A 70,754-nucleotide genomic window follows, 5' to 3' on the forward strand; every position below is an offset into this window, starting at 1 on the left:
GGACGGTGAGAATGAATGGGAAGGGGTGGGGTTTATTGGGAGTGCGGACGGTGAGAATGAATGAGAAGGGGCAGGGTTTATCGGGAGTGCGGACAGTGAGAATGAATGGGAAGGGGCAGGGTTTATCGGGAATGTGGACGGTGAGAATGAATGGGAAGGGGTGGGGTTTATTGGGAGTGCGGACGGTGAGAATGAATGAGAAGGGGCAGGGTTTATCGGGAGTGCGGACGGTGAGAATGAATGAGAAGGGGTAGGGTTTATCGGGAATGCGGACGGTGAGAATGAATGGGAAGGTGTGGGGTTTATCGGGAGTGCGGACGGTGAGAATGAATGGGAAGGGGTAGGATTTATCGGGAGTGCGGACGGTGTGAATGAATGAGAAGGGGTAGGGTTTATCGGGAGTGCGGACAGTGAGAATGAATGGGAAGGGGTAGGGTTTATCGGGAGTGCGGACGGTGAGAATGAATGAGAAGGGGTAGGGTTTATCGGGAATGCGGACGGTGAGAATGAATGGGAAGGGGTGGGGTTTATCGGGAGTGCGGACGGTGAGAATGAATGGGAAGGGGTAGGATTTATCGGGAGTGCGGACGGTGTGAATGAATGAGAAGGGGTAGGGTTTATCGGGAGTGCGGACAGTGAGAATGAATGGGAAGGGGTAGGGTTTATTGGGAGAGCGGACGGTGAGAATGAATGGGAAGGGGTAGGGTTTATCGGGAGTGCGGACAGTGAGAATGAATGGGAAGGGGTAGGGTTTATCGGGAATTCGGACGGTGAGAATGAATGGGAAGGGGTAGGGTTTATTGGGAATGCGGAAGTTGAGAATGAATGGAAAGGGGTGGAGTTTATTGGGAATACGGACGGTGAGAATGAATGGGAAGGGGTGGGGTTTATTGGGAATGCGGACGGTGAGAATGAATGGGATGGGGTGGATCCTATCTGGAATGCAGACAGTGCTCGGACGATGGCAGCGAACAGGTAGTGGTGCATCCCGTTAGGATTGCGGGTGGCGGGAATGAATGAGAGAAGATGGCCTTTGATTGAGAGCGAGGCCTGTGTGAGTGGACGGGAAGGGAAGGCGACCTGTTAGGGGTAGGGACTGTGAGATAGACCGCCAAGGAGTGGGATCTCGTTTGTGCGATGTGACAGTGTTGAGGGAGATCACTCTATGTCTAACCCCGGGAGTCTGTGATGGGACGGTGTGGAGGGAGATTCACTCTGTGCCTGACCCGGGAGTGTGTGATGGGACGGTGTGGAGGGAGATTCACTCTGTGTCTGACCCCGGGAGTGTGTGATGGGACGGTGTGGAGAGAGATTCACTCTGTGTCTGACCCCGGGAGTATGTGATGGGACGGTGTGAAGGGAGATTCACTCTGTGTCTGACCCCGGGAGTGTGTGATGGGACAGTGTGGAGGGAGATTCACTCTGTGTCTGTCCCCGGGAGTGTGTGATGGGACTGTGCGGAGGGAGATTCACTCTGTGCCTAACCCCGGGAGTGTGTGATGGAACGGAGTGGAGGGTGATTTACTCTGAGTTTCACGCCCATATTCCATTCTCCATCCGTCTCGTACTCGGGACCTCAGTGACTCACGTCTGATATTCTAGCCGATATTAACTGTCTGCGGGGTACAGGAGGGGACGGTTAGCCAGGAAGTGGGTTAGGTGGGGATAAGATCCTGGGCACCCAGACTCTGCCAGTCCGATCTCCCTCAGCCTGGAGCTGAGACGCTACTGTGTCAGTGTGAGGAGCTCAAACCCACTGTTGCAGTGCACAGGGTGCGGGGGGCAGCAGAAACCTCAAACAAACTCAAGTCCGACACCAAGGCAGGAAGTTACAGCGGTTTATTGATTTCATCATGGTAAATGTAAATTAAACATTATGTGAGCTGCTGTCTTGCGGTAATAAATAAGCTATTGTAGCGATGTACTACATACAGAGCGAGAGACAACGACACGAAGTCGGTAAATCTCTTCCTGACTCGTTTATTCAAACTGCATGGCGCTGGCATTTAATCCCGAGCGCCCACTCTCTACGGGCTGAAATGACGTCAGAGGTCCATTATCAAAGTCTCACCCCGCGCGCTGGCTAATTGTGAGCGGATGCGCCTGCGCAGAAAGTGGGTCACCACACTGTTCCGGACTCGCTCACAGTCACACAGAATTAACTGACCGGCGACAACGCGTGACCTGTAGATTAATCAGTCCCGTTTCTCTCCGTCGCCCTGCGATACTTATAAAATCAGGGCCGTGTCCGACATCGCTGCAGATCCAGGGTCACTGCCTGGGGATTTGTCAATTTAACATCATTATATCAGCCAGACTGCAGAATGCACCGTCCTCAAGAAAGGGAGCAAAAGGATTCTGTCCCGGGATAATACCAACCCGGGACACCGGTGTGCCAGACTGAGCCCCGGCCCCCGGGCTTCTGCTGTCTGCGTAATTCCCCGGGGTCTCACGCGGTAGAGTCTCGAACCGCACAACCGGCGGTAGTGGCACCGCAGGACAACAGGCGGAAATGCGTCACTGCGGGAGCGCTTCCGATATTACCGAGCTCGAGACAGGAGCAGGTTGCGTTAAAACCGTTGGGAAGGTCCCCCGGCGAGCGGCCATTAATAGTAAGGGCGGGAGTTAACGGGGAGGACGAAGAATCTGCCAAAATGTCCCGATCCCGCGGTCGGGGATGTTCACACATTCAGATGTTCGCAGATCCACTGTCAGTCCGGGTCTGGGATCCTGCAGAGATCTCAGTTCCTTCCTCCCAGTCTCACTGAACCGATTCCCGTCCAGCCTGAAACAGATTGGAGAATAAAAATGAAATGAACTGTTTACACAACAGTGTCAGTAACAGGGGAAGGGGGTTAATGTTTCAATAGCACGCACAGACAAATATCACCGGAAAACCCGCAGATCCGCTAACATATTATCGCGTTGAACATGAACACAAACACTCACAGGATCAGCTTCAGACTCGGGAGGGTCGGTATGAGGCGGCGGAGAGCGGGGACCAATCCGTCTGTCAGAGAGTTTAATCTCAGATTCAGCTCCGTCAGTAATGGGTTTGTACTGAGAGCGGAGACGAGATCCTCGGCACCTGAATCTGTGAGACCGACAGAGTACAGCCTGGAGATGAGAGAGAGTGAGGGTGAAGGATACAGAGATAAGAGACGATACAAATCCACAGTGTTTATCAGTAACACAATTACTGATCACATTAATGTTCAGTGTCAGACACCCAGTGACTGTAAACACAATCTCCCACAGTCTGGAGATGAGAGAGAGTGAGGGTGAAGGACACCGAGAGACAGGAGACGGTACAGATCCCCAGTGTTTATCAGTAACACAATTACTGATCACATTAATGTTCAGTGTCAGTCACCCAGTGACTGTCAACAAAATCTCCCACAGTCTGGTACTGACCACAGTTTCTGTATTTTACACTCCGGGTTCTTCAGAGCCGCAGACACCAGTTTCACTCCTGAATCTCCCAGTTTATTGGCACTCAGGTCCAGATCCGTGAGTGATCGGTTTATAATCAGATCGCTGGCGAGATCCTTGACATCAGAATCTGTGAGACCGACATCGAACAGCCTGGAGATGAGAGAGAGTGAGGGTGAAAGACGCAGAGAGACAGGATACGGTACAAATCCCCAGTGATAATCAGTAACACAATCACTGATCACATTAATGTTCAGTGTCAGACACCCAGTGACTGTAAACACAATCTCCCACAGTTTGGTACTTACCACAGTTTCTGTATTTTACACTCCGGGTTCCTCAGAGCCGAAAACACCAGTTTCACTCCTGAATCTCCCAGATTATTCTTCCCAAGTCTAAACACAAACAGACAAATTGATGAACAAAGTGATACAAACCGTGGGTCTGAGGGAATTTCTCTCACGCGGATATTTCAGGAAACATTAAACCCTTCGGTTAATCACTGATCGGAGTTCCCATCACTGTCAAAGACCCTCACTGCCCAGCTCCAGGGGATTCACAGATTGTCAGTAATTTAGTCTGTCGGAGTGACACTGTAAACCCACGTATTTTGTCTCATTCCCTGAATGATAGAAAAGTGTTCCTGACCTGAGAGGGTCGGAAGGAGCAGGGTTGAAGGGTGGGAGGAAGTCCCACACTGTGAAAGATTTGTGAATGTGGAGAGTGTCGATGGGAGATGCTGCGGGGGATCCCACCTGAGGTAAAGGGATGTGAAGACTGAAGCTGCAGAAGGAAGGGGAATAAAATAGAGTGATCTCACAGGAGAAAGGAAAACACAACCTACAGAAGGAAGCGGGATCTGGAAGAGATCCCAGAGGAGGATGCCGATGGGAAAAGATAATCCGTCAAAACGAGGAGATTCAGAAATAGATTGCACGGGAGGGGTGGGTCACAAATGAGGTCCACAGTCGGCAGAGGAGGTACCCGAATGGGATCTGGGTAACTGCTAGTGAGCCGTCACACGGTTAGTCTGAGGGTGAGAGACACGCACGGAAAAGGGTGGGATAGGACAATCTCTCAATGGTATTTCGTTCCTTCTCACCGGGGCAGTCTGCTGATGGTCTCTTGTTCCTGACAGGGAAGGGTGTGTGAAGCTTTGACCCATCAGTTGCAGTCAGTGTCGACTGGGTGTCAGTAACAATCAGAAGGAACATTGTCAATGGACGTGTCACAGGCAGAGAGAAACACGGCCATTCCTGTGATTTACTACCATTAATCCAACGGCCGTTATTCATTGAAGTCACCAACATCCCACAAAACCTTTATATCCTTGGGTAGTTATTTGTCTCATTATTTGATTTACTGCAATTTATATATAACCGTATAACAGCCATCACAGCCATCTCGGCACGAACGCTTACTCTCACCACATCCCACCGACCTGCACTCAGCCCATAACCCTGCATTCCATTCCTTTCCTGTCCATATACACATACAATTTTGCCTTAAGTAACAATACCGACCCTCCCTCTACCACTTCTACTGGAAGCTTGCTCCACACAGCTAATACACTCTGAGTAAAGAAATTCCCCCTCGTGTTACCCTTAAACTTCTGCCCCGTAACTCCTCTTGTTTGAATCTCCCCTACTCTCAATGCAAAAAGCCTATCCACGTCAACTCTATCTATCTATCCCCCCTCATAATTTTAAATACCTCGATCAAGTCCCCCCTCAACCTTCTGCGCTCCAAAAAATAAAGACCTAACTTGTTCAACCTTTCCCAGCGACTTAGGTGCTGAAACCCAGGTAACATTCTAGTAAATCTCCTCTGCACTCCATCTATTATGTTGACATCTTTCCTATAATTCGGTGACCAGAACTGTACACAATACTCCAAATTCGGCCTTTCCAATGCCTTGTACAATTGTAACATTACATTCCAACTCCTATAATCAATGCTCTGATTTATAAAGGCAATGTATACCAAAAGCTTTCTTCACCACCCTATCCACAATTTTACCAAATTTGAAACAACACAATGGAACAGTTTCATAGTTCAGAGTGAGAGATAAATCAAGTTACCTCAACTCCTGGCACTTGCTCAGCCCGGGTCCCAGCCGCTGGAGTCCTTCACATTGAATGTTGCAGTTCTCCAGGTCGAGATCTTTTATTGTATCACAGAGTCCGATGGCATGAGACAGGACCGCGCAGTCAACCGGGGTCAGTGTCATTCCACTGAATGAAAGTGTTTTCAGAGATCCCAGTGCGGCCTGAGCCAGTCCACGATTCTGAGACTCAAACAGGTAGTGCAATGTGTTCAGGAGTCTCCTTCTACCAATGTCACCCGTGTTTTCACTCTGGCGTTTAACCTCCTCCTTCACCCAGTCAATCACCCGGCAGGTTGTTTGATGAGGAAATGGACCCAGAAACTCCTCCAGGCCCCGAGCTGTCATTGGGTTGGAGAGACCAGCAACAAAGCGGAGAAATACTTCAAATCGTCCATCTGTCGTGTTGTGGGCTTCAGTGAGAAATTTCAAGATATCCCCGGGATGTGGATTCAGGAATTTTGCGACTGCAGCCACAAACTCTTGGATGGTGAGGTGTGGGAATGTGTACACCACGCTCCGGGCGGAATCCTCTCTCTCCAAAAGCTCCATCAGGAACCCGGACAGGAACTGGGAAGGCTGCAGATTGAACTTGATCAAATCTCCGTCTGCAAACACAATCTTCTTCTCGGACACTCCTCTGTAGGCCATCTGACCCACCCTGAGAAACACATCACGGGGGCTCTCAATCTCACGTCCGTGATTTTTCAGGATGTTGTAAATATAGTAGGAATACAGTTGGGTGATTGTCTTGGGAACCCGCTGCGGGTCCCTAACTCTTTGTGTGAAGAAGGGGCCCAGTGCCAGAGCGAGGATCCAGCAGTAGGAGGGGTTGTAGCTCATGGTGTACAGGATCTCGTTCTCCTGCACGTGTTTGAAAACAGCTGCTGCCACCGTTTGATCTTCAAAATGCCTGATGAAATATTCCTTCCGTTCCTCACCAACAAATCCGAGGATTTCAGACCAAACACTGATCTCAGCCTTTTCCAATAAATGTAACGCAGCGGGACGGGTGGTCACCAGCACTGAACACCCTGGGAGCAGCTTGTGCTGTATTAAACTGTACACAATGTCAGACACTTCACACCGCCACTCGGGATCTGTGCACTGGTACCTGGGATCTGTGTCTCTCCGACTGTCCGCAAAATCGATTCTGTGTTTGAATTCATCCAAACCATCGAATATAAACAGCAATCTCTCCGGGTTCTTCCAGACCTCTCTCAGGATATTCCCAAAGTATGGATACTGATCCAGAATTAGTTCCCTCAGGTTTATTCTGCAGTTAATGGAGTTTAAATCTCGGAATTTGAAACAGAAGACAAAGGGGAATTGTTGGTATATTTTCCCTGTGGCCCAGTCGTAAACAATCTTTTGTACCATTGTTGTTTTCCCGATCCCCGGGACTCCGGCCATTGCTACCGAGCATCCCGAAGTTAATCGTGTGAAGAATCTTTTCATTTTGTCCCGAAAACTATGTGAGTAACTATTCTGAAACAGATGATCAATATGGACTTTCTCCAGCTCCCTGCGGAGATGTTTGTGTTTCCACTCCTCGTGGTCTCTGCCTCTTGCCAGCAGCTCATGTTCCACCAGTCTCCGATCTCGAACAGTAGAAATGACCGTGAGCTCAGCGTATCGATCAAGCAGCTGGAAAACCTTCACCTTCTCCCTCATCAGGATCGTGTTCACTCTCAGTGTTTCAGTTTGTGTCCGCAGAGTCTCCTTGTGTTTCTGTTGAACATCTGAGGACGGACAGAAGTAGGTGATCAAAGCCTGATCTGATGAACACGGAACACCCACTTATTTCCCCTAATTAAAAAAAAAAAGAATTGTTTGGGTGAAGTCGGGGAATTAGAGATCAGAGTGTGTGAAAATGAACGATTTCCCAGAAACGTCTCTGATCTCATTCAGATCCGCTGTTCGTGTTTGCAAATTCCCCGGGGTTCCAAGTACCAAGTGGACACGTGATTCTGGAGAGGAGAATGTTGTGTGGAGTTGGGATTTCACTGCTTTCACTGTTCAGCTTATGCTGAACTCTGCAACACTGCAGACGGTAGAAGTGGGTGCGGGGGGCGTACCGTTCTGGATACTGTTTGTGGGGATGACCTACCAGGGACAAGTTGCAGTGGTTGCGTCTCTGGCACCGAGACTGGATCCTCAGCTCAGAAGGGAAGGAGGGTAAAGAAAGAGGGTGAGTAGCCGGATGTCGTGGTCCAAGTAGGGACCAATGACGTGGATAGGAAGAAGGTGGAGGTCCCGCAAAGACGGTTTAAGGATAAAGGTGCAAAATTGAAGGACAGGACTTTCAGGGATGCAATCTCAGGATGAGCCTGCTACGTGCCAGTGAGGCTAGAAATAGGGAGATAATGCAGCTAAATACGTGGCTACGGAGTTGTTGTAGGAGGGAGTGCTTCATGCTTCTGGAAAATTGGGCCTTGTTACAGTGACGGTGGGTCCTGTTTCGACGGGACGTGTTGCACCTGATCTGGAGGGGGACTAGCATCCTTAGGGCAAGGTTTGCTATTGCTGCTCAGGGGATTTGGACGATACTTTCAGGTGGAGGAAAACCAGAGTGCCAGAGCACATCCTGAGGTGGAAGAGGATACTGGGGAGAGCTGCAAATATATTGCATGGTGTAAAGCCAGATCTAACATAAACAGGCTTTGAAGCAGGATAAAGTGTATAAAGGTAGCAAGGCAGAAGGGCTAAAGTGCGGGTATTTCTTTGCAAGAAGCATGAGGAGCAAAGGTGAAGAAATGTGAGCTGGCAGGAATTGTTTCTCAATATTCCCGGATTCCAGTCTTTTATAAGGGATACGGGGGGGGGGGGGGTTGGGTAAGAGGGGTGGCATTAATGGTCAGGTATATTATTACAGCTACAGAATGTTTAGGTAATGTAGCAGGAATCGCTTTTGAGTCAGTATGGGCGGAAGGCAGGAACTGGAAGGGAGCAGTTACTCTATTGGGAGAATTCTATAGGCCCCCTAGTAGCAGCAGAGTACCGAGGAGCAGATTGGGGGGCAGATTTTGGAAACGTGCAATAATAACAGGGTGTTCATCATGGGTGACTTTAACTGCTCGAGCATTGATTGACACTGATTAGTTCCGATAGTTTAGATGGGACAGAATTTTTTAAGTGTTTCCAGGACGGATTCCTGTCACAGTATGTTGATAGGCCGACTAGCGGGAATGCCATATTAGATCTAGTATTAGGTAACGGACCGGGTCAATTCACAGATCTCTCAGTGGGTGAGCATCTGGGGACAGTGTACACCGATCCCTGGCCGTTAGCATTATCATGAACAAGAATACAATGAGAGAGGGCAGGATTTTTTTTTAATTGGGGAAGGACAAGTTATGAGGATATAAAGCTAGAACTTTCGGGTGTGAGTTGGGATTCTTTTTTTGCATGGAAATGTACTATGGACATGTGGTCGGTGTTTAGGGATGTCTTGCAGGATGTTAGGGATAAATTTGCCCCGGTGAGGAAGATTAGGAATGGTAGGGTGAAGGAACCATGGGTGACAAGTGAGGTGGAAAAGGTAGTCAGGTGCAAGAAGGCAGCATGGTTTAGGAAGCCACGATGAGATAGTTCTATAGAGGATCAGAGGGTAGCAAAAAAGGGGCTTAAGGAGGCGCTGAGGAGAGGAAGAAGGGGGTAAGAGAAGGCCTTTGCGAGTAGGGTGAAGGAAAACCCCAAGGCATTCTTCAATTATGTGAAGAACAAAAGGATGACAGGAGTGAAGAAAGGACCGATTAGAAATAAAGGTGGGAAGATTAGCCTGGAGATTGTGGAAGTGAGCGTGGTCCTCAATGAATACATCTCTTCGGTATTCACCACTGAGGGGGAACGATGGCGATGAGGACAATATGAGTGAGGTTGATGTTCTGGAGCATGTTGATACTAAAGAAAGGAGGTTTTGCAGCTGTTAAAATACATCAGGACGGATAAGTCCCCGCCCTGACGGAACATTCCCCACGAGGCCAGCGAAGATATTGCGGAGTGTCTGGCTAGGATCTTTCTGTACTGGTTATACACACGAATGGTACCGGAGGATTGGAGGGAGGCGAATGTTATACCCTTGTTCAAAAAAGGCAGTAAGGGTAGCCCGGATAGCTATAGACCAGTGAGCCTTACGTCTGTGGTGGGAAAGCTGTTGGAAAAGATTCTTAGAGATAGGATCGATGGGCATATAGAAATCATGGTCTGATCAGGCACAGTCAGCATGGCTTTGTGAAGTGCAGATCGTATCTAACACGCCTTATATAGATCTTTGAGGATGCGTCCAGGCATATAGATGAGGATAGTTCAGTGGATGTGATCTACATGTATTTTAGTAAGACATTTGTCAAAGTTCCACACTGTAGGCTTATTCAGAAAGTCAGAAGGCATGGGATCCAGGGAAGCTTGGCCAGTTGGATTCAGAATTGGCTTGCCTGCAGAAAGAAGAGTGTCATGGTGGAGGGAGTACATTCAGATTGGAGGGTTTTGACTCGTGGTGTCCCATAAGGATCGGTTCTGGAACCTGTACTTATCATGATTTTTATTAAAGACCTGGATGTGGGGGTAGAAGGGTGGGTTGGCAAGTTTGCAGACGACCCAAAGCTTGGTGGTGTTGTGGATAGTGTAGAGAATTGTCGAAGATTGCAGAGAGACATTGATAGGAGGTAAAAGTGGGCTGAGAAGTGGCAGATGGAGTTCAATCCGGAGAAGTGTGAGGTGGTACACTCTGGAAGGACAAACTCCATGGTAGAGTACAAAGTAAATGGCAGGATACTTGGTAGCGTGGAGGAGCAGATGAATCTGGGGGTACATGTCCACAAATCCCTGAAAGTTGCCTCACAGGTAGATATGGTAGTTAAGAAAGCTTATTGTGTGATAGCTTTTATAAGTCCAGGGATAGAGTTTAAGAGTCACGGGGTAATGGTGCAGATCTGGTTAGGTAACACTTGGAGTACTGCGTGCAGTTCTGGTCGTGTCACTATAGGAAGGATGTGGAAGCATTAGGAAGGATATAGACTACAATTGACTGGATGCCTCCTGACTGGAGAGTATGGATTACGATCATAGATTAAGGGAGCTAGGGCTTACCTGTTTGGAGGATGAGAGGAGACATGATAGAAGTGTATAAGATATTAAGAGGAATAGATAGAGTCGACAGCCAAATCCTATTCACCAGGGCACCACCGCTCAGAACAATAGGACCTGTAAGGTGTGGGAAGATCAAGGTGGATAAAAGAGGAAGTTTTTTCACTCAGAGAGTGGTTGGTGCGTGGAATGCGCTGACTGAGCCAGATACAAAAGTGAATTTTAAGAGACAGGTATATTGAGTAATTTAAGGTGGGGGGTTATATGGAAGGCACGGTTTAAAGGTCGGCTCAATATTATTGGCGGAAGGGCCAGGCAGTTCTATACCTTTCAATGTTCTATATTCTATGCTTCATTTTTGACTGACGGGAATGTCTGTTCAGCAAACTCATTGATTACTCCACGTGCACAGCCGAAGACCCGGACGGTAAAAAGGTGTTCTGAACAAAAGCAAATGGTTATCCGTCCGACAGTCACAACACAAGGAGCGTCGCCTGAACACTGACAGTCTCAAAACATGCCTCTAAAAACAAGTATTCAGGCTCTCAGTGTCATGGTCCTGTCCGTGAAATCGGCATTCCGGTTCACGGTTCGGTCCAAGTTCCTTATTCCAGTTTTTCCGAGTTCCCCAGTTTCTGTTGAGGCAGCTGATTCTCGTTTGGGCTGGCCTCATGAATAGCTTCAGGATTCAGCCTCTGGCTGCCGGATTGATCCTGTCCAAACCCACTGTGTGTGTCCCTTCCCTTCACCTTTCGCCTCGAGCCCTGCCTTGCCTCTCCTCGACTCTGCCTGGAGCCTTGCCTCGACTTGCCTGTGTCTGGAGCCTCGTCTATGTCCAGGCCTTCGCTCGGTAGGTTCGGCCGAATTGCCGCTACCTAGCCTTGGGAACTGTCGCGTCGTGTTCAGGGTTTTGTGAAAATAGCCTCGGCCCTGCTCCCTAACCCAAGGAGGGGTCCCGGCTCTGTGTTCAATTTTATGAGTCCCGGATATACGACCTGTACCCAAGGAGGGGAACAGCTCTGTGTTCTGTGTTACGAGTCACGGCCCTCCAACCTGTACCCAAGGAGGGGACCTACTCTGTGTTTTGTGTTACGAGTCACGGCCCTCCAACCTGTACCCAAGGAGGGGACCTACTCTGTGTTTTGTGTTATGAGTCACGGCCCTCCGACCTGTACCCAAGAAGGGGAACAGCTCTGTGTTCTGTGTTATGAGTCACGGCCCTCCAACCTGTACCCAAGGAGGGGACCTACTCTGTGTTTTGTGTTATGAGTCACGGCCCTCCGACCTGTACCCAAGGAGGGGACCTGCTCTGAGTTCTATGTTATGAGTCACTGCCCTTCGACCTGTACCCAAGGAGGGGACCTGCTCTGTGTTCTGTGTTATGAGTCCCTACCCTCCGACCTGTTCCCAAGGAGGGGAATAGCTTTGTGTTCTGTGTTATGAGTCACGGATCTACGACCTGTACCCAAGGAGGGGACCTGCTCTGTGTTCTGTGTTATGAGTCCCGGAACTACGACCTGTACCCAAGGAGGGGACCTGCTCTGTGTTCTGTGTTATGAGTCCGGGCCCTACATCCTGTACCCAAGGAGGGGTCCTGCTCTGTGTTCTGTGTTATGAGTCCCGGAACTACGACCTGTACCCAAGGAGGGGACGTGCTCTGTGTTCTGTGTGATGAGTCCCGGCCCTACGTCCTGTACCCAACGCGGGGACCTGCTCTGTGTTCTGGGTAATGAGTCCCGGACCTACGTCCTGTACCCAAGTAGGGGACCTGCTCTGTGTTCTGTTTGAAGAGTCCCGCCCTCGGTCCTGTGCCCAAGGAGGGGACCTGCTCTGTGTTGTTTGTTATGAGTCCCTGCCCTACGACCTGTACCCAAGCAGGTATCCCAGCTCTGTGTTCCATGTTCCTATCTCTTCCTCCACCAAGGCTCTAGGTACTTGTCATGTCTATGTGCCTCGGTCAACACAGGAGTACCGTGCCTTGCCCGGTGCTGGGACTCCCTTGTCCTTTGCTGGGGTTCCCTTGTCCAGGAGTCTCATGCCCAGTCCTGTTGTCTCTCCCTCGACCAAGGTTCTGGGTTCTCGTCACGTCATATGCCTCGCTCAGCACAAGAGATCCTTGGCCAGTTCTATGCTAGGATTCCCCCGTCCTGTGCTAAGTTTCCCTTGTCCCGTCCAAGAGTCTCTGGTCCCTGCCTGTGCCTCTCCTCGTCCTGTAGCCTCGGCCTGCCCTCGCCTTGTTCTGGAGTCCGATCCCGAGTCAAGACCCAGGTTCTGGGTCCATGTCCAGTCTCTGGCTCGGAGTCCAAGGCCAGGCTCCTAGTTCCCAGTTCCATGTCCTGGTTCCGCTATCCTCGTCAAGTCCTATCCCAGGCCCGGAATCCTTGACTCGTCCGGGGCCTGTGTCATATCCAGCGTCCTTTCGGCCCCATTGCCTTTGGTTCCTTCTCACGCCTAGTCCTGTTCCTGGTAGTTCAGTGTCTGTGTCTTGCTTTTGGGACTACTCCCAATGACACTCAGAGTGAATTAAAGACTTTGAAATATCCAGTCCATCGCTTACCTTTCAGATGCTTGGGTACTTCAGATAAACCCCGCTCAGTGTCCATGTAGGCGAACTGGCCGTCACCTGTTCAAATAGATTAACCTGCATGAGGTCTGTTCTGTGAAATACTGGAAATTCATCAGTATTTACATCTGTAACACACAGTGTATGGTTCACCCTACCATGTTCCCGTATTTCATTCAGTATTCTGCTAAGCTTCGGTAAATGGTGATGTAATTTCACAAAGGATTCCCACATCACCCTCTGGGCCCCCGAGCCCTTCTCCATCACCAGATCCAGGAGGAGTTTGGAAGCGCCCGCTCGATTTGCCTTCTCCGCCAGCTCAGTCACGCTCTGTAATGAACAATGAGGAATATGTTGAGTAGCGGAGGGGTGGGTACAAATCTACCCTGAACATGGACTGACCCACCGCATTCTACTCGCTGTAAATCAGTTACAGCCATTGAAGTGTTCATAGCGGGGTGAAGATTTTGAAAGATGCGAGCCGGCTCAGTCAGGAGTTCCTGCACGCAACAGATGGCGGGGTTATTATCTACTTGACGGGTTTTAAGAAGAGCACGCATAGCGTGAGTGAGCCAGAAATAGAGTGGGGATTTGAGGTTTTGTGTCAGAGAGGGTTCAGTGCGGAGAGGCCGAGGCTTTAGGTAGATTTTGGGTAATACTTTCCCTCTTTTTCATGATTAGAACAGTGGGAATGCCAGGCAGAATAGTCCAATGCTCATCCTACAGGATGCAGCAAGACAGGGGTAGCCTGACAACTTCTCCTTCAGGCTTTTCCTCCAGCTGCAGCTTCTTGCAGACTGTGCTGAGGAATTGGAGCTGGGGCTGGATGAACCCACGATCACTCAGAATGCTAAAAGTTTGACTGACAGACTGTTCAGGGACGGAGATATACTCAAGGCGTAGTCAGTAGGTAATTGTGTAAATGTCAGGAGGGGGGCAGGGGATAGGCAACCACTACCGAAAACTCCTCTGCAACAGGTATACAGCTTTCTGCTTCGGGGTGTTGCCTAGCAGAGGGAAGCTACTGAGACTATGCCTCTGGTACAGAGTTTGGTTTTGCGACTCACAAGGGATGAGAAGTGGTGAGCTGCGCTGACAGGGGGAGTTCAATGGTCAGGAGAACAGGCTGGAGATTCTCTTTACGAGAAGGAGACTTTTGGATGAAGTCTTGCCAATGTCAGGGATATCTTCCGTCGAGTCTGACACATTCGTAAGGGCAGGATGAGTTGTCAGAGGTCGTGATCCACGTTGGCACCAATGACAAGAGTAGGAAATCTGATGAGGTCCTGCAAAGTGAGCTTATGTCGTTAGATGCTAAACTAAAGGGCAGGAACTCCAGGGTTCTGTTCTCAGCACGTGCGAGTGAGGTCTGAAATAAAACGATAATACAGTCTAATGTGTGGCTGATCAGATGTTGCATTATGGAAGGCTTCAGGTGGAGAGGCTGTGTAGGAAAAATGTTGTTAAGCCATTTTCCAGAGTCAGGACATTAAAGGGTGAACATGGTGAAACTAATGTTCCAAGTTGCGTATTATTTCAATGCAAGGATTATTGTTGGACAGGCAGGTGAGCTTAGAGCGTGGATCAGCACATTGGATTACAACATTACAAAACGTCCGATGCGAAAGTGTTGCGTGCTAGATAATGTTCAGCTGTTTGAGAAAGCTGTAGGAATAAGCCAGGGAATTTCAGGTCGGACAGCCTGACACCAGTGGTGGTAAAGTTATTGGTAGTTATTAGAGAAACTCGATATAAGTATTTGGATGGGCAAGGATTGATTAGGAATTGTCAATACTGATGTGTACCTGGTAGATCCTGTCTAAACAATCTTAGAGATTCTCGGGTAAATTACCAAGCAAGTAATGAAGTCAGTGGATGTTGTCTACAGGAACTGCAGCAAGATCTTTGACAAGTCCATCATAGGAGCCCGGTCAGTACGATTAAGTCGCTTCTTAGTCATTACATGAAAGTAAGTTAGTTTACATATTGGGTTTGTGAGATAAGCTAAGACAGGTAGTGGAGGTTTGCTTTCTGACTGGAGGCTTATGAGTAAGTGTTGTGCTTCGGGGACCTGTGCTGTGTCTGATGTTGTCTGTCATTTATATCATCCATCAACACTGTATGATAATGTGATAAAGAGGGTCAGCAAATCTGTGGATGACACCAAAGTAGGGACAGCGAGGAAGGTTATCAAAGCTTCCAGCGGGAGTTAGAACATCCGGAAAAGGGTGGATTAAAATTATCAGTTAGAATTTAATGAGGACAAGTGTGAGGTGTTGCATTTTTTTTTTTTTGTGGACAAAGCACGATAGCACGAATAAATTTATTGGTAGGACATTGAGCAGTTTGCTAAGTCCAAGGTATCAAGGAGTAGAGATCAAAAATTTCTTGAAACTGTTGTCAAAAGTAGATAGCGTTGTAAAACCTTAAGGGCGTGGGTCTTCATAAATCAAAGTTTTGAATACAGAAATTAGATTAGAGGCAGATTTATTAGAGTTGTTAGGGAGATTTTAAAATAATTTGACGGGGAGTTGGGAACCAGAGTGTTAGGGATGAGAATGGGGAAACATAGATGATAGAAAGGATACGCAGGAGGTAAGGACAATCACAACCATTGGCTTGAGTTACAGGGTAATAGACGCGTTGTGCCGTTAACACAGAGAGCAACAAAGGCTCGACTGAAAGTGTTATACTTGAATGCACACAACTACAAAAAATATAATAGACATTCTTGAAATTCAGCTAAATATTTGCAAGTATGACATTGTGGCCATTCCTGAAACTTGGCTAAAAGATGGCTGCAATTTGGAGCTGAAATTCCAAGGATATATGGTATATCGGAACGATTGGATAGTAGGTAGAGGGGGTTGTGTGGCCCTGTCTACATGAAAAAAATATTAAATCATTAGAATGTGTTGAGATAGGATCGGACAGTGTAGAAACTCAATGGGTTGAGGTAAGAAATAGCAAGGGTAAAAGGACCCTAATGGCAGTTGTATACAGGCCTCCAAACAGCAGCCGGGATGTGATTACAAATTACAGCAGGAGATATAAAAGACGTTGTCAAAGGTCAACGTCATGATAATCGCTGGCGATTTTATATGATAGAGGATTGGAAACACCTGGCCACTACTGGACATCAAAAGAGGAAATTTGTAGATTGTCTGAGACATGGCTTTTTTAGAACTGCTTGTTGTTGAGTCCACTTGGGGATCGGGAATTGGGAATATTTTAAAAGCTTGGAGAAGAAAACTAAAAAAGGACATTTGTCAGGAAAAGATGAATTATGAAAGGAAACTGGCGACTAACGTCAAAGAAGATACCTAAAGTATTTTTAAAGTATATATCGTGTAATCAGAGCTGTGGGTAGATATGGGACCAATAGAAAATAACTTTGTAAATATTGTAGTGAGACACGCAGAGGTGGCAGAGGAACTGAATGTGTATTTTGCATCAGTCTTTACAGTGGAAGAAGTCTGCAGTTCACCGGACATTCAAGAGTCTCAGGGAAGTGAAGAATGTGCAGTTTAAATTACGACTGGGAAGGTGCTCAGGAAGCTTAATGGTCTGAGAATGGATAAATCTCTTGGACCTGATGGAATGCACCCTCAGGTTCTGAAGGAAGTAGCTGGAGACATTGCGGAAACATTGACAATGGTTGTTCATTAGTCGATAGATTCTAGCATTGTCCACGATGACTGGAAAATTGCAAATGTTACTGATCTATTTAAGAAGGGTGGACGACAGTAGAAAGGAAACTATAGACCTGTTAGCCTGACATCAGTGGTTGGGAAGTTGTAGGAATCGATTGTTAGGAATGAAATTACGGAGTAGCTGGAGGCACAGAAAAAGTTAGATCAGTGAGGACTAGATGGGCCAAAGAGCCTGTTTCTGTGCTGTACTGTACTGTAGAGTTCAATGTAGGTCGAAGTATGAGAGGGTCATTGTTGATTTTCCCTGGCGTAACTGCTGGTGAACCACAGAAGGTTCACACTTCATTGCCAGGCTCCATGAGGGGTCCAGTGTCAGCAGACAGCTGGGAATTGGCAGTGAGGAGCAGACAACAAATTCTGATCTTCTGTGCACGTGTAGTAACGTTGAGAAAGAGGTTTGGATCGAAATTGTCGGCTGTCTCCTGTGGAACGTCGAGTTCGGTATGGTCTGCCTGGCAATAGGTGAATGCATTCCAGTATCAGAAGGACGACTGTTAAGCTGTTTATTTGTAATTCTGTGTTAGCTTTAGATGCTTGGAATATTTCCAGTGATACTGATTTTGCACTTTTCAATGTTAATAGTATATGTGGTGGTAGTTACAAACTCAGAGTGGAACATTCACAAGGATCAGAAAGTAATGGAACCAAGAGGCATGTTGTGATATTAACCAACAAAACGGATCAGCAGTTTAACAGAGACGAGATTCAGTTCTGTCTGGTTCAATTGATGATGGGCTTTAAGGAAGACTCGAGAAATGAGCTGAGAAATTAATCACTATAATTTTGATTTGTGAGAAACCCGAGATTTATCAGGAGAATACAGACTAATGAATGACCCTTAAGGTCGCGGATTGGGAGCATGATGTGACGTCAGAGAAAGAGGTGTAAAGTGGTTATCTGTCCACTTGCAAAGTCCGTCAAGAGTCACACACTAAAGTCACCTGTCAATCATTGTCTGCATCCTAACCTGTCCAAAACTGAAAGTGTTCGGAAAACTGGTCAGAGGTTTGTAGTGATGAATAAAGGCTCAGTGTATCCGCAAACGAAAACTCTTTTCTTGATGTTGACCACAAACATTGTAGGATTTTCATAGCCCAGAGGTGCCGTTACACCGGTTCAGTCGGTCTATGATAAATTCAGTAGAATCTACACTCAGTGTACTTCCCTCTCACTTACGTGATACTCTTGCCCGGTGAAGTGATCATCGCCCATTAACATGAAGCCGACTCCCTCCACACGCTCCTCAATCGCCTGCTCCAGTCGCTTCTTGTAGAATCTCGTCAACCGGAACAGTTGGTGATCATCACAATTTGACAGGAAGGCGGAGATGGCCGAGTTCAGATCTGTAGTCAGTCACAGAACATAAAATAGTAGATGTACACGATGCCAATTTAAACCAGTCCCTTCTTCAGGAACATGGTCAATATCCCTCTGTTCCCGGCCTAAGCATGAGTTCAAACGTTTCTTAGATGCTGCCGAGAGTCCGTTTCTAGTCCCTCCCTCGGCAGCACATTCCAGAAACTGATCTATTTCTAAAGACAACATGCTTCCTAGATCCCTTTTGAACTTTCCCTTCTAAACTTAATCCTATTTGCTCGGGTATATAACATTTGCCCTGAGTTACAGACTAGCTGCCTTAGCTATGCCTATCATAAATTCACACGTTTCTCTGAGAAAAGGTCTCAGTGTCCACCGGTCCGGAGAAAGCAACCCAAGTTTGTTCGACCTCTTCTGGAAGCCAATATTCTGTAATCATTGCTACACACATCTGCATTCTCTCCAGACACTCCACATGATTCTCGCGATGTGTTTATCAGATCAGTGCACAATATCGAATGTATTTCTTAACCAAAATTCCTCCAGATACAACACAATTTTCAAAAATGCATACTCACACCTCCCACTTGCCGTTGCACGCTGGCAATTGTGTTGCCAATTTCAGGAAACTAAGCACATCCATCACAAGACCCGTCCGTACATCAATCTTGCTAACGGTCCCAGCAAACACTGTGCAAGTTACTCGCGAAGTTCACCTCCCAAAGTTTAACTCCTCATATTTGCCCTAATTCATTTTACCTGGTGACTGTCTGTTCATATTTATAATTGGATGCTTAACATTTCGACAACAGTCTCAAATTTACAAGACAGCGCCAACTTCTGTAAATCGACGAATCAGTCCACCCATGTGATTATGTAATCGTTTTGCGTAATGCATAGTTTATTACTAATTTATATACATCACACACGACGCATGGCGAAGCAGTGACCCTTGCGGACACGGCTAGTCACAGACCTTCACCCAAAAGAATGCTCCTCTAGTCCTGACTCTACTTTATGTCAGCGAGACATCTTTGAAATCAATATACAAAGTTTCTGCTTAACATTCCTGAACCAGAAATCTCGATTGTTGATTTCCCTCTTGAGATGCGGCCTCACCTGCTGTCCGTCCAGCATTGTGTGTGTTGCCTTCTTTACTTACTCTCTTGTTTCAATTTTATCCCGTTCACCATATATTGGTAGCTCACTCAGATTCCCTGTTTAAAATTTATCCTGCTCGCTGTCTCCTGCACCTAGCCCATTCTCCCACCGTTCTTTAACTTGGCCACAGAAAGCAGACTGCGGGAAACAGCCCGCACCTCCACTGTCCGGCAACCCAAAAATCCGGGGAGAATTCAGCATTTCCCTTCCCAAAGAGAAAACAGCATCTGTTTCTCTCACTGGCTGTCGGAGGCGTTTCCCACATCAGGGCGTCCCAAATACTGTCAGGAATTCCATCTGCTCCCTGGACTGTTACATTGCCCGCTGGTGTATTCCTGTCTGAGTGTTACCCACACCCGCCTTATTCAAGAGCTCCTTCTCCTTTCAGTCAGGTGAAGATTTGCCCGGAGTTATTCGGCTATTTCCGTTGTTAGGTCCCTGCGCTGGACCTGATGAATTGTTCCATCGCTCAAGGCCGCTTTACCAGTGCGATCAAAGACCCCGTTTGCTATCACTGCTTGTGCCCCTTTAGCGCCCACGTTTATTACTCTGAATTATTGATGATTCGACTAGACGTGTACCATGATGACAGAGTTTTAACGAGAAAGAGCCCAGTGAGCATACCTGTGTCCATTTTGAATCTGACTGACGTTGCTTGCTTGCCGTCTGCTTGTCCGCCTTCCGGGTGGAAGGAAGTACCACCTGCTGGCTATTATCTGCAGCAGAAATAAACCAGAGTGAGTCAGTTCCTTTGCCCTTCATAATTTAAAACACTTCTCTAAGGTCGCTGCTCAGTTTCCTACATTCCAGGAAGTAAGGACATAGAGTGGCATCCTCTCCCCAGCACTGAGGCCTTCTGGCCCTGACAGCACACTCACAAATCAGCCCTGCACTGCTTCCACTTTCATCAGGCCTTTTCAAACGGGGTGGCTGGAACTATAATTTGTATTGCAAACACAGTCTCACCAACGACTTATAAAACGGCCCGACTGTGGTTAACAGAACTCTTTGCAGTTGGAACTACCCGGTTTCAATTTCTGAAAGTTTTTGAGAGTTTGCAGTTTCTCACCGCGATCGTATGGTTATCCTCCGGGTGATCCAGTTTCACCCCAGTCTTAAGACGTGTAGGTGTGCAGCTTGTAAATTGTCCTGCGACAAGGTTAAATCAGGGGACTTACTGGGCTGATGTTATCTCACAGAAAATAATGTCCCAACTCCTGCACTCAGTGCCCTGACTGCTGAAGGACAACTTGACAAACACCCCTTCACAGCCCAGTGTCGCCGCATTGAGTGAACAAATCAGTTCCTCTGGTCTCTGGCAATCTCAGACCATGAGCCGCTTGTTGCAATATTCAGAATGAAACTGAAGACCATCAGGAAAACCAACATACCAGAATAGTGTTAGAAATATAGCAATATAGAAACCATAAATCATTAAATAACAGTAAGTGGGATCAGTCCAGGAGTAGCCTATGGGCTCAGGGTGCCTGACACTCCGAGGGAGGAATTGTAAAACTGCCGGATGAAACATTAACAGCCTCAGACATGCGGGTGATGCGACTCCAATGGCTGAAAGTGAGAAGGATCTGCGGAAGCTTCTAATGAGCGTGAGAGAAGAAAGTGGGAAAGTTGTCTTGTTCCTCAATATTAAGTTCACCGGCCAGCCCTATCAACTTCGTGGTAATAAATGGAAAGGAAGTAGAAGCAGTAACAGATTTTGTCGGTTCAAAGATTTGTATAGATGGTAACTAGAGCCACGAAATTAAAAAAAAAAACAAACAAAAAAAAAACTCTTGTTTCCGGACAGGGCAGCAATGGGAAAATTAGATAAAATTCTAAAGCGCAGGGACATGACATCGCTTACGAAGAATCGTAGAGTCGGGTCTATGGTATTTCCAGTTGCGATGTATGGCTGTGAGAGCTGGACTGTTAGTGAGGCTGATTATAAAACAATCGACGACTTTGAAACTGGATGCTGAAGGAAAGTGTTAAGAGTGCATCCGACAGCAAGAAGATCGGACAAGCCAATGCTTGAAGAAGTGGAGCCAGACAGCTGACGAGGAGGATTGAAAATCTCCAGTGGGTTGGCCACGTGTGGTGCGCGCGAGGGCAGTGGGAGGGGCGGTGAGCTGGTGCGCGCGAGGGCAGTGGGCGGGGCGGTGAGCTGGTGCGCGCGAGGGCAGTGGGCGGGGCGGTGAGCTGGTGCGCGCGAGGGCAGTGGGCGGGGCGGTGAGCTGGTGCGCGCGAGGGTAGTGGGCGGGGCGGTGAGCTGGTGCGCGCGAGGGCAGTGGGCGGGGCGGTGAGCTGGTGCGCGCGAGGGCAGTGGGCGGGGCGGTGAGCTGGTGCGCGCGAGGGCAGTGGGCGGGGCGGTGAGCTGGTGCGCGCGAGGGCAGTGGGCGGGGCGGTGAGCTGGTGCGCGCGAGGGCAGTGGGCGGGGCGGTGAGCTGGTGCGCGCGAGGGCAGTGGGCGGGGCGGTGAGCTGGTGCGCGCGAGGGCAGTGGGCGGGGCGGTGAGCTGGTGCGCGAGGGCAGTGGGCGGGGCGGTGAGCTGGTGCGCGCGAGCGCAGTGGGCGGGGCGGTGAGCTGGTGCGCGCGAGGGCAGTGGGCGGGGCGGTGGGCCGGTGCGCGCGAGGGCAGTGGGCGGGGCGGTGAGCTGGTGCGCGCGAGGGCAGTGGGCGGGGCGGTGGGCCGGTGCGCGCGAGGGCAGTGGGCGGGGCGGTGAGCTGGTGCGCGCGAGGGCAGTGGGCGGGGCGGTGAGCTGGAGAGCGCGAGGGCAGTGGGCGGGGCGGTGAGCTGGTGCGCGCGAGGGCAGTGGGCGGGGCGCTGAGCTGGTGCGCGCGAGGGCAGTGGGCGGGGCGCTGAGCTGGTGCGCGCGAGGGCAGAGGGCGGGGCGCTGAGCTGGTGCGCGCGAGGGCAGTGGGCGGGGCGGTGAGCCGGTGCGCGCGAGGGCAGTGGGCGGGGAGGTGAGCCGGTGCGCGCGAGGGCAGTGGGCGGGGAGGTGAGCTGGTGCGCGCGAGGGCAGTGGGCGGGGCGGTGAGCTGGTGCGCGCGAGGGCAGTGGGCGGGGCGGTGAGCTGGTGCGCGCGAGGGCAGTGGGCGGGGAGGTGAGCTGGTGCGCGCGAGGGCAGTGGGCGGGGCGGTGAGCTGGTGCGCGCGAGGGTAGTGGGCGGGGCGGTGAGCTGGTGCGCGCGAGGGCAGTGGGCGGGGCGGTGAGCTGGTGCGCGCGAGGGCAGTGGGCGGGGCGGTGAGCTGGTGCGCGCGAGGGCAGTGGGCGGGGCGGTGAGCTGGTGCGCGCGAGGGCAGTGGGCGGGGCGCTGAGCTGGTGCGCGCGAGGGCAGTGGGCGGGGCGCTGAGCTGGTGCGCGCGAGGGCAGAGGGCGGGGCGCTGAGCTGGTGCGCGCGAGGGCAGTGGGCGGGGCGCTGAGCCGGTGCGCGCGAGGGCAGTGGGCGGGGAGGTGAGCCGGTGCGCGCGAGGGCAGTGGGCGGGGCGGTGAGCTGGTGCGCGCGAGGGCAGTGGGCGGGGCGGTGAGCTGGTGCGCGCGAGGGCAGTGGGCGGGGCGGTGAGCTGGTGCGCGCGAGGGCAGTGGGCGGGGAGGTGAGCTGGTGCGCGCGAGGGCAGTGGGCGGGGCGGTGAGCTGGTGCGCGCGAGGGTAGTGGGCGGGGCGGTGAGCTGGTGCGCGCGAGGGCAGTGGGCGGGGCGGTGAGCTGGTGCGCGCGAGGGCAGTGGGCGGGGCGGTGAGCTGGTGCGCGCGAGGGCAGTGGGCGGGGCGGTGAGCTGGTGCGCGCGAGGGCAGTGGGCGGGGCGGTGAGCTGGTGCGCGCGAGGGCAGTGGGCGGGGCGGTGAGCTGGTGCGCGCGAGGGCAGTGGGCGGGGCGGTGAGCTGGTGCGCGCGAGGGCAGTGGGCGGGGCGGTGAGCTGGTGCGCGCGAGGGCAGTGGGCGGGGCGGTGAGCTGGTGCGCGCGAGGGCAGTGGGCGGGGAGGTGAGCTGGTGCGCGCGAGGGCAGTGGGCGGGGCGGTGAGCTGGTGCGCGCGAGGGCAGTGGGCGGGGCGGTGAGCTGGTGCGCGCGAGGGTAGTGGGCGGGGCGGTGAGCTGGTGCGCGCGAGGGCAGTGGGCGGGGCGGTGAGCTGGTGCGCGCGAGGGCAGTGGGCGGGGCGGTGAGCTGGTGCGCGCGAGGGCAGTGGGCGGGGCGGTGAGCTGGTGCGCGCGAGGGCAGTGGGCGGGGCGGTGAGCTGGTGCGCGCGAGGGCAGTGGGCGGGGCGGTGGGCCGGTGCGCGCGAGGGCAGTGGGCGGGGCGGTGAGCCGGTGCGCGCGAGGGCAGTGGGCGGGGCGGTGGGCCGGTGCGCGAGGGCAGTGGGCGGGGCGGTGAGCTGGTGCGCGCGAGCGCAGTGGGCGGGGCGGTGAGCTGGTGCGCGCGAGGGCAGTGGGCGGGGCGGTGAGCCGGTGCGCGCGAGGGCAGTGGGCGGGGAGGTGAGCTGGTGCGCGCGAGGGCAGTGGGCGGGGCGCTGAGCTGGTGCGCGCGAGGGCAGTGGGCGGGGCGCTGAGCTGGTGCGCGCGAGGGCAGTGGGCGGGGCGCTGAGCTGGTGCGCGCGAGGGTAGTGGGCGGGGCGGTGAGCTGGTGCGCGCGAGGGCAGTGGGCGGGGCGGTGAGCTGGTGCGCGCGAGGGCAGTGGGCGGGGCGGTGAGCTGGTGCGCGCGAGGGCAGTGGGCGGGGCGGTGAGCTGGTGCGCGCGAGGGCAGTGGGCGGGGCGGTGAGCTGGTGCGCGCGAGGGCAGTGGGCGGGGCGGTGAGCTGGTGCGCGCGAGGGCAGTGGGCGGGGCGGTGAGCTGGTGCGCGCGAGGGCAGTGGGCGGGGCGGTGAGCTGGTGCGCGCGAGGGCAGTGGGCGGGGCGGTGAGCTGGTGCGCGCGAGGGCAGTGGGCGGGGCGGTGAGCTGGTGCGCGAGGGCAGTGGGCGGGGCGGTGAGCTGGTGCGCGCGAGCGCAGTGGGCGGGGCGGTGAGCTGGTGCGCGCGAGGGCAGTGGGCGGGGCGGTGGGCCGGTGCGCGCGAGGGCAGTGGGCGGGGCGGTGAGCTGGTGCGCGCGAGGGCAGTGGGCGGGGCGGTGGGCCGGTGCGCGAGGGCAGTGGGCGGGGCGGTGAGCTGGTGCGCGCGAGCGCAGTGGGCGGGGCGGTGAGCTGGTGCGCGCGAGGGCAGTGGGCGGGGCGGTGGGCCGGTGCGCGCGAGGGCAGTGGGCGGGGCGGTGAGCTGGTGCGCGCGAGGGCAGTGGGCGGGGCGGTGGGCCGGTGCGCGCGAGGGCAGTGGGCGGGGCGGTGAGCTGGTGCGCGCGAGGGCAGTGGGCGGGGCGGTGAGCTGGTGCGCGCGAGGGCAGTGGGCGGGGCGGTGAGCTGGTGCGCGCGAGGGCAGTGGGCGGGGCGGTGAGCTGGTGCGCGCGAGGGCAGTGGGCGGGGCGGTGAGCTGGTGCGCGCGAGGGCAGTGGGCGGGGCGGTGAGCTGGTGCGCGAGGGCAGTGGGCGGGGCGGTGAGCTGGTGCGCGCGAGCGCAGTGGGCGGGGCGGTGAGCTGGTGCGCGCGAGGGCAGTGGGCGGGGCGGTGGGCCGGTGCGCGCGAGGGCAGTGGGCGGGGCGGTGAGCTGGTGCGCGCGAGGGCAGTGGGCGGGGCGGTGGGCCGGTGCGCGCGAGGGCAGTGGGCGGGGCGGTGAGCTGGTGCGCGCGAGGGCAGTGGGCGGGGCGGTGAGCTGGAGAGCGCGAGGGCAGTGGGCGGGGCGGTGAGCTGGTGCGCGCGAGGGCAGTGGGCGGGGCGCTGAGCTGGTGCGCGCGAGGGCAGTGGGCGGGGCGCTGAGCTGGTGCGCGCGAGGGCAGAGGGCGGGGCGCTGAGCTGGTGCGCGCGAGGGCAGTGGGCGGGGCGCTGAGCCGGTGCGCGCGAGGGCAGTGGGCGGGGAGGTGAGCCGGTGCGCGCGAGGGCAGTGGGCGGGGCGGTGAGCTGGTGCGCGCGAGGGCAGTGGGCGGGGCGGTGAGCTGGTGCGCGCGAGGGCAGTGGGCGGGGCGGTGAGCTGGTGCGCGCGAGGGCAGTGGGCGGGGCGGTGAGCTGGTGCGCGCGAGGGCAGTGGGCGGGGCGGTGAGCTGGTGCGCGCGAGGGCAGTGGGCGGGGCGGTGAGCTGGAGAGCGCGAGGGCAGTGGGCGGGGCGGTGAGCTGGTGCGCGCGAGGGCAGTGGGCGGGGCGGTGAGCTGGTGCGCGCGAGGGCAGTGGGCGGGGCGCTGAGCTGGTGCGCGCGAGGGCAGAGGGCGGGGCGCTGAGCTGGTGCGCGCGAGGGCAGTGGGCGGGGCGCTGAGCCGGTGCGCGCGAGGGCAGTGGGCGGGGAGGTGAGCCGGTGCGCGCGAGGGCAGTGGGCGGGGCGGTGAGCTGGTGCGCGCGAGGGCAGTGGGCGGGGCGCTGAGCTGGTGCGCGCGAGGGCAGTGGGCGGGGCGCTGAGCTGGTGCGCGCGAGGGCAGTGGGCGGGGCGGTGAGCTGGTGCGCGCGAGGGCAGTGGGCGGGGCGGTGATCTGGAGCGCGCGAGGGCAGTGGGCGGGGCGCTGAGCTGGAGCGCGCGAGGGCAGTGGGCGGGGCGCTGAGCTGGTGCGCGCGAGGGCAGTGGGCGGGGCGGTGAGCTGGTGCGCGCGAGGGCAGTGGGCGGGGCGGTGAGCTGGTGCGCGCGAGGGCAGTGGGCGGGGCCGTGAGCTGGTGCGCGAGGGCAGTGGGCGGGGCGGTGATCTGGTGCGCGAGGGCAGTGGGCGGGGCGCAGAGCTGGTGCGCGCGAGCGCAGTGGGCGGGGCGGTGAGCTGGTGCGCGCGAGGGCAGTGGGCGGGGCGGTGAGCTGCTGCGCGCGAGGGCAGTGGGCGGGGAGGTGAGCTGGTGCGCGCGAGGGCAGTGGGCGGGGCGGTGAGCTGGTGCGCGCGAGGGTAGTGGGCGGGGCGGTGAGCTGGTGCGCGCGAGGGCAGTGGGCGGGGCGGTGAGCTGGTGCGCGCGAGGGCAGTGGGCGGGGCGGTGAGCTGGTGCGCGCGAGGGCAGTGGGCGGGGCGGTGAGCTGGTGCGCGCGAGGGCAGTGGGCGGGGCGGTGAGCTGGTGCGCGCGAGGGCAGTGGGCGGGGCGGTGAGCTGGTGCGCGCGAGGGCAGTGGGCGGGGCGGTGAGCTGGTGCGCGCGAGGGCAGTGGGCGGGGCGGTGAGCTGGTGCGCGCGAGGGCAGTGGGCGGGGCGGTGAGCTGGTGCGCGCGAGGGCAGTGGGCGGGGAGGTGAGCTGGTGCGCGCGAGGGCAGTGGGCGGGGCGGTGAGCTGGTGCGCGCGAGGGCAGTGGGCGGGGCGGTGAGCTGGTGCGCGCGAGGGTAGTGGGCGGGGCGGTGAGCTGGTGCGCGCGAGGGCAGTGGGCGGGGCGGTGAGCTGGTGCGCGCGAGGGCAGTGGGCGGGGCGGTGAGCTGGTGCGCGCGAGGGCAGTGGGCGGGGCGGTGAGCTGGTGCGCGCGAGGGCAGTGGGCGGGGCGGTGAGCTGGTGCGCGCGAGGGCAGTGGGCGGGGCGGTGGGCCGGTGCGCGCGAGGGCAGTGGGCGGGGCGGTGAGCCGGTGCGCGCGAGGGCAGTGGGCGGGGCGGTGGGCCGGTGCGCGAGGGCAGTGGGCGGGGCGGTGAGCTGGTGCGCGCGAGCGCAGTGGGCGGGGCGGTGAGCTGGTGCGCGCGAGGGCAGTGGGCGGGGAGGTGAGCCGGTGCGCGCGAGGGCAGTGGGCGGGGCGGTGAGCTGGTGCGCGCGAGGGCAGTGGGCGGGGCGCTGAGCTGGTGCGCGCGAGGGCAGTGGGCGGGGCGCTGAGCTGGTGCGCGCGAGGGCAGTGGGCGGGGCGGTGAGCTGGTGCGCGCGAGGGTAGTGGGCGGGGCGGTGAGCTGGTGCGCGCGAGGGCAGTGGGCGGGGCGGTGAGCTGGTGCGCGCGAGGGTAGTGGGCGGGGCGGTGAGCTGGTGCGCGCGAGGGCAGTGGGCGGGGCGGTGAGCTGGTGCGCGCGAGGGCAGTGGGCGGGGCGGTGAGCTGGTGCGCGCGAGGGCAGTGGGCGGGGCGGTGAGCTGGTGCGCGCGAGGGCAGTGGGCGGGGCGGTGAGCTGGTGCGCGCGAGGGCAGTGGGCGGGGCGGTGAGCTGGTGCGCGCGAGGGCAGTGGGCGGGGCGGTGAGCTGGTGCGCGCGAGGGCAGTGGGCGGGGCGGTGAGCTGGTGCGCGAGGGCAGTGGGCGGGGCGGTGAGCTGGTGCGCGCGAGCGCAGTGGGCGGGGCGGTGAGCTGGTGCGCGCGAGGGCAGTGGGCGGGGCGGTGGGCCGGTGCGCGCGAGGGCAGTGGGCGGGGCGGTGAGCTGGTGCGCGCGAGGGCAGTGGGCGGGGCGGTGGGCCGGTGCGCGAGGGCAGTGGGCGGGGCGGTGAGCTGGTGCGCGCGAGCGCAGTGGGCGGGGCGGTGAGCCGGTGCGCGCGAGGGCAGTGGGCGGGGCGGTGGGCCGGTGCGCGCGAGGGCAGTGGGCGGGGCGGTGGGCCGGTGCGCGCAAGGGCAGTGGGCGGGGCGGTGAGCTGGTGCGCGCGAGGGCAGTGGGCGGGGCGGTGAGCTGGTGCGCGCGAGGGCAGTGGGCGGGGCGGTGAGCTGGTGCGCGCGAGGGCAGTGGGCGGGGCGGTGAGCTGGTGCGCGCGAGGGCAGTGGGCGGGGCGGTGAGCTGGTGCGCGAGGGCAGTGGGCGGGGCGGTGAGCTGGTGCGCGCGAGGGCAGTGGGCGGGGCGGTGAGCTGGTGCGCGCGAGCGCAGTGGGCGGGGCGGTGGGCCGGTGCGCGCGAGGGCAGTGGGCGGGGCGGTGGGCCGGTGCGCGCGAGGGCAGTGGGCGGGGCGGTGAGCTGGTGCGCGCGAGGGCAGTGGGCGGGGCGGTGGGCCGGTGCGCGCGAGGGCAGTGGGCGGGGCGGTGAGCTGGAGAGCGCGAGGGCAGTGGGCGGGGCGGTGAGCTGGTGCGCGCGAGGGCAGTGGGCGGGGCGCTGAGCTGGTGCGCGCGAGGGCAGTGGGCGGGGCGCTGAGCTGGTGCGCGCGAGGGCAGAGGGCGGGGCGCTGAGCTGGTGCGCGCGAGGGCAGTGGGCGGGGCGGTGAGCCGGTGCGCGCGAGGGCAGTGGGCGGGGAGGTGAGCCGGTGCGCGCGAGGGCAGTGGGCGGGGCGGTGAGCTGGTGCGCGCGAGGGCAGTGGGCGGGGCGGTGAGCTGGTGCGCGCGAGGGCAGTGGGCGGGGCGGTGAGCTGGTGCGCGCGAGGGCAGTGGGCGGGGCGGTGAGCTGGTGCGCGCGAGGGCAGTGGGCGGGGCGGTGAGCTGGTGCGCGCGAGGGCAGTGGGCGGGGCGGTGAGCTGGTGCGCGCGAGGGCAGTGGGCGGGGCGGTGAGCTGGAGAGCGCGAGGGCAGTGGGCGGGGCGGTGAGCTGGTGCGCGCGAGGGCAGTGGGCGGGGCGGTGAGCTGGTGCGCGCGAGGGCAGTGGGCGGGGCGCTGAGCTGGTGCGCGCGAGGGCAGAGGGCGGGGCGCTGAGCTGGTGCGCGCGAGGGCAGTGGGCGGGGCGCTGAGCTGGTGCGCGCGAGGGCAGTGGGCGGGGAGGTGAGCCGGTGCGCGCGAGGGCAGTGGGCGGGGCGGTGAGCTGGTGCGCGCGAGGGCAGTGGGCGGGGCGCTGAGCTGGTGCGCGCGAGGGCAGTGGGCGGGGCGCTGAGCTGGTGCGCGCGAGGGCAGTGGGCGGGGCGGTGAGCTGGTGCGCGCGAGGGCAGTGGGCGGGGCGGTGATCTGGAGCGCGCGAGGGCAGTGGGCGGGGCGCTGAGCTGGAGCGCGCGAGGGCAGTGGGCGGGGCGCTGAGCTGGTGCGCGCGAGGGCAGTGGGCGGGGCGGTGAGCTGGTGCGCGCGAGGGCAGTGGGCGGGGCGGTGAGCTGGTGCGCGCGAGGGCAGTGGGCGGGGCCGTGAGCTGGTGCGCGAGGGCAGTGGGCGGGGCGGTGATCTGGTGCGCGAGGGCAGTGGGCGGGGCGCAGAGCTGGTGCGCGCGAGCGCAGTGGGCGGGGCGGTGAGCTGGTGCGCGCGAGGGCAGTGGGCGGGGCGGTGAGCTGGAGCGCGCGAGGGCAGTGGGCGGGGCGGTGAGCTGGAGCGCGCGAGGGCAGTGGGCGGGGCGGTGAGCTGGTGCGCGCGAGGGCAGTGGGCGGGGCGGTGAGCTGGTGCGCGCGAGGGCAGTGGGCGGGGCGGTGAGCTGGAGCGCGCGAGGGCAGTGGGCGGGGCGGTGAGCTGGTGCGCGAGGGCAGTGGGCGGGGCGGTGAGCTGGAGCGCGCGAGGGCAGTGGGCGGGGCGGTGAGCTGGTGCGCGAGGGCAGTGGGCGGGGCGGTGAGCTGGAGCGCGCGAGGGCAGTGGGCGGGGCGGTGAGCTGGTGCGCGCGAGCGCAGTGGGCGGGGAGGAGAGCTGGTGCGCGCGAGGGCAGTGGGCGGGGCGGTGAGCTGGTGCGCGCGAGGGCAGTGGGCGGGGCGCTGAGCTGGTGCGCGAGGGCAGTGGGCGGGGCGGTGAGCTGGAGCGCGCGAGGGCAGTGGGCGGGGCGGTGAGCTGGTGCGCGCTAGGGCAGTGGGCGGGGCGGTGAGCTGGTGCGCGCGAGGGCAGTGGGCGGGGCGGTGAGCTGGTGCGCGCGAGGGCAGTGGGCGGGGCGGTGAGCTGGTGCGCGCGAGGGCAGTGGGCGGGGCGGTGAGCTGGTGCGCGCGAGGGCAGTGGGCGGGGCGGTGGGCCGGTGCGCGCGAGGGCAGTGGGCGGGGCGGTGAGCTGGTGCGCGCGAGGGCAGTGGGCGGGGCGGTGAGCTGGAGAGCGCGAGGGCAGTGGGCGGGGCGGTGAGCTGGTGCGCGCGAGGGCAGTGGGCGGGGCGGTGAGCTGGTGCGCGCGAGGGCAGTGGGCGGGGCGGTGAGCTGGTGCGCGCGAGGGCAGTGGGCGGGGCGGTGAGCTGGTGCGCGCGAGGGCAGTGGGCGGGGCGGTGAGCTGGTGCGCGCGAGGGCAGTGGGCGGGGCGGTGGGCCGGTGCGCGCGAGGGCAGTGGGCGGGGCGGTGAGCTGGTGCGCGCGAGGGCAGTGGGCGGGGCGGTGGGCCGGTGCGCGCGAGGGCAGTGGGCGGGGCTGTGAGCTGGTGCGCGCGAGGGCAGTGGGCGGGGCGGTGAGCTGGAGAGCGCGAGGGCAGTGGGCGGGGCGGTGAGCTGGTGCGCGCGAGGGCAGTGGGCGGGGCGGTGAGCTGGTGCGCGCGAGGGCAGTGGGCGGGGCGGTGAGCTGGTGCGCGCGAGGGCAGTGGGCGGGGCGGTGAGCTGGTGCGCGCGAGGGCAGTGGGCGGGGCGGTGAGCTGGTGCGCGCGAGGGCAGTGGGCGGGGCGGTGAGCTGGTGCGCGCGAGGGCAGTGGGCGGGGCGGTGAGCTGGTGCGCGCGAGGGCAGTGGGCGGGGCGGTGAGCTGGTGCGCGAGGGCAGTGGGCGGGGCGGTGAGCTGGTGCGCGCGAGCGCAGTGGGCGGGGCGGTGAGCTGGTGCGCGCGAGGGCAGTGGGCGGGGCGGTGGGCCGGTGCGCGCGAGGGCAGTGGGCGGGGCGGTGAGCCGGTGCGCGCGAGGGCAGTGGGCGGGGCGGTGGGCCGGTGCGCGCGAGGGCAGTGGGCGGGGCGGTGAGCTGGTGCGCGCGAGGGCAGTGGGCGGGGCGGTGAGCTGGAGAGCGCGAGGGCAGTGGGCGGGGCGGTGAGCTGGTGCGCGCGAGGGCAGTGGGCGGGGCGCTGAGCTGGTGCGCGCGAGGGCAGTGGGCGGGGCGCTGAGCTGGTGCGCGCGAGGGCAGAGGGCGGGGCGCTGAGCTGGTGCGCGCGAGGGCAGTGGGCGGGGCGGTGAGCCGGTGCGCGCGAGGGCAGTGGGCGGGGAGGTGAGCCGGTGCGCGCGAGGGCAGTGGGCGGGGCGGTGAGCTGGTGCGCGCGAGGGCAGTGGGCGGGGCGGTGAGCTGGTGCGCGCGAGGGCAGTGGGCGGGGCGGTGAGCTGGTGCGCGCGAGGGCAGTGGGCGGGGCGGTGAGCTGGTGCGCGCGAGGGCAGTGGGCGGGGCGGTGAGCTGGTGCGCGCGAGGGTAGTGGGCGGGGCGGTGAGCTGGTGCGCGCGAGGGCAGTGGGCGGGGCGGTGAGCTGGTGCGCGCGAGGGCAGTGGGCGGGGCGGTGAGCTGGTGCGCGCGAGGGCAGTGGGCGGGGCGGTGAGCTGGTGCGCGCGAGGGCAGTGGGCGGGGCGGTGAGCTGGTGCGCGCGAGGGCAGTGGGCGGGGCGGTGAGCTGGTGCGCGCGAGGGCAGTGGGCGGGGCGGTGAGCTGGTGCGCGCGAGGGCAGTGGGCGGGGCGGTGAGCTGGTGCGCGAGGGCAGTGGGCGGGGCGGTGAGCTGGTGCGCGCGAGCGCAGTGGGCGGGGCGGTGAGCTGGTGCGCGCGAGGGCAGTGGGCGGGGCGGTGGGCCGGTGCGCGCGAGGGCAGTGGGCGGGGCGGTGAGCTGGTGCGCGCGAGGGCAGTGGGCGGGGCGGTGGGCCGGTGCGCGCGAGGGCAGTGGGCGGGGCGGTGAGCTGGTGCGCGCGAGGGCAGTGGGCGGGGCGGTGAGCTGGAGAGCGCGAGGGCAGTGGGCGGGGCGGTGAGCTGGTGCGCGCGAGGGCAGTGGGCGGGGCGGTGAGCTGGTGCGCGCGAGGGCAGTGGGCGGGGCGCTGAGCTGGTGCGCGCGAGGGCAGAGGGCGGGGCGCTGAGCTGGTGCGCGCGAGGGCAGTGGGCGGGGCGGTGAGCTGGTGCGCGCGAGGGCAGTGGGCGGGGAGGTGAGCCGGTGCGCGCGAGGGCAGTGGGCGGGGCGGTGAGCTGGTGCGCGCGAGGGCAGTGGGCGGGGCGCTGAGCTGGTGCGCGCGAGGGCAGTGGGCGGGGCGGTGAGCTGGTGCGCGCGAGGGCAGTGGGCGGGGCGGTGAGCTGGTGCGCGCGAGGGCAGTGGGCGGGGCGCTGAGCTGGAGCGCGCGAGGGCAGTGGGCGGGGCGCTGAGCTGGAGCGCGCGAGGGCAGTGGGCGGGGCGGTGAGCTGGTGCGCGCGAGGGCAGTGGGCGGGGCGGTGAGCTGGTGCGCGCGAGGGCAGTGGGCGGGGCGGTGAGCTGGTGCGCGCGAGGGCAGTGGGCGGGGCCGTGAGCTGGTGCGCGAGGGCAGTGGGCGGGGCGGTGATCTGGTGCGCGAGGGCAGTGGGCGGGGCGCAGAGCTGGTGCGCGCGAGCGCAGTGGGCGGGGCGGTGAGCTGGTGCGCGCGAGGGCAGTGGGCGGGGCGGTGAGCTGGAGCGCGCGAGGGCAGTGGGCGGGGCGGTGAGCTGGAGCGCGCGAGGGCAGTGGGCGGGGCGGTGAGCTGGTGCGCGCGAGGGCAGTGGGCGGGGCGGTGATCTGGTGCGCGCGAGGGCAGTGGGCGGGGCGGTGAGCTGGAGCGCGCGAGGGCAGTGGGCGGGGCGGTGAGCTGGTGCGCGAGGGCAGTGGGCGGGGCGGTGAGCTGGAGCGCGCGAGGGCAGTGGGCGGGGCGGTGAGCTGGTGCGCGAGGGCAGTGGGCGGGGCGGTGAGCTGGAGCGCGCGAGGGCAGTGGGCGGGGCGGTGAGCTGGTGCGCGCGAGCGCAGTGGGCGGGGAGGAGAGCTGGTGCGCGCGAGGGCAGTGGGCGGGGCGGTGAGCTGGTGCGCGCGAGGGCAGTGGGCGGGGCGGTGAGCTGGTGCGCGCGAGGGCAGTGGGCGGGGCGCTGAGCTGGTGCGCGAGGGCAGTGGGCGGGGCGGTGAGCTGGAGCGCGCGAGGGCAGTGGGCGGGGCGGTGAGCTGGTGCGCGCGAGGGCAGTGGGCGGGGCGGTGAGCTGGTGCGCGCGAGGGCAGTGGGCGGGGCGGTGAGCTGGTGCGCGCGAGGGCAGTGGGCGGGGCGCTGAGCTGGTGCGCGCGAGGGCAGTGGGCGGGGCGGTGAGCTGGTGCGTGCGAGGGCAGTGGGCGGGGCGCTGAGCTGGTGCGCGCGGCAGATGTGGAGGCTGCAGAGTCAGGGATGGGGAACGGGGAGCGCGACCCTCGGTCCCGTACTGTGCTGGCTAGCTCACTGAATGAGTCAGAAGTTCGACACCTTAATACAGCTGGGGCACACGTTTAACACACAAAGCTGAACGCAACTCATTAAATCAAGCAAACCGCTTGTGGTCAGTTCAACTATATAAATAAAATAATATCTCCCTTCACATATTAGTAAGCTCACATTAATTGAATTGTCAGAGTTTTTCCAGTCAACGCAACAAAACCCATAATTGGACCACCCGTCCCCTCGAAACCGCTGTGCAGATAATGAGATCACGGCTGAACTGATCTAATATGTCATTACGTATTCCCCCTTATGGATCCCTGCATCACTTCAAAACCGTCTTTGCTTCCACTGGCCATTGTGGAAAAGAGTTGAAAACACCCTCAATCGACACAGGAACAATAGATGTATTGTTCTGAAATAGGAAATTCCGGAAACGGAACAGGTGCTTGCTGTTTGCATCTCGCACCCTTGCTTTCAAACTGTTGGGCGCTGATGTTAATCTTCACCTGACCGGTGGTAAATGTCACTCGTGCAAACAGAAAACAGTAGGAACACAAAGAGCACCAGCAGCAGAAGTAGCTAAAAAAAACAAATATCTCCTTGTTCGCTGATCCAAAGCACAGATAACTAGTTAGTTGGAAATAAATACGAAAAAGAATATCAGAAGTTGAATTATTCTTTGCTTAATTGCCCAAGAACATTCTAACAATGTGGGTACTGTGGGCCGTTTCTTAGAAATAGCGCCGCCCACCGCCGCACACGGAACTTTCGTAACCATGGCAACACACAGAATGCTGGAAGGAACTCAGCAGGTCAGGCAGCATCTCTGGTTAGGTGTAAACAGACCCTTAATCAGGACTGGAGTGGAAAGGGTAAGGGGGCAGATGATTGACTGATTTGGATGGTGCGGCTTGTTGTCCTGTGAGACTCGGTGCTCAGGGTCTGTGTGTAAGCGGCTGCCTGTCTGTGCACGTTCCTCAGAACAGGGAGCGGCCGTTCCGCTGAAATCCAATCCAACCGGTTCGACAAGACACTGTGGTTCAGATGTGAAGGCAGTTTAATATTGTATTTAACCCTTTCTGCTCCAGGGAAGAGCGGTGGAACCAATGGCGCGATGTAAAGAACACGACCTGGGGCCTCCAAGGTGACTGGACTGTTTCTCCACAGATGCTGCCTGGCCTCAGGATTCCTCCAGCCTTGTGTGTGTGTTGCTCTGATTTCCAGCATCTGCTGATTTCTCTTGTTCGAGAGAGATCGGTGACGGGTCGCTGTCCCGGGGGATATTTCATATGTTTCTACCAGGGTGAAAGATTCCTTCTGCTCGCACTCAGCCGTACCCAGCTCGCGTCTCTTCATCCATCTGGACAATGGACTCGTTAGCACGAACACGTCAGGTCTCCCTTCTCCCACTAAATTCACTCCCGATCCCGAACAGAGCCTCGCCTCGCTGAATAGCTGTGCAGAATCAGAGACAACACTTACCTCTGATATCGTAACCGGTTGGTGATCAGTGTGGTCCCGGGAAAACAGTCCGATATCCGGGTGTGACGTCAATGGGCCTGGATCCGGTTTGTTCTCCCTGTCCGGAGAGTTGAGTCGATGCTGCTGCTCCCGAGGCCGCTCGGCTGTGAACAGATGGACGGGGCCGGGTGAGCCGGGGTAGAGCGGGACTGTCGCGGTCCGGGTCACACTAACTCTCAGCGGCTCAGGACGGGTCTGACTGCGGGAGGAGGCGGGAGTGGGATCAATGAGGCAACCCTAAAGAGGGAAACAAACAGGCTGCGTTAAACTTTCTGTCGGATTTCCGCGTAGATCGCTCCTTTTTCCTTTCATCGTAACCAGTGGGGCGGAGTTACTCTGTTTAACACAGCCAGTCCCAGGCTAAAAATTTGATCCAGCCCGGGTTCTGGGAAGGTTTGAGTTTCCGCCCCCTGTGTGTAAACAGGACTGCCCGGTGCAGGTAGTTTCAGCTCCAAAGTCACTCACATATTCAGGCGCGTGGAGCCGCCTTTCCGTTGAAATTAATCCAAACACCTCCGACCATATATATTCACACTCAACGGTAACAAATCTGGTCAAAGATTTCCTCAGCGCCTCTCGATTCAGGGTAATTGATGAACTCTAACAGTAGAGATTATTGCAGTTCCATCCGGACAACTATTTTTACAAGAAACCCCCTCGCCCACAGTTAACAGCGTGTCTCTTTTCACAAGCAATGTTTGTTGGTTCACACCCCGCCGTTAATACTTGTGGAATTGGTTTCCGGCAAATCAGAGGTTTTCCCGGGAAAGGTCTTAAAAAAAAAATCGCTGAAGAATATTTTCTAGTCAACTGCAGACGGTTCGAGTTTGAGATATATATAAGGTGCTGGAAACTCGCGGCAACCAGGGCAACAACTGTAACTGCTAATGTTGCGCGTTCTTCGGGACCCTGGGTAAATCATGTCAGAGATCATCTCGCTCTTCCCTGCAGCAGAAAGGGTTAAGTACGATATTGAAGTGACTTTCCTTGCGCCTGCCTGAGGGCGTTTTTTTTTCAGACCCGGTTGCATTTGATTTCTGGAGGGGGGCCGCTCCCTGTTCTGAGGAATGTGCGTGAACAGGCAGCAGCTCACACACAGGCCCTGAGCACTGAGTTTCACAGAACAACAACCCGAACCTTCAAATCAATCCATAATCTGTCCTCTTCCCCCTCCGTTTCCAATTTCACTGATGGGTGTCTGCTTGAAGCATCGACATGACCCAGTTCCATAGATGCTGATCACTACATCCCCAGTCTTGGCGTTATCCGTAAATCTGCTGGTCCAGTTGACCACATTATCATCCAGATTGTTGGTTTTGATGACAAAGAACAGCCGAGCCGGAGCTGATCCCTGCAGCACTCCGTTGTTCACAGGCCCCCAGTCAGAAAGGCGACCATCTACAACCACATTGCAGCTTCTCCCACCAAACCACTGTCTAGTTCAATTTACCGCCTTATTTTGAGTGTCCAGCAACCGAAACTTTTTGACTAAGCTCCCAAGTGGAACCTTTGCAAATGCCTTTGCTAAAGCCCACGTAGGTAACATCCACTGTCTTGTCTTTTATAAGAACGCTGAGGCCCGACCTACCAGGCTCAACGCCATGCTGACCATCCCGAATCAGCCAAAGTCTACCCAAATAATCACAGATCTGGTCCCTTAAAATAGCTTTCAACAACTTTCCCACTACTTAATCAGGATTCCCGGCCTCGAATTTTCTGGCTTATATTTGGAGGTTTTCTGAAGCAGTGGAACCAGTCCTCCGCGCCCTCACATGTCGCAATGGATGATTTAAAGATCTCTGCTCGGGCACTGCAATTTCTGCACTTGCCTCCAGACCATGCAGGGGAGGACCTGGACAGGTCCTGGAGATTAATCGTCCCTAATGTGCTTTAAGACAGCAAATAATTCCTCCTCTCTAATCTGTATGGGGTCCATCTATTACATCAAGTCCGTTTACAATATGGGCGTTCCAGTGCATATGCGAAAAGTTAAATTCACCTAACACCACAAAGTATGTTTCTACAACAGACTGCAATCTCGCAGGGAATCTGCTCCAATAAATCCCACAGACTGTTGGGTTGCCTGTAATATCGCCCCATTAATTTGGTCGTGTCTTTCTTATTCCTCAGTTCTGCCCAGAGGAGTTCTTTAGTCCTTCCTGACTGTGCACTGCCGGGACATTTTCATGCCACCCCTCCCGCATTTAATTCCACATGCACTGTCGCATTTAAAACAATGGAAACCCAGAGCAGCCATTCCTGCCACTCCTGCAACCAAGCCTCACGAATGGCTACAATGTCACCACTCCACGTGTTGATCCATGCCCTGAGCCCATCTGCCTTTCCTTCAATGCTTCTGGCACTGAAATGTACGCAGCTCGGAACATCAGTCGTACCGTGGTAAACCTGTGATTCCTGACTTTGTCTGTGATCCTAACAACATCTGTTTGAGAAACCTGGATAAATACATGGTTGGTAGGGGATGGAGAGCAGGTCAATGGGCTTGGCATGGAGTTTGACAGGGAGACCGGGAACCCTGCACAGCAAAACGCCCGGTGTTGGATATGATGATTGTGATCATGCACGGTAAAGCTCCGGGATTGGGATATGGTGATTGATAATGGCGCTTAACGAGATAGAGAGACTGGGAATTGTGTCTGGTAATAGTCCGCATGTGGGCTACGGAGATTGGGAACCGTGCATGGTAAAACACCTGCTCGGGGATGGAGACGGGGAACAGTGTGCGCAAAACTCCCCAGGTGGAATCGCGAGACAGGGAACCGTAACCTCACTGTGGGTTTGTTCAGTGAATTAGAAACATAGAAAATATGTGCAGGAGTCGGCCGTTCGGTCCTTCGAGCAGCACCGCCATTCAGTATGATCATGGCTGAACATCCAACTCAGGACCCTGTACCTGCTTTCTCTCCGTACCACGATCCCTTTAGCCACAAGGGCCATATCTAACCTCCTCTTAAATATAGCCAATGAACCGGCCTCAACTGTTTCCTGTGGCAGAGAATTCCACAGATTTACCACTCTCTGTGTGAAGAAGTTTTTCCTCATCTCGGTCCTAAAAGGCTTCCTCTTCATCCATAAACTTTGAAAACTCGTTCTGGATTTCCCCAACATCGGAAACTATCATCCTGCAACTAGCCTGTCCAATCCCTTTAGAATTTTATACGTTTCAATAATATCCCCACTCAATCTTCTAAATTCCTGTGAGTATAAGCCAACTCGATCCAGTCTTTCTTCATATGAAAGTCCTGCCATCCCAGGAATCAATCTGCAGAACCTTCTCTGTTCTCCCTCGATGGTAAGAATGGCTTTCCTCAGATTAGGGGACAAAAACTGCACGCAATACTCTAGGTGCAGTCTCCCCAAGGCCTTGTACAACTGCAGTTGAACAACCCTGATCCTGTACTCAAATCCTTTTGCTATGAATGCCAACATGCCATTTGCCTTTTTCACCGCCTGCTGTACCGGCATGCCCACTTTCAATGACTGGTGTACAATGACACCCAGGTCTCGTTGCACCTCCCATTTTCCTAATCAGCCACCGTTCAGATAATAATCTGTTTTCCTGTTCTTGCAACCAAAGTGGATAACCTCACATTTACCAACATTAAATTGCATCTGCCATGAACTTGCCCACTCACCTAACCAATTCAAGTCACCCTGCATCCTCTTAGCCTCCTCCTCACAGCTAAGACCGCCGTCCAGCTTCTTGTCATCCGCAAATTTGGAGATGCTGCATTTAATTCCCTCATCTAAATCATTAAGATATATATTGTAAACAACTGGGGTCCCAGCACTGAGCCTTGCGGTACCCCACTAGTCACTGCCTGCCATTCTGAAAAGGTCCCGTTTACTCCCACACTTTGCCTCCTGTCTGCCAACCAATTCTCTATGCACATCAATAGCATACCCCCTAAACGTGTGCTTTAAGTTTGCACACTAATCTCCTGTGTGGGACCTTGTCAAAAGCCTTTTGAAAATCTAAATATACCACATCCACTTGCTCTCCCCTATCCACACCACTAGATACATCTTCAAACAATTCTAAAATATTGGTCAGACATGGTTTTCGTTTCATAAATCCATGTTGACTTTGTCCAATGATTTCACCTCATTCCAAATGTGCAGTTATCACATCTTTGATAACCGACTCTCGCATTTTCCCCACCACCGATGTCAGACTATCAGGTCTATAATTCCCCGGTTTCTCCCTCCCTCCTTTTCTAAAAATGTGGGGTTATATTAGATACCCTCCAATCCTCAGGATCTAATCCAGAATCTAAGGTGCTATAAAAATTATCACTAATGCATCCACTATTTCTTGGATTACTTCCTTAAGCACTCTGGGATGCAGACCCTCTTGCCCTGGGGATTTATCAGCTTTTAATCCCTTCAATTCACCTAACACCACTTCCCCACTAACATGTATTTCCCTCAGTTCTTCCATCTCACTAGATCCTCGGTCCATTACTATTTCCGGAGGATTATTTATGCCCTCCTTAGTGAAGGCAGAACCAAAGTAGTTAATTGGTCTGCCATGTCTTTGTTCCCTATGATCAATTCACCTGTTTCTGATTGTAAAGGACCTACATTTGTCTTGACTAATCTTTTTATTTTCACATATCTGTAAAAACTTTTACAGTCAGATTTTATTTTCCCTGCCAGCTTTTACTCATAATCTTTTTTCGCTTTCCTAATTAAGTCCTAATTCCTAATTTGGTCTCTGAATTTCTGCCAGTCCTCAGGTGTGCCGCTTTATTTTGCTAATTTATATGTTTCTTCTTTGGACTTGATACTATTCCTAATTTCCCTTGTCAGCCACGGGTGCACAACCTTCCCTGGTTTACTCTTTTGCCAAACTGGGATGAACAATGCGATCATTCATTCATGCGATCTTCAAATGCTTGCCATTACCTATCCACCGTCAATCCTTTAAGTATGGTTTGCCAGTCTATCTTAGCTAATTCGGGGCTCGTACCTTCAAATTTACCCTTCTTTAAGTTCAGAACCTTTGTTTCTGAATTAACTATGTCACTCTCCATCTTAATGAAGAATTCCATCATATTATGGTCACTCTTACCCAAGGGGCCTCGCACAACAAGATTGCTAACTAACCCTTCGTCATTGCTCAATACCCAATCCAGAATGGCCTGCTCTCTAGTTGCTTCCTCGACATGTTGGTTCAGAAAATCATCCCGCATACATTCCAAGAAATCCTCTTCCTCAGCACCCTTGCCAATTTGGCTCTCCCCATCTATATGTAGATTGAAGTCACCCATTATAACTAGTGTTCCTTTATTGCACGTATTTCTAATTTCCTGTTTAATGCCATCCCCAACCTCACTACTACTATTAGGTGGCCTGTACACAATTCCCACCAGCGTTTTCTGTCCCTTGGTGTTATGCAGCTCTACCCATATCGATTCCACATCCAGCATGCTAATGTCCTTCCTTTCTATTGTGTTAATCTCCTCTCTATCCAGCAATGCTACCCCACCTCCTTTTCTTTCCTGTCTATCCCTCTTGAATATTGAATATCCCTGGATGTTGAGCTCCCATCCTTGGTCACCCTGCAGCCATGTCTCTATGATCCCAACTATATCATATTACTTAATAACTATCTGCATACTCAATTCATCCAACTTGTTACGAATGCTCCTCGCATTGACACACAAAGCCTTCAGACTTGTTTTTGCAACACTCGTAGCCCTTATACAATTATGTTGAAAAGTGGCTCGTTTTGCTTTTTGCCGTGCATTTGCCTGCCTGCCACTTTTACTTTTCACCTTACTATTTTTTGCTGCTACCCTCATTTTACACCCCTCTCTGCACCCGTCTCTGTCTCTCTGCACTTGTTCCCATCCCCCTGCCACATTAGTTGAAATCTCTTGAACAGCAGTAACAAACGATCCCCCTAGGACTTTGGTTCCAGTCTTGCCCAGGTGCAGACCGTCCTGTTTGTAACGGCCCCACCTACCCAAGAACTGGTTCCCATGCCCCAGAAATTTGAATCACTCCCTATTGCACCATTTTTCATGCCACGCATTCATCTCAAATATCCTCCTATTTCTACTCTGACTAGCACATGGCACTGGTAGTAAACCAGAGATTATTACCTTTGTGGTCCTACATTTTAGTTTATCTTCTAACTCCCTAAATTCACCTTGTAGGACCTCATCCTTTTTTTTTACCTGTATCGTTGGTACCTATGTGCACCACGACCACTGGCGGTTCAGCCTCCCATTCCATAATGTCCTACAGCCGCTCAGAGACGTACTTGACCCCTGCACCAGGGAGGCAACATAACATCCTGGAGTCTCGTTTGCGGCCGCAGAAACGCTTATCTGTTCCGATTACAATCGAATCCTATCGCTATAGCTTTCCCACTCCTTTTCCTTCCCTCCTGTGCCGCAGAGCCAACTATGGTGCAATGAACTCGGCTGCTGCTGCCTTCCCCGATGAGACATTACCCCAACAGCATACAAAACAGTATATCTGCTTAGGAGGGAGATGACCTCAGGGGTCTCCTGCACTACCTGCAAACTGCTACGCTGTCTAGTGGCCACCCCTTCCCTTTCTGCCTGTGTGGCCTTTACCTGCGGTGTGGCCAACTCACTGAACGTGCTATTCACGACTTTCTCAGCATCACGGAATCAACAGTATGAATCCAATCGCAGCTCCAGACGCTCAATACGGTCTGCCAGAAGCTGCAGTTGGACACACTTCCTGCACACATAGTCGTCAGGGACACTGGAAGTATCCCGGATTTCCCACATGCTGCAGGATGAACAAACCACGGGGCCAATCTCAGCTGCCATGACCTACCCAATACTTGCCTCACTTTTGACAAGAACTTACCCGGCCTTACCTCACTTGGAGAGAAGCTCGTCCTCCACCTCTTTTCGTCAAAGCCTCTCCAGTCACAGACTCAAATCCCCACACCTTCACTGGCCCACTCACTCATTGGCCGCTTTCCACACTGTGACAGACTTGTGATAGACTTGTGATAGACCATGAATCAATAGTTTGTCTAATAATTTTGACCACACTCAGTGCCTCTCTCACTCATCCATGTCTCTTTCACACTGGTCTCTTCTCTATTCCTCTCCCTCTCCCCTCCCAACTCACCAGCATTCACCCTCACCACTGCTTGATCGCCACTCGCTCGTACTCACCCTGCTCTCTGCTCACACCTTCATTCCTGCCCCCGAATCCCTCCCTCACCCCTCTTTCATTGACGGCATTCTCACACCCATTTTTCTTCGCCGCCCATCTCAGTCACCCTTCATCCTCACTGCATAGTCCACACAGCCATCTTACTCATCCCTCTCTCCTCGCTTCCACTATCACTCAGCCCTTCATGCTCACTACCCTGTCCGTCACCCTTCCCACCACACCCCCACGTACTCAACACTCATCCCTCAACTCCTTCTCTCACCCCACGATCCTCAGCCCATCTCCCTAACTCACACACCCGTCTCTCCATCTTTACTCCTATCCCTCACACTTTCCCTTGAGCTCACACATCCCCTTACTCCTTCCTTCGACTCCTCTTCTCTCCAATTTCCTTCAATCTCCACACCTCTCCACCCTTCTCACACAACCATTCACCAACCGTCCACTCCATTTCTCTCCCCCCATCTCTTCCCCTCCAGCTCTCTCTATCTCTCTCTCCCTCTCCCTCCCCTTTTCTCTTTAACCCTCCCCCCTCTGGGTTTCTCTCTCCCTGCAGTCTCCCCTTACACTCACTTTGATTTTCAGCTTCCTGTTGATCCTGTTCACACCTCACTCTGCTCCGGCCCCTCACCCTCACCTCGGCAGCACTGAAACGATTCGATGAATCTGTAACTGGGAACGCGCAGGTTCCAGCTCCGATGTGATGTCCTTCACATTAAGGGAAGTCGGGGTTGGGAGAGCCATGGACTGATTTATTTAAAAGGTCTTTGTAGATTATTTTAAGCCAACTGCAGATGATGCGAGTCTGAGGTAAACACAAGATGCTGCATAGCTGCAGCAAACAGGGCAGCAACTGTAAATGGTAACGTCACGGGTTCGAGATACTAGGTAATGTTCTTTAAATCATGTTAAATTTCTAACTCTCTACCTGCAGCTGCAATGGTTAAATACAATATTAAAGAGACCTTGCTCACACTCGAGGGAGAGCAATTGTTAAACTGATTAGATTTGATTTCAGCAAAGAACCCTTCCCTGTTCTGAGGAATGTGCCCGGACCAGCAGAGCCGGATCCCAGACCTTGAGCTCAGAACAACAACCCGCATCGTCCAAATCAAGGTTCTGGCCTCTTCCCCATCCCTTTCCAATTCTACAGAGGGAACTTGGCCCGAAACATCAAATTATTATTCAGCTTCATAGATGCTACTTGACCTGCTGAGTTCCTCCGGTATCTTGAGTGTGTTCCATGGGTACAAAAGATCGGCGTGAGGGAGCGTGTGGTGCAGAGGGACGGACAGTGTGAAACGACTTCAAGCATATCTGCACCGTTGGAATATTCTTAGGGAATTAGTTGTGAATAATTAAACTTTTGATATTTATTCTGGGCCATCATTTAATCAGACTGTTGTCTGCATTATGGATCGAAGATCAAGGAATCAAAGAGTCATAGAACAGTACTGCACAGAAACAGCGCTTCGGCCGAGGAATTTAAACCGCCTAATCTCACCGGTCTGAGTGTGGGCCACAGTCCACCATACCCCTACCCACCAAACGATCGCTGAAACAGCGACATCGTGTGCGCATGCACTATCTTTGCTGGCCGCTCCTTCCATAACCATCTGAGCGAAGAAGTTTCCGCTCATGATCCTCTTAAACTTTTCATCTTTCACCCTTCACCCATGACCTCCGGTTGCGTCCCAGTGGAAAAAGTTTGCTTGGACTTACCCTACCCATATGCCTCATAGTTTCAATAATATCCTCTCAATCTGTCCTTTAACTCAGGACACCCAGACCCGGCAACATCCAAATAACTACAGTGTGATGTAGATTGTTGCTTTCGATGATGAAGAACAACCGAGCCGGCACTGATCTCTGGAGCTTCTCACTAGTTACAGGGCTCCAGTCAGAGAGATAACCAGATGCTGCTACTCTCTGGTTTCTCCCACCAAGACAATCTATCACCCAGTTTGTTTAATGCCGCGTGATTGGACAGTCTTGAGAGTCCTTCCATGCGAGACCTCGGCAAATCCCTTCTAAATTCGATGAAGACTGTCTCCACTGCCTTGACTTCATCAACCTTTGTGGTAGCACCGTCAAAAATATCTATAAGATTGCAGAGGCAAGACCAAGCATTTACGACGCCATGCTGTCTATCCATAATCAGTCAATGTCTATCAAGTAATTCATATATCCTATCCTTTAGAATAGCTCCCAATATCTTTCCCACTACTGATCACATCCCTTTAACATTCTCACAGAGTTTTAGACCTTTTCTGAAACGGATGATCTTCTCTAATCCACATAGGATCCAGGACCTCAAGTCATATACACACTCTGTATCCTTGTCCCGAGTAAATTCAGATGCAGGAAATCCACTTCTTCCATCTCCTCATCTCCCCATACTCCTTTGGTTGCATGTGTGGTTTACTGTTCTGATCCTTCAGAGGACCAATGTTATCCCTTGCAATCCTATTGTTTTGATCTGAATAATCAGTTAGAACCGGCCTTCACCCAAAGCGTTCATTTAGCACACTTGATTTCTTTCTGAGTGTTGCCTTGCATTTCGTACACTCAATCATTACCTATCTGCCTAAAACTACTCTGGTGCGTATGGTAAAATCTGTGGTACTGTATGGGTATGTTAAAAATACTGTGGTAACATCATCCTTTTATAGCGTAACCAGAGACACAACATCTCTCTCTCAAAAAAAGTTTCTTCAAACCACTTACCTTTTATTCTGATAGGCACATATACACTTCATACTCTCAAAATTTCACCTTTGACTGTCTCCCGCTTATTAGAACGCCTTCGCCGGAAAAAGGCCTGTCCTTTCCACAGGGTCATTTCTGATGCCATCAACATTTTCCTTTCCAAATTCTAATCTCAACCCACGCAGATACACCTTTCCATATTTGCTTTGAATCTGGTGGCATTGCGATCACGAGATGCATAGAGTACCCCTGCACTCCCCTCTCTTCTTGCCGCCCACCTCACTCATTTCTCTCTCCTATGCTTCCCAGTCACTCACCATTCTTGATCACTGCTTTTCTCTCTCACCCCTCCCACGCTCCCGCCTCGTCCACAACCCTTCCTCTCCCTCACCCGACCCTCCTCTTACCCCTCTCCAACTTCCACCTACTCATCCTGCCTCTCCTCCGCCTGTTCACTCCATCAAACCGCACTCTCCTCCTTTCCATCAGCCTCTCCCTCCCCCTTACACTCAAGGTTACAGGAAAAATTTAAAAATTACTGTCAACAGCAACTGACAACATAGCCAAGTTAATGTTGCAGTAAGGAATGCCACGGACTAATTATTTGAAGGAATCTTGAAAAAACTTGAAGAATACTTGCAGATGATGCGAGTCGGAGGGGAACGTAAAATGCTGGAAACTCGCAGCAAACACTCGCAACACGGTAACGGGTGACGTTGCGGGTTCGAGACCCCAGGTTCTTAAGACAAATTAATGTTTCTATCGGCCTTCCCTGCAGCAGAAATTATTAAATACATTATAAAAGTGAATGATTTCACACCTGAATGACAGTGAATTGCAGAACCGGTTGGATTTGGTTTCAGCAGAAAGGCCGCTCCCTGTTCCGAGGAATGTGCGGGTCCAGCGGATGAAAACACACAGACCCTGATCTGCAAGAAGTGGCAGCTTGAAAAGACCAGAACATATACTAGTTCTGAGAATAGTATTGGTGAATATTAGCTGTGAAAAATTATATTTCTGATAATTATTTCTGATCTTTGTTTAATCAACCCGTTTTCGCTGTTTAGATTCAGAGATCAAGGAGACATAGGAACGTAGACGGGACTTGAGAAACTGAGTTACAGAGAAAGGAGGAATAGGTTAGAACTTTATTCCCTGGAGCGTAGGAGAAAGAAGGGTGATTTGATACAGGTGTATAAAATTATGATGGGTGTAGATAAAGTGAATTCAACCATGCTTTTTCCACTGAGGACAGGGAAGAAAAAATACAGAGAACATGAGTTAAGGGTGAAGGGACAAAAGTTTAAAGGGAACGTGGTGAGGGGCTTCTTCACGCAGAAAGTGGTGGACGTGTGGAATGAGCTGCCAGATGAAGTGGTGAATGCGGGCTCACGTTCGACATTTAACGAAAACTTGGACAGGTATATGGATTAGAGGGGTTTGGAGGGATATGGCCCAGGGAGAGATCAGTGGTACTAGGCAACAAAATGATTTGGCACAGCCAAGAAGGGCCAAAAGGCCTGTTTCTGTGCTGTAATGTCATGTGGTTCAAGAAACAGCTCTTTCGGCTCAGCCACTTAAACTGCTTCATTCTTTGCAGCTGTAACGGGCCAAAGCCCTCCGTTTCACTTTAATCCAAACTATCTCTTAAAGTTGAAATCGAAATCGCATGTGACATGTGTAGCTGGCAGCTCGTTCCACACTCTCCCGACCCGCCTAGTGAAGATGTTTTCTCTCATTCTGTCCTTAACCTTTTCATCTTCAACCCTTAACCCATGACCTCTTGATTGTAGCTCCAGACGTCCTCAGTGGAGACCGACTGCTTGCATTTTGCTATCAACACCCCTCATTTTGACTACATCTGTGAAATCTTCTGCATCCAAAGGAATACAATTCGAATCTATTCAAGAAATGCTGAAATACAATATTAAAGTGGTTTTGTTCAGAGTCGAATGAGAGTGAATCGTCGAACAGGCTGGATTTGGTTTCGGCAGAAATGCCGCTCCCCGATCTGAAGAATGCGCAGGGCCAGACAGCTACTGACACACATACCTAAGCCCCGATTCTCACAGAAAAACAACCCGCATGCTCCAAGTCAATCCATCATCTGGCCTCTTCCCAGATCGGCGAGGGGGAGCGGTTGGAGCAGTGGGCGGGGCAGTTTGTAACAACCTCAAAACATACCCGAGAATATCCGCCAATTTTCGTTTTGAATTTAGCTCGAATAATTCAACTTCTGATATTTACTCTGTCCTTTGTGTGATCAACCTCTGGTCTGTTGTGAATCAGCGACCAAGGAATCAACGAGCCAGAGTTAAAGTGTCTGAGAAATGTACAGCACAGAATTAGGCCCTTCGACTGAGCTCTTTAAACTGCCCACTCCCATCGACCTGTACCGGGACCATACCGACCATACCCCCGCCTTCTAAACTATCTCTTAAACGTCGAGATCGAGCTCGCATAAACCACTCGTTCTGGAAGCTCATTCCATACTCTCATCACCCTCTGAGTGAAAAAAGTTTCACATTGTCCGACATTATGTCTGCACCTTAGACCTTAACCGAACACGCCTGGTTGTAGTCCAACCCAATATTAGCGGACCAGACCTGTCTGTTACGCATATTTACTTTGAGTCTAATGGCATTCGGATCACTGACTGGAAGGTGTTCCCCTACGCAAACGTCTCTCATCGGATCTCTCTCGTTTCCTAAAAACAGATCAGGTTTTGCACAATCTCATGTTTGTGACTTCCAGGTACTGATGTACTAAACTAACCGGAACACATTCGACACACTCTACTGTCGCCAGTCCTATTACAGTGTGGGATTCCCAGTCAAAATCTGGAAAGTTAAAATCAACTTTCATCACCTTTTGTTTCTTTCAGCAGTTTGGGAATTCCACTAATCCAGTCCTCGAAAACCTTCGGACAGGGAACACCTCACTAGGCGAGTTCTCCAGTGATCTGGCCGTCCGGTTCGCAGTCCCCCGGTTATTAAAATTACACCCACCCCCCATAACTTGTGTGCAGCACTAACATACCTTGTCTCTGGGACATTAGTCTCCTTTCAGTTCAGATATAAGCCGTCTTTTCTGTACCAGTCCCACCGTCACTGAACCTATTCCAAGATATAACAAATGACTCCTCTGTATAATCCTCTATTTTACTTCCATTCATGTGTCGCCTAAACTCCCGTAATCCTTCAGCCAAGTACACCAGCTCTGGCAGCATGTGCGAAGCCCGGAGCATTCTCTGTGTAAGCAAAAGGAAAAGAAAAGCCTTACATGGGATATCCCCTCTACAATTTCCTCCAGTTACCTTAATGTTATATCCCTCATATTATCCATTCATGTCAGGCATGGTTTAATGGCCGGACGAACGGCCTGTACTGTGCTATATTGTCCTACCTTCTATGATCATAACACCCTGCAAAAACCTCCGTCACCTGACTTGTTTCATGTCCTGGTAGGAGATTAAGCGTTGTTCTCTGTCATTGGGATTTCTACGTACTTATTACGGGTCCTTCCCTGAACATGTTTAACAAACTCTGTCCCACTGGTCCGTTTTCAGTCTGGGACTCAGTCAACAGGTGGAAAGCTGAAATCACCTCCTAACATAATCTTACTTTTCCTGCAACAGCCAGCGATTTCTCGACAGATTCTTTCCTGTTCATCCAGCGGACTGTTGTCAGGTCTATAATGTAGCCCAATGATTACGGTCATACATTTCTTATTCTTCATTTTCAGCGATAAAGCCTCACTTTGACGAGTTCTCTTGTCTGTTCTGACTGTGCCCTGCGGTGTCATTTTCTCAGCCCTGTAATGTCGCCCCTCCTCCTGTTATTCCTTCCGCTTTCTCTCGTCTAAAGCGAGGGAATCCCGAAATATCGAGATTTCCTGCTTGCTCCTCCTACACACAATTCTCAATAATGTCTACAATGTCATAATTCAATGTATTGATTCATTTCCTGAGCTCAACTGCCTATCTTTAAAGCTTCCTGTCTTTAAATATCCGCAGGTCAGGACACCAGTCGCATCATGCTCAAACTTCTGAGACGGCCTCACTGGGGCGGGTAGGGCTGTTGTTCTTTAATTCAATTGCAAAATCCCTGATCTCACTTTGCAGAATCACCTTCGCATACATACCGATTTCACGGGTACCAATATGGAACAGGACATCGTGCTGCTCACTCACCCACATGAGAATCATAGAGAATGAATGGTGCGCTGAGAAAACAGGACGGATGGGGAGGAGAGTACAGGCCATAGAAATGGGTCAGATTCAGCCTTTGGAGCAGAACGTGTAAGGTGCCATTTTCCTGCTCCCTATCTCTGAATGGACTGTTTGAAAGCCGAAATCCACTGACCCTTGATTCGGAGTCAGAGACAGACCGAGAATCACTCCATACAATCCCACCACACGTCCCTGTAACATACACTGAGTAACACTCCCTCCGCAACGATCCATCACACACTGCCGGGATTAGACACAGAGTGCAGCGCCCTCCACACTGTACCAGCTCTCACTCCGGGGTCAGACACAGAATGAAGCTCCGTCCACACCGTCGCATCACCAACTTCCAGGGTCAGATAAACAGCAACGTAACCCAAATATTATCCCATCACACTCCCGGGGTCAGACATGTGAAGTACCTCCCGCACCATCGCAGCACACTCTACGAGAATCAGAAAAAAGTACGAAACCCTCTCCCTCCTCCGTCTCCCCACTCACCAATGCCCAAATTTTCGGCTTTCCAGTAGCCTTGAAATGTGTGTGTCTCTCCGAGATGGTGTGTGTGTTTGTGTGAGCGGATTGTGTGCTGCCTTTAGAGGAAGGAAGGGGAGGAGAGAGGAGGCCAGGGAAAGGGTGGTGAAAATGCAAACACTGATGCAAGTGGTGTGGAACATGCGCATGCAGAGTTGTGGAGAGGTTCAGATCCTGGCGATCGATAGCCAAGGTACGGGGGGAGGTGAAACAACAGCGATCATCTCCCCCTCATACTCCGCACAATTGCCTGTGTCGCAGGGTGCGAGGAGAGTGGGAAGGCGACGTAGATGGGAAGCATTTAGCGGGTGGAGTGTATCAGGGAAGGGGCGGGGCGTATGGGTACGTAACCGATGATGGAGACGGCGAAGTGTGCAGAAGAGGGTGTGGATCACGTATACGGGTTTGCTTGTAGGCAAGGGACGCGTGATGGAGACGGGAGTGGTGTACTGCAGTCTGTGTGCCGGTGACCGGGAATGGTGTAGGAGTAGGGTGACGGAGTCCGGGAGTGGTTTCGGACAGGGAGGGTGTTATGCATACGGGGAGGACTGTACTCGAGTTACAGTGCAGGGCCTGACTCTGTGTTGGTATCGTTGAGTGGTGAGATCCTGCTGTGGTGCAGAGCCTGTCAGTGTGTCAGTGTCACGATGAGGGGCGTGTTCATGTCAGATGTGGGTTGTGGCAGTGACACCGAAACACTTTCAGTGTTCCATTGAAGAACGTCTCCCTATCACAGTGAGGGTTGTGTGTTTCGTTCATAGCTTATGCAAACGGTATTGCCCCACTTGCAATCTAGACTCACTAATATCTGCCGTGTCAGGCTTAGAGGCGTTGAACCCTGACCTGAGCGCAACGGCCCTTCGACCAATACATCCTGCATTGAAACGCACGCAACTCAGAACATGAGTCCCAGCAGGCTCAACCTTTTGCTTCTTGACTGTTGCTGAGACTTCTGTAAACAACCACTCAACTATCTGTAATGGCGTTCTTGTTTACATGTCCCTGCAACTCTAGTTTATACCACCACTCTCCCTTCTAATGGGAAAACTTACCGCTGGGATATTAGTTCGATTCCAGTTCAGGTGCAAACTGAGAAAATTGTTCATGAGAGATGAAATGAAGGAGCTGAATAAGGTGGGGGAGGAGTGGCGCGGCCTCCAGGCAGGAGTCTGTGCTCCCCCCAGTGTTCGCTCGGCAGAATAAAATCTGTTTTGTGAACAAATGTAGAATGCAGTGTCATTAGAAATGCCCAGGGTGTCTCAAGCTGCATAAATGTGTGTGTGTGTGTTTGTGTGTGCGTGTGTGTGTGTGTGTGTGTGTGTGTGTGTGTGTGTGTGTGTGTGTGTGTGTGTGTGTGTGTGTGTGTGTGTGTGTGTGTGTTTCTAAATTTCTAATTTGGGGCACCCCTGCACATACATAAGTTTGGATACAGAGTCCCTTTTCCCTCCAATACACTGGTGACGTTAACGACCGCATACCATCGAGGAATCTCGTACTCGTCCACAGTACCGCTTTTCCGTTCCCCAAAGAAAGAGAACCCTATCGATAGAGTTCGCCATATTTCACCCGCTTCACTGCAGAGCCACAGAACCATAGTCAGTGCCGGAGACCTGACCCGTGAGCCTTTCCCCTGATTGGTCATTTGCACCTCTCTCCTGCCATCTAGATGTATCCAAGGGGGTTAGTTATTATGGTGCGGGTTTGGCCACAAGGGCTCTCTGCACTGTTTCTGGCTGTTTAACCCCTTTCACCTGCCTGTCTGTCACCCAGTTTCCTGTATCCTACACCCTGGTTGAAAATAACTCTTTATAAGTCCTCCCTATCAGCCCCTCAGCTTCCCGAATGATTCCCGAGTTCATCCCGTTCCAGTTCCATCCCTGTTACGCCGATCGTCACGGCGAGATGCGTGTGGGTGTCACGGGTTGGAGTCGCTTAGCGTCCGGTCGGGGTTGTGTCCATGTCACTGTGAGGTGTGTGTAGGTGTCACAGTGACAACTGTGTGTCTCGCTCACTGCCGATGCTGTTTGTGAAGTTCTTGTACTCCTTTTTGAAGAATCTATCATCAGAGTCGGTGATATAACGCACCCCATTATCTGCCCAGTCGATTAGTTTAAATCTGTCTTTTGCCCCTCTTGAGAGCAGTGAACGAAAGTCACCTAACAGATCAGACCCTTCGGCCTACAATGCTGTGATATACCAATCGAGTAAATCACTTCTAACTGCACAACAACCATCTCCCTGCATTCCCTTAACATTAACGTCCCTGTCAAAGAGGCATGAAGCCCTCTCTCCCTGAGTTTGTCAATGATTCTCATGCGACCAGTAAAGCCGCCCCTCGACTTTGAATACTTCCTGCTTCATCACGACTAATACACCCGATACCGGGAATGTTGAGCGGACGTTCCAGCCAGCTCTGGAAAGCCGTCTCACTGATGTCTACCCTATCATAATTCCAGCCATTGACCCCTGCCTTTCCTACAATACTTCCTGCAGAGAAACGGGGGCAGCTCAGAACATGACTAACTGCAGGCTCAATCTTTGCCTTCCTCACTTTGTCTGTGGTCTTAACCCCATCTGTCTCAACAAACACTCCACTATTTGTTTCGGCATTCTATTTTTCATCCCCCTGCATCTCTGATTCAATCCCCACCCCTCCTCCTCTTTAACGACAGAACTTCCCAATGGAACATGAGTTCCAGTCCAGTCCAGGTGGAAACAGTGAGATTTGCTCGGAGGTGGAGAAAATGAAGGGGCTGCGCCACGTGGGGGCGCTGTGGCGCAGCCTCCGGGCAGGTGTATGTGCCGCCCTCTAGTGTTCGCACGGCAGAAGACAACCTTTATTGGTCTCTAATCCAGACTTCGGTCGCATTCAGTGGACCCCGGAACTCAAGCTGCGTTGTGGCCTAGATTAAGCCTCATATATTATAGTTGTTTTTCCACCTTGGTTCTGGAGTAACGCTTTTTCGTCCGGCTGCTTTTATGCCTATTCAAGTAAGACTGAATGAAAATTCAACTAGGATTATATTGAAACAGGCCTCATACACTGGTCACACTTTCCTTAGAAGAGAACCCAATGTTCCAACTATCAGAAGCCCTCATTCATACCTCGACACTTTAGCCCCGTGTTAGTAGGTGTTGCCTTCCTATTTCTGGCCACATCAGCACGTACCGAACTTCGCCTGCTCACCCTCCCACTTAATATTGCTGAAGTCCCGCTCAGTGTGGTAGTGTCCCCGACACCTCGGGAGGCAAAATACCATTCAGTAATCCCTCCATCACACACAGAACTAATTTTCTCATTCCCTAACAAATGGTCCCCTCTCATCACACCTCTCCTCATCTCGCCCTCCCCTTCCCTTCTGAACCAAAGTCCAAAACCAGTGCCAGAGACCTGACCTGAGATACTTCCCTCTACTTGGTCATTTGACCCCTCCCCGCATCCAAAAGTATACAAGTTGTTTTACCTGTTATTGAGGAGGTTGCCCACAGGGGGCACTCTACTCTACTGTTTAACACTTTTCATCATCCTGACTGTCACCCAGTTTCCTGTCATCTGTACATTAGGTTTAACTTCCTCGCAATATGTCCTCCCTGTCATCCCCTCAGCTTCCCGAATGATCCCGAATTCATCCAGTTACAGTTCCAACGCCTTAACGCCGAATCTGAGAAGCTGCATCAGAATGAACTTCTCACAGGTGAAGTGTTCAGAGACTCTGAGATCTCCCGGCCGTCCCACGTCCTGAAATAGGAGCATTCAACTCTCCTGCCAGGCATGGCCTACTGCTCTAATTGAAGGAAACAATAAATAAACTGAAAACAAATACATCAACATTGTGTCCTGTCTCATGTGTTTTAGTCTTTGCTGATGAATCCGCTTCCCTGATAGTTTGTGGTTCAACGAAACGCGAGGCGCTGTCACAACGACTCCGTCTGTCAAACTCATAGCGAAACAGCCACTTGAACCCCTCTTCCCCTGTGTTTGTCAATGCATCTGATGTGACAGTTAAAGCCGCCCATCTCCCTTGAATTAATTCCTCCTCAACCAAAATCCGGAATGTTGAGCTAACTGGCTTGCCCGCCCTTCAACCACTTCCCACTAACGACTGCAATATCATAATTCCAGTCGCTGGCCCCTACCATGATCTCATCTGTCTTTCTTACAATACTTCCTGCATTGAAATGTACGCAGCTCAGAACATGAGTCCCAGCAGGCTCAACATTTTACTTCCTGACTTTGTCAGAGGAATTACCAACATCTGCCCCCACAACCACTCCACTAACTGTTATGCCAGTCTGGTTTTCAATCCCCTGCAACTGTAGTTTAATCCGCACCATTCCCCCTTTTTAATGCAAACGCCCCACTGAGGTGTGTTGTCCACTGCAGTTCAGGTGTAAACTGAGAAGTTACTCGCTGGGAGAGAAAATGAGGTGGCTGTGCAAGGTGGAGCGGTGTGGCGCCCCCTAGTGATCGCCGAGTGCGAGAAACTCCAACTGAATGCACTTCTCACAGGTGACGTCATCGGTGTGACTGGAAATCTCTCTTCCGTCCCATGCCCTGCAATGAAAACATTCAACTCTCTTGCCAGACATTTCTACTGCCTAACTGTGCAATTATAAAGAAGCAAACTATAGATTAACTGAAAAAAGCAATCAATGTCATAATTTCTTGCACTTGCTTAATGAATCGGCTTTATCGCTTTCTCGCTGTTCAAACAAACAAACAAACAAACAAATAAATAAATAAAAGCACTTCGTGGCACTGCTTTCTAATTGTTTCTCATTGAAAACAGTCCTAATGCCAGAATTTTATGAGTAGATGACTCCGACAGTCATACACTGAGCAACGCTCCATCCACAACATCACATTGCACACTCCCGGGGTCAGACACGGAGTGTAGCTTTCTCCACACTGTCCCATCGCCCTGATTAAACCTCCTCCAACAGTGCCCGGTCACTCTCTCCTTGTTAGAGGCATATAGTGAAACTTCTTCTTCCTCGTCTCATCACACACTCGCGATTTAGATATTATGTGTAGCTTCCCTCTGCCCAGTCATTTTGAGAAGACTAGAATGTAAACCCAATGCTAATCCGTAAGAGTTCCGTCTCCGGTACGACTGCTGGAGATGTCGTCTTTGGTTTGGGTTGGTGCCGGCTTGTTCATTTCGAGTCTGAGTCTGAATTAATTCCAGACCTGTCTCTGCATTTGGGTTCAACACCATCCAGAGCTGTCTCGGTTCGGAAGGGATCACAGCTTTAGGAGTTTGAGGGGATGTGCTCTCTCAGTGAAGATGAGGAAAATTCTATGGATGCTCGGTGGGGTCTTTCTGACTCGCCGGATCGCCGCCGGGTGTAGATGCTGCAACACACAGAATAGTAACGGGCTACAGAGGGTTCCAGCCTCAGCCGCCACTCTGACGGTCACACCCCTCCCCACCATCGAGGACATTGTCAAGAGGCAATGCCTCGAGAAGGCGGCATCCATCACTGAGTCCTCTCCCCACTCGGGAGAAGCTCTCTGCGCGTTACTACCATTAGGGAGGAGTCGCAGGAGCCTGAACACCCACACACAACGATTCAGGAACATCTTCTCACCCTGCGCCATCACGTCTCTGAACGCACGAACACACACTCGACATTTTAGCGTTGTTTATTAACGTTTGTAATTTACATTAGCTCTACATATTTTGCCGTGCTGATGAAGCTTAAGAACAAATTGCATGCCGTATACATTTCAGGGCAAAAATCAAATAGCGATTCTGGTGAAAAATATCCGATAGGACAGGACACTGGGCACGCTGGCCTTCACCGGTCAGGACACTGAACACGGGAGTCGAGAGATCACGCTGCAGAGGTACAAAGCGTCGGTGAGGCTTTATGCTTCAGGAAAAATGCCACTGAACTGGAAAAATAGTACATGGAGTTCTCCGGGGATATTGCAGGAAATTGAGGGTTATGCAGAGAGGGAGGGAGTTTGTTACTTTATTCCCTGGATCAGTTTTGTAGACTTACAGAGTTCCATAAACCCAAGAGAGGCACAGACAGAGGATATAGGCACAAACGTTCATCCAGGGTTGGGTTATCGAGCACCAGACCGCACAGGATTGACGTGAGAGTGAGTGGAAAGGAGACAGTGTATATTGTGAACACTGAAAGTATAGAGAGACGGAGAGGGACGGCAGAGAGAGGGGTAGAAAGAGGGGGAAGAAAGAGAGAAAGAGTTGGCATAGGGAGAGGACAAAGAGCCGGCGGAGAAAGGGCGAGGCGGTAGGGGGTGGAGAAGAACGGCACGGGCTGGAAATTGCCACAAAGCAGGAGATCAATGGGGACAGAGGTTTGTCGGTGTGTCGTGGGGAGAATGGGGATGCGAGCACTGATGGAGAATGGGATAGGAAGAGGGGACAGAAAAGTTGAGGAGGGAATTCGAGAGGATGGAACAGTGATAGTTGACGAAGAGAGAATGTGGAAATAGAGGGGAAGAAGTATGAGGTAATAATAAGGTATGTAGAGGGAGCAGAAAGAGCGGGACGCGGGAATGTAGGGAAAGAAGGGGATGGACAGGGAGAGGTGAAGGGGGGGGTAGAGGGGGCAGAAAGAGCGAGACTGGCGAATGGATGGAAAGAAGGGGATGGACGGGGAGAGAGGTGAAAGAGGTAGGTAGAGGGAGCAGACAGCGCGGGACTGGGAAATGGAGGGAAAGAAGGAGATAGACGGGGAGAGAGGTATAAGAGGGGGGTAGAGAGTGCAGAAAGAGCGGGGACAGGGTTATGGAGGGAAAGAAGGAAATGGACGGGGAGAGAGGTGAAAGGGGCGTAGAGAGCAGAAAGAGCGGGACGGGGGAATGGAGGGAATGAAGTGGATAAACGGGGAGAGATGTGAAAGAGGGGGAAGAGGGAGCAGAAAGAGCGGGACGGTTGAATGGAGTAAAAGAAGGGGATGGACGGGGAGAGAGGTGAAAGAAGGGGGTAGAGGGAGCAGAAAGATCGGGACGGGGGAATGGAGGGAAAGATGGGGATGGACGAGAGAGATGTGAAAGCGGCTGGTAGAGAGAGCAGAAAGAGCGTGGAAGGGGAATGTAGGGAAAGAAGGGGATGGATGTGGAGAGAGGTGAAAGAGGGGTGTAGAGGGAGCAGAAAGAGTGGGACGGGGGAATGGAAGGAAAGAAGGGGATAGACAGCAAGAGAGGCTTGTCGGTGTCTGGTGGAGACAATGTGGTTGTGGTAAGAGAAGGAATTGGTGTAGCACGGAACGGCAGAAGGGTGGGCAGGGAATCTTGAAGGATCGGGGAGTGAGAGTGAAGGGGACACTGGGGATAGTCATTTGGTTCACGTCGCCTCCACTGGCTGTTGACAGAGACCCTGGATCTTTTCAGGAATATGCGGGAACAGAGGTGCCGACTTCTCGCAGATGAAACGCAGATCAAGATCGCAAGGGTAAATCTTTCCGAGTGAAGTCAGATCACACTGACTGCAAGGGGGCGCTCCAGAGGCGTTCCCCTTGTTCAGGACACCGAAGCTCACATTCCTATTCAAGAGGGATAAACAATTTCAACAGAGAGAAAACAGTTCCAGCAGAGAACTCGAGCCGAGACAGTCCGCAAGCTAATCCCATGATTTTGCTCTCCCCTAACAGACTGTGGCAGTCCCCAAACTCATCCCACGCAACCTCTCTCCCCCACGGCCCTGTGCCGGTACACAGAGAGATATCACGGTCCCAATGTCTACCCACAATCCTGTGTCAATCCCCAACTAAGGCACTGACCCAGTGTCTCCCCACAGCCCCGTATCCCCCAAACTAATCCCACCGAACCGCTTCCTCAAGACAGTCCTCTGTCAGTCCCCATACGAATCGAACATGCCGACCCTCTCCCCTCTGATCTGTTTCAGTCCGCGAACAACCCCCACTCTTCCACCGTCTAATCCACCTGCCCAGCTCTGTTCCCTCAGATCTACATCATTTAGCAAACGAATCACACTGTTTCTCCCTCTCCTCACAGCCCGGCGACTACCTCCGAAGTAATCACATTAATTCATTGTGTACCCATCCCCCTGTACTGGTCTCCAAATTAATGCAGTTAATGCAGTTAACTCCCGCCCCTCAGATCTATGTCATTCATCAAACTAATCCGGCTGTTGCTCCCTCGCCACACAGCCCGGCGACTATCTCCGAAATTATACCACTGATCAGCGCTATCCCACCGACATGGGTCATACCAAAATATTCCCTGTGTACTGAACTGTCCCCGCTGCCACATGCCAGTTTCCGAAATATTCTAACTGCACTGCCCTTCCCCGGCAGACACGTGTCGGCCCCAAAATGTTCCCACTGCATCACCCTACACTCTACCCGCGTACAGTCTACAGACAAATCCCAATGTCCCTCCCTTTTCCCACAAAACTACTTCAGTCCGTAAACGAATCCCATATAATCCCATCAGCACTATCTGAATACTCAACTCTCACCCCACACATCAGTCCAAATCTTACCCGTCTTCGCATTTTCCAATCCAGTAAAGGTTCTTGTACACAAGATTGCTGGATACAAAGCTCTGAGAAATTAAATTTATTTGATCAATGCCAAGAATCGAAATCTATGTACGGAACTTCTCTCAGATGACTACAAAATGAATCTGTGCTGGGACGGCGTGGAGGGAGATTCACTCTGTGTCTGACCCCAGGAGGGTGTGATGGGACGGTGTGGAGGGAGATTCACTCTGTGTCTGACCCCAGGAGGGTGTGATAGGACGGCACGGAGGGAGTTTCAATCTGTGTCTGGTCCCGGGTGTGTGTGATGGGACGGTGTGAACGGGGATTCACTCTGTGTCTGACCTCGGGAGTGTGTGATGGGACTGTGTGGTGGGAGATTCAATCTGTGTCTGCCCCCAGGTGTGTGTGATGGGACGGTGTGAAGGGGAGCTTCACTTTGTGTCAGACCCCGGGAAAGAATGACATCACGGCATGGAGGGAGATACGCTCTGTGTCTGAACCCGGGAGTTTGTGAAGCGATGATGTGGAGGGGAATTCACTCTGTGTCAGACCCCGTGAGTGCATGCTGAGAGTGTATGTTATGTGTTCAATCTGTGCCTGAATCCGCGAGTGTGTGATGATTCCTGTGATATTGTGGGATTTTCCCGTGCTGTGACACATACCGCTTCATCCCTTGAATTGATTTCCAGCAGCCTTGAATCGCGGTTTGAACATTCTTTTATCGCTCTGAAGAAATTTGTTTGAAACGTGGAGACGTAATAACACCGGTTATTATTCCTGATCCAATTCTCGGAACAGTTTTGCTCTGGAAATCACCAACAAGGAAAATTGAGATACAGAGTGAATCTCCCAGCACACTTTCCCATCACACACACACGGAGTGACGCACATACTGAATTTCACGCCATGCGGTCCCGCTACGTTCTCCTGAGGTTAGTCACAAAGGGAATTTTTCCGCCCCCAACATCGTCCCATCGCACATTCACAGGAAAAGGCACAGTGAATCCCTCCCCAAACCATCCATCACACACTCCCGGAGTCAAGACACAGAGTGAATTTCGTACCACACTGTCCTATCGCGCACGCCCGGGGAGAGACACAGAATGAAGTTCCCTCCTCAAGTTCCCGTTACAGATTCACATGATCAGGCATAGAGTGAAGTTCCCTCTACATCACCTATCACAGACTCTCCAGTCAGGCACAGATTCAGGCTTCCTCTACCCCGTCCCCGAAACACTGTCAGACAGAAAGTGAGGCTCATTCCACAGCAACCCATCACACACCCGGTGTGTCTGAAACTGAGCGATGCTCCGCCCACACCGTCCAAACATTCTCTGGTTTGGACCCAGAATTAAGTTCCTTCCAAACTCTCCGGTCGTGCACCACCGGTATTAGACACTAGACACAGAGGGAATCAAACTATCAAACTCTCTCTCTCTCTCTCTCTCTCTCTCTCTCTCTCTCTCTCTCTCTCTCTCTCTCTCTCTCTCTCTCTCTCTCTCTCTCTCTCTCTCTCTCTCTCTCTCTCTCTCTCTCTCTCTCTCTCTCTCTCGCTCTCTCCCCCTCCCCTCCACAGCTTCACATCACACATTCGCGGAGTGTGTCACAGAGTTAGGCTACTGTGACAGTGTCCAATCACACACTTCTGTGATCAGACACAATGTAGCTCCTTTAGCACCGTCCGATTACTGACACCCCGAGAAAGAAATGGAGTGAAGCTCTTTCTCACTCTCCCATGACACATGCGCAGGGTCAAAAACAGTGTGCACCGTCCGCACCGTCTCATCACACTCTCTCGGGATCAGACAGAGTGAATCTCCCTTCACAGAGTTCCATCACGCACTCCCAACATCTGAAACGCAATGAAACTACCTCGGCACCCTCCCATCACAGGCACCCGGAGACAGTTACAGAGTGAAAGTCCCTGCAGTCTATTCAATCACACTTCCTGACGGGGCAGTCAGTAATTTGGGTTCCATCTAAAATGTCTCGCCGCACACTTTCGGAGACGGACGGCGAATGAAGCTCTTGTCTCACGGCTCCTTCATACACTCCCAGCATCAACCACGGAGTGAAGCTCACCCCACACCGCCCGTCACACATTCCATTAGTCAGAGATCAGAATTAAGATCGCTCCACAAAGTCCGTCACACAAGGCCTTGGTCAGACACAATCTGAATCTCCCTCCTTATGTCTCCTTTTGTTTCCTTACGTCCATCTGCTCTCTCCCATCACACAGCCCTGCAATCAAATACAGTCCCTCTCTTTCCACGATTCCACCACACAATCCCGAATTCAGACACAGAGTAAATCCCGACTGCACCGTCCCGTCACACACTCAAGGATTCAATGTGAAGCTCTCTCTCCACGGTGGATAACGCACTTCAGTGGTCAGACATGGGGTGAATCTCTCTGTGCACTGTCCGATCACACAATCCCGCTGTCAGACACAGAGTGAAGCTGGATCCATACTGTCCCGTCAGACATTGCCAGAGTAAGACATAGAGTGAATCACCCTCCGTACCACCATACACTCCCGATGTCACAACAGAGAGTGAAGCTTCCTCTCTCCATACCTGCCCTGTGATGAGGAGCGGGTTAAAGAAGGGGATGATGCCTCACCTCTTCCGCTGGTCAAAAATTCACAGATTTGAGTCTTGTTTTCGTTGACAGATCTGTACTTCGTTTCCATCTCAGTGAACTGGTGACGTAGATCGCTCTGCATTCCTTTAAGAAGGGACAGATTACAGTTGAGTGCAGAAAGCTTGGATTGCAGGGTTGAGTTCAACTCATGGTAGTTTCGGTCGGAGGTGACCTTAGACTGAAGAATCTGCGATATTGAGAGAGATGGTGAAGGATGTTTCGCGTTTGCAGTGATACGTGAGTCAGCATCGCGCTACCGCACGGGTCACAGAGAGTTTTATGTCGGTGTGACGGTGAAGGGTGTCCCAGTAAAGGAGGAGAAAATGGCGGCGCGACGCAGCGCGCGCGGCCTCTCTGGAGATGGATATCTGTTACTTGTTAAGTAGGGATCCGAGCACAATCCTGATTTGATGGAGACAGTCGTGAGAGGCGGAGGAACATCTGGAGAATCTTCTGAAATGCCCGCTTCGCTGCCGCTGCTACCGTGCGGTCCGGAATCTCCGGAGGAGAAGGCCTCCGAGAACTCGGCTTTGCTTGTTTCGGCGGCCGGGACGAGGTCGACAGTGAATGTCGTGTGGGTGTCAGGACGAGTCTTGACTGTGTTACGGTTCAGGCCGTGTTTTTATCACGGTTAGGTGTGAGTCCGTGTTATGGTGATGGGTTTTAATCGGTGTTAGGTAAGGGCCGTGTCGGTGTCGTTGTGGTGTTTTACAATAACAGTTTAGTCCACTCTCTTTATTTACGGTCTGACTCCACACGGAGCCGGTTCCACTCACCATGGATCGAGAGACCGGCCACTATCACGATGAGGGCGGATGTAACTAAGCAGAGTAGGCAGAACAGACAGTACGGTCTATTTCCGATCTTCACTTTCGACTCCCGTTCTTGCGCAGCTGTGGAGAGACCATACAACCATAAGATTGCAATAAATATTTAATAACACCATAGGAGCTACTTAATGAATACTTTACTTGAATATCTTAGTGATTGTAGTGATGATTTGCAGCAGACTGAGAAGCCTTAGCATGTAGATGTTACGAAAGAGGATGTAATGGAGCTTTTGGGAAGCATCAAATCGGATAGGTCGCCGGTACCGGACACAATATTCCCCAGGATACCCTGGGAGTCGAGGCAAGAGATTGCTGAGACACTGGTGATGATCTTTGCATCAACAATGGAGACGTGGGAGGTTCCGCAGGATTGGAGGGTTGTGGATGTTGCTCCTTTATTCAGGAAAGGGAGAAGAGACAGCCCAGGAAATTATAGACCAGTGAGTCTTACCTCAGCGGTTGGTAAGTTGATGGAGAAGATCCTGAGAGGCAGGATTTATGAACATTTGGAGAGGTATAATATGTTTAGGAGTTGTCAGCATGGCGTTGTAAAGGGCGGATCGTGCCTTACGAGACTGATTACATTTTTGTGGGGATGTGACCTGACAGATTGATAAGGAAGAGCAGTTGATTTTGTGTATGTGGATTTCAGCAAAACATTTTTTAAGGTGCTCCATGCAACGCTTACTGAGAACGCAAGGAGGAATGGGATCCAAGGAGATATTTCTTTGTGGATCCACGACTGGCTTGCCACAGAATGCAAAGTGTGATTGTAGACGGGTCATATTCTGCATGGAAATCGGTCACCAGTGGAGTGCATCAGGGATCTGTTCTGAGACCCTTATTCTTCGTGACATTTATAAATGATCTGGATGAAGACCTGGAGGGATGTGTTCGTACATTTGCTGATGACACGATGTTTCAGTTTTTGTGGATAGTTGGAGGGCTGTCAGATGTTACAGCGGGGCGTTGATAGGATGCATTACCGGCTGAGAATTGGCAGATGGAGTTCAACCCAGTTAAGTGTGAAGTGATTCATTTTGGTAGGTCAAATACGATGGCAGAATATAGTATTAATGGTTAGTCCCTTGGCAGTGTGGAGAATCAGAGCGATCTTAGGGTCCGAGTCCACAGGACGCTCAAAGCAGCTGCGCATGTTGACTCTGTGGTTGAGAATGCGTATGGAATAAAGACTTTCATCAACCGTGGATTTGAATTTAGGAGCCGAGAGGTAATGTTGCAGCCATATGGGACCCTGGTCAGATCCTACCTGGAGAACTGTGCACAGTTCTGGTCGACTCACTATAGGAAAGACGTGGAATCCATAGAAAGGGTGCAGAGGAGATTGACGAGGACGTTTACTGGAATTCAGAGCATGACTTGTGAGAATAGGTTGGGTGAACTCAGACTTCTTTCCTTGGAGCGACGGAGGATGAGAGGTGACCGAGAGAGGTGTACAAGATGATGTGAGGCATTGATTGTGCGGATCGTCAGAGGCTTTTTCCCAGGACGGAAATCGCTCGCACGAGAGGACAGGATTTTAAGCTGCTTGGAAGTGGGTACAGAGGAGATGTTAGGGGTAAGTTTTTTTTTTTACTCAGAGAGTGGTGAGTGCATGTAATCGGCTGCAGGTAGCGGTGTTGGAGGCGGAACCGAAAGGGTCTTTCATGGGACTCCTGGATGGCTACAGGGAGCTTCGAAAAATAGATGGCTATGGATAAATCCTAGGTAGTTCTGAGATAGGGACATGTTCGTTAACAAGGTCTCAGATGGTACACTGTTCTGGAAGATGATTGTACAGGAGTCGGGAGATCACGTTGCAGATGTACATTGACGCCACTCTTGTTCAGTGTCGGTCGCCCTGATATAGGAAAGGCCACTGTGCTGGAAGGTTGACGAGCATGTTGGACTCAGGGGACTGAGGCATGGAGAGATGTCGGGCAGGTCGGGACTTTATTCCTTGGAGCACAGGGGCGACCTTACAGAATTGTATAAAACCACGAGGGGGGCAGGCAGGGTGAATGAGCACAGACGTTCCTCAGGTCCGCGGTATCGGAAACCATAGGGTACAGGATTGGGGTGAGAGTCGATGGCGTGGAGGGTGGGAAATGAGTGAGGGAGGGGTGTTAGAGTGGGAGGTGGTAGACCGAGATGAGAGGGGATAAAGCGAACGAGAGAGGGGGAGAATAGGGGAGGATAAAGGGACGGACGGGGATGAGTGGAGAGATGGGGAGAAAGAAGGGCATAAATGGGGAAACGTTTGTAGGAGATTAGTTGGGGAGAATCCGGAACCGAGTAGAGGAGGCGACTGGGGTAGGAGAGGGGCAGTGAGAGTGGGGTGGGTAGTGTGGGAAGATGGAGGAGTGAGAGTAGAGCAGAGAGAATGAGCAGAACGAGGATGTTGCCGGATTGGAGTGAGGAACTTACGGATAGAGGTCGGGCAGGTTGTGACTTTATTCCTTGGAGGGTAAGGGTGACCACACAGAGACGTATAAAATAAAGAGCAGTGAGGGCGTACAGTTATTTTCCGTAGACTTAGAGAATCGTGGACAAGAGCGCACAAGTCAAAGGGGAGACGGGAAAGAGATTTAATTCGGGCCCGTCTGACGACCTTTCATTTCCCAGATGGTGGTCAGCCGATGGGACGAGCTGAGAAAATAACTGGCATAAGCAGAAACTTGGACACATGGGAGCATGAAACTGACCGCTACAATATGCCGTAATCGCTATGGACTCTGACCTGTTTGTGCAGCGGTTGACAGCCCGCCGGGTCCCGAGGAAATGGGAGGATCTTCGACCTCATCGACGCGGGGTTTCTTTTTCCGAACGTTCAGCTCTGAGTAGGTGGATTTCAGACCTTCTGGGAGACAGGCAGATTAGGAAGAGAGTGAGTGCGGTAGGGAATGGGGGAGAGTGTCGGAGAGAGACAGATGACAGAGAGAGAGGTAAGTGAAGGGAGAGGGGGTGTGAGACAACAAGAGAGAGAGACTGCGGGAGAACAGGGGGAGAGAGAGAGAGGACAGAGACTTGGAGACTGAGAAGGCGAAAACGATGGACAACGAGGCGAGAGTGCGATGTGGGCATTGGGAAGGAAAATGCGAGACAAAGAACGGGTAGAGAAAGGGGAGAGGGGACATATTGTGTTGGGAAGAGTAGAGAGATAGGTGTGAGAGTTGAATAGAGGGGAATGAGAAAGGAGAATGATGGAAGCTGGAAGTGGGAGAGGGATGGGGAGGCGAGAAGGGGGAATGATGGAGGCTGGAAGTGGGAGAGGGATGGGGAGGCGAGAAGAAAAGAATTTCAATGAGGGGGAACAAAGACGGTGGGAGGGCGTCGGGGAACGGGAGAGAGGGTCGGATAGAAAGGGAAGGCATGGCGGGGAGAGGAGTTAAAATGGGCGGGGTTGACGGGCGTATGAGTGAGCAGAGAAAGAGCGACATAGTACAAAAGGGAGATCGAGAGCGGTATAGACGGTGACTGCGATAGAAGAGAGACCGGAGAGAGACGGGGCAATGAGAGAGGGCGAAGAGAAGGGGACAGCGGGACACAATAGGGGAGGTAGAGTGAGGGAGAGACAGGCGAGGGAGGGAGAGAGGAAACGGGGTGAGAGAAGGGAAAGAGGGAAAGGAGAATGTGGTTACAAAGGGAGAGATGGGTTACGGTTTTATACCGCGCTCCTTCTCAGCGTCTCTCCCACAGTCCTCCCTCCTCACCACAACGACACGGAAATAACACATATCCACCACCCCCGCCCCAGAGCGCTTGCTCCTCATTGTCCCTTCCTCCACATGCCCCATACCATGCTATCTTCCCGACAACACTCCTTCCACACTACGTCCGACGGCGATACCTCTAATCCGTCCCTCCCAGGGCGCAACACTCCGCACTGATAATCAAAGAGAGTTACCCGCTCTTCGCCTCTCTCACGACTTCACTCCGTGTTATTCTGAAACAGGGGATCATTAGGGTCAACTGTACGTTTGCTCTGAGATCTCTGGACAGGATTGGTAACGTCACCGAAACAGGGACAATCTAACAAAGATGAAACTGACCTCGATCTGTCCGGACCCGGGGCGCCGAGGGAGTCTTGAAATTAACTTCCACGTACGATACAACAGGTTCAGCTGGGGACAGACGATTGAGAGTCAGACACAGGTGAATCTCCTTGAACACTGTCCCATCACACTCTGCCGGGGTCAGACACACAGTGATTATTCCTCTACACGGTCCCATCAAACACTCCTGGGGTCAGACACAGAGTGAATCTCCCTCCACGCCGTCCCATCACACACTCCCGGGGTCAGACACAGAGTGATTATTCCTCTACACGGTCCCATCAAACAATCCCGGCGTCAGACACAGAGTGAATCTCCCTCCACACCGTCCCATCACACACTCCCGGTGTCAGACACAGAGTGATTATTGCTCTACACGGTCCCATCTCACACTCCCTGGGTCAGACACAGAGTGAATCTCTCTGCAAATCGTCCCATCACACACTCCCGGTGTAAGACACAGACTGAATCTCCCTCCACACCGTACCAACACACACTCCAGGGTCAGACACAGACTGATTATTCCTCTACACGGTCCCATCACACACTCCCGGGGTCAGACACAGACTGAATCTCCCTCCACACCGTCCCATCATTCAATCCCGGGGTCAGACACAGAGTGATTATTCCTCTACACGGTCCAATCAAACACTCCCAGGGTCAGCCGCAGAGTGATTATCCCTTTACACCGCCCATCACACTCTCCCGGGGTCAGACACAGAGTGAATCTCCCTCCACACCGTCCCATCACACACTCACGTGGTCAGACACAGAGTGATTATTCCTCTACACGGTTCCATCAAACACTCCCGGGGTCAGAATAATGGTGAATCTCCCTCCACACCGTCCCATCACACACTCCCGGGGGCAGACACAGAGTGATTATTGATCTACAAGGTCCCATCAAACACTCCCGGGGTCAGACACAGAGAGATTATTCCTCTACACGGTCCCATCAAACACTCCCGGGGTCAGCCACAGAGTGATTATTCCTCCACACCGTCCCATCACACACTCCCGTGGTCAGACACAGAGGGATTTTTCCTCTACACGGTCCAATCAAACACTCCCGGGGTCAAACACAGAGTGAATCACCCTCCACACCGTCCCATCACACACTCGTGTGGTCAAACACAGAGTGATTATTCCTCTACATGGTTCCATCAAACACTCCCGGTGTCAGACACAGGGTGAATCTCCCTCCACACAGTCCCATCACACACTCACGTGGTCAGACACAGAGTGATTATTCCTCTACACGGTCCCATCAAACACTCCCGGGGTCAGACATAGACTGAATCTCCCTACACACCGTCCCATCAGACACTCCCGGGGGCAGACACAGAGTGATTATTGATCTACACGGTCCCATCAAACACTCCCGGGGTCAGACACAGAGAGATTATTCCTCTACACGGTACCATCAAACACACCCGGGGTCAGACACAGAGAGATTATTCCTCTACCCGGTCCCATCAAACACTCCCGGTGTCAGCCACAGAGTGAGTATTCCTCTACACCGCGCATCACACTCTCCCGGGGTCAGACACAGAGTGAATCTCCCTCCACACCGTCCCATCACACACTCCCGTGGTCAGACACAGAGTGATTTTTCCTCTACACGGTCCAATCAAACACTCCCGGGGTCAAACACAGAGTGAATCACCCTCCACACCGTCCCATCACACACTCCCGTGGTCAGACACAGTGTGATTATTCCTCTACACGTCCCATCAAACACTCCCGGGGTCAGACACAGACTGAATCTCCCTCCACACCGTCCCATCACACACCCGTGTGGTCAAACACAGAGTGATAATTCCTCTACATGGTTCCATCAAACACTCCCGGTGTCAGACACAGGGTGAATCTCCCTCCACACAGTCCCATCACACACTCACGTGGTCAGACACAGAGTGATTATTCCTCTACACGGTCCCAACAAACACTCACGGGGTCAGCCACAGAGTGAATATTCCTCTACTCCGCCCATCACACTCTCCCGGGGTCAGACACAGAGTGAATCTCCCTCCACACCGTCCCATCACACACTCCCGTGGTCAGACACAGAGTGATTTTTCCTCTACACGGTCCAATCAAACACTCCCGGGGTCAAACACAGAGTGAATCACCCTCCACACCGTCCCATCACAAACCCCCATGGTCAGACACAGTGTGATTATTCCTCTACACGGTCCCATCAAACGCTCCCGGGGTCAGACACAGACTGAATCTCCCTCCACACCGTCCCATCACACACTCGTGTGGTCAAACACAGAGTGATTATTCCTCTACATGGTTCAATCAAACACTCCCGGTGTCAGACACAGGGTGAATCTCCCTCCACACAGTCCCATCACACACTCACGTGGTCAGACACAGTGTGATTATTCCTCTAGACGGTCCCATCAAACACTCCCGGGGTCAGACACAGAGTGAATCTCCCTCCACACCGTCCCATCACACACTCCCGTGGTCAGACACAGAGTGATTTTTCCTCTACACGGTCCAATGTAACACTCCCGGGGTCAAACACAGAGTGAATCACCCTCCACACCGTCCCATGTCAAACCCCCGTGGTCAGACACAGTGTGATTATTCCTCTACACGGTCCCATCAAACACTCCCGGGGTCAGACACAGACTGAATCTCCCTCCACACCGTCCCATCACACACTAGTGTGGTCAAACACAGAGTGATTATTCCTCTACATGGTTCCATCAAACACTCCCGGTGTCAGACACAGGGTGAATCTCCCTCCACACCGTCCCATCACACACTCCCGTGGGCAGACACAGTGTGATTATTCCTCTACACGGTCCCATCAAACACTGCCGGGGTCAGACATAGACTGAATCTCCCTCCACACCGTCCCATCTCACACTCCCGTGGTCAGACACAGAGTGATTAATCCTCTACACCGACGCATCACACAATCCCGTGGTCAAACACAGAGTGATTATTCCTCTTCACGGTTCCATCAAACACTCCCGGGGTCAGACACAGAGTGATTATTGATCTACACGGTCCCATCAAACACTTCCGGGGTCAGACACAGAGAGATTATTCCTCTACCCCGTCCCATCACACTCTCCCGGTGTCAGACACAGAGTGAATCTCCCTCCACACCGTCCCATCACACACTCCCGTGGTCAGACACAGAAGGATTTTTCCTCTACACGGTCCAATCAAACACTCCCGGGGTCAAACACAGAGTGAATCACCCTCCACACCGTCCCATCACACACTCCCGTGGTCAGACACAGTGTGATTATTCCTCTACACGGTCCCATCAAACACTCCCGGGGTCAGACACAGACTGAATCTCCATCCACACCGTCCCATCACACACTCGTGTGGTCAAACACAGAGTGATTATTCTTCTACACGGTCCCATCAAACACTCCCGGGGTCAGACACAGAGAGATTATTCCTCTACACGGTCCCATCAAACACTCCCGGGGTCAAACACAGAGTGAATCACCCTCCACACCGTCCCATCACACACTCCCGAGGTCAGACACAGTGTGATTATTCCTCTACACGGTCCCATCAAACACTCACGTGGTCAGACACAGAGTGATTATTCCTCTACACGGTTCCATCAAACACTCCCGGGGTCAGAATAATGGTGAATCTCCCTCCACACCGTCCCATCACACACTCCCGGGGGCAGACACAGAGTGATTATTGATCTACACGGTCCCATCAAACACTCCCGGGGTCAGACACAGAGAGATTATTCCTCTACACGGTCCCATCAAACACTCCCGGGGTCAGCCACAGAGTGATTATTCCTCTACACCGCCCATCACACTCTCCCGGGGTCAGACACAGAGTGAATCTCCCTCCACACCGTCCCATCACACACTCCCGTGGTCAGACACAGAGGGATTTTTCCTCTACACGGTCCAATCAAACACTCCCGGGGTCAAACACAGAGTGAATCACCCTCCACACAGTCCCATCACACACTCACGTGGTCAGACACAGAGTGATTATTCCTCTACACGGTCCCATCAAACACTCCCGGGGTCAGACATAGACTGAATCTCCCTACACACGGTCCCATCAAACACTCCCGGGGTCAGAATCAGGGTGAATCTCCCTCCACACCGTCCCATCACACACTCCCGGGGGCAGACACAGAGTGATTATTGATCTACACGGTCCCATCAAACACTCCCGGGGTCAGACACAGAGAGATTATTCCTCTACACGGTACCATCAAACACTCCCGGGGTCAGACACAGAGAGATTATTCCTCTACCCGGTCCCATCAAACACTCCCGGTGTCAGCCACAGAGTGAGTATTCCTCTACACCACCCATCACACTCTCCCGGGGTCAGACACAGAGTGAATCTCCCTCCACACCGTCCCATCACACACTCCCGTGGTCAGACACAGAGTGATTTTTCCTCTACACGGTCCAATCAAACACTCCCGGGGTCAAACACAGAGTGAATCACCCTCCACACCGTCCCATCACACACTCCCGTGGTCAGACACAGTGTGATTATTCCTCTACACGTCCCATCAAACACTCCCGGGGTCAGACACAGACTGAATCTCCCTCCACACCGTCCCATCACACACCCGTGTGGTCAAACACAGAGTGATAATTCCTCTACATGGTTCCATCAAACACTCCCGGTGTCAGACACAGGGTGAATCTCCCTCCACACAGTCCCATCACACACTCACGTGGTCAGACACAGAGTGATTATTCCTCTACACGGTCCCAACAAACACTCACGGGGTCAGCCACAGAGTGAATATTCCTCTACACCGCCCATCACACTCTCCCGGGGTCAGACACAGAGTGAATCTCCCTCCACACCGTCCCATCACACACTCCCGTGGTCAGACACAGAGTAATTTTTCCTCTACACGGTCCAATCAAACACTCCCGGGGTCAAACACAGAGTGAATCACCCTCCACACCGTCCCATCACAAACCCCCATGGTCAGACACAGTGTGATTATTCCTCTACACGGTCCCATCAAACGCTCCCGGGGTCAGACACAGACTGAATCTCCCTCCACACCGTCCCATCACACACTCGTGTGGTCAAACACAGAGTGATTATTCCTCTACATGGTTCAATCAAACACTCCCGGTGTCAGAC

General features: G+C 53.8%; 1 protein-coding gene and 1 long non-coding RNA gene across 3 annotated transcripts; both read right to left on the bottom strand.

The window, feature by feature from the left end:
• Positions 1–1,825: 1,825 nt before the first annotated feature.
• On the bottom strand, positions 1,826–3,111 carry LOC132387247 (uncharacterized). The gene is made up of 2 exons (XR_009509829.1): positions 2,950–3,111; positions 1,826–2,785 (listed from the first exon to the last, which is right to left on the bottom strand). It is a non-coding gene; the product is annotated as an uncharacterized LOC132387247 (long non-coding RNA).
• Positions 3,112–3,716: 605 nt separating this feature from the next.
• Positions 3,717–45,858, bottom strand: LOC132387246 (NACHT, LRR and PYD domains-containing protein 3-like). Of its 2 annotated transcripts, XM_059959607.1 has the most exons (8): positions 45,672–45,858; positions 34,913–35,188; positions 20,003–20,094; positions 18,077–18,243; positions 13,346–13,517; positions 13,182–13,247; positions 5,514–7,278; positions 3,717–3,827 (listed from the first exon to the last, which is right to left on the bottom strand). In XM_059959607.1, exons 3-8 carry the CDS (start codon positions 20,010–20,012, stop codon positions 3,737–3,739), a joined length of 2,271 nt encoding a protein of 756 aa, XP_059815590.1. In that variant the 5' UTR covers positions 20,013–20,094; positions 34,913–35,188; positions 45,672–45,858; the 3' UTR covers positions 3,717–3,736. The 2 variants fall into 2 exon arrangements, with proteins under 2 accessions (XP_059815590.1, XP_059815589.1); XM_059959606.1 differs by lacking the exon at positions 45,672–45,858 and having other exon boundaries at positions 34,913–35,307.
• Positions 45,859–70,754: the final 24,896 nt, after the last annotated feature.

Source organism: Hypanus sabinus, unplaced genomic scaffold (genome assembly GCF_030144855.1).
Source record: "Hypanus sabinus isolate sHypSab1 unplaced genomic scaffold, sHypSab1.hap1 scaffold_166, whole genome shotgun sequence".
Taxonomy (NCBI): Eukaryota; Metazoa; Chordata; class Chondrichthyes; order Myliobatiformes; family Dasyatidae; genus Hypanus; species Hypanus sabinus.

Bases quoted from the DNA above. Each gene is read 5' to 3' on its own strand.
- LOC132387246 (XM_059959607.1), bottom strand. The intron at 13,518-18,076 runs GTAAGTGAGAGG...TGTTCATTACAG, and splicing joins TCACCGGGCAAGAGTATCAC to AGCGTGACTGAGCTGGCGGA. The intron at 13,248-13,345 runs GTAGGGTGAACC...CTATTTGAACAG, and splicing joins GAATGAAATACGGGAACATG to GTGACGGCCAGTTCGCCTAC.